The 72,089-nt window shown below is 37.2% G+C and overlaps 6 protein-coding genes and 3 long non-coding RNA genes across 9 annotated transcripts; 6 read left to right on the plus strand and 3 right to left on the minus strand.

The window, feature by feature from the left end:
• Positions 1–8,280: 8,280 nt before the first annotated feature.
• LOC112041648 (uncharacterized) lies at positions 8,281–9,700 on the plus strand. Its single transcript, XR_015334176.1, has 2 exons — positions 8,281–8,657; positions 8,838–9,700. It is a non-coding gene; the product is annotated as an uncharacterized LOC112041648 (long non-coding RNA).
• On the minus strand, positions 9,550–11,195 carry LOC106176768 (uncharacterized). The gene is made up of 3 exons (XR_015334174.1): positions 10,623–11,195; positions 10,260–10,346; positions 9,550–9,991 (listed from the first exon to the last, which is right to left on the minus strand). It is a non-coding gene; the product is annotated as an uncharacterized LOC106176768 (long non-coding RNA).
• Positions 11,196–12,654: 1,459 nt separating this feature from the next.
• On the plus strand, positions 12,655–14,990 carry LOC106180681 (neurotrypsin-like). Its single transcript, XM_087011511.1, has 7 exons — positions 12,655–12,781; positions 13,120–13,252; positions 13,371–13,555; positions 13,778–13,916; positions 14,031–14,218; positions 14,537–14,675; positions 14,798–14,990. Exons 1-7 carry the CDS (start codon positions 12,655–12,657, stop codon positions 14,988–14,990), a joined length of 1,104 nt encoding a protein of 367 aa, XP_086867637.1.
• Positions 14,991–17,294: 2,304 nt separating this feature from the next.
• Positions 17,295–17,908, minus strand: LOC147762716 (uncharacterized). The gene is made up of 2 exons (XM_087011512.1): positions 17,791–17,908; positions 17,295–17,686 (listed from the first exon to the last, which is right to left on the minus strand). The coding sequence occupies exons 1-2, from the start codon at positions 17,906–17,908 to the stop codon at positions 17,295–17,297; spliced, it is 510 nt and encodes a 169-aa protein (XP_086867638.1).
• A 169-nt stretch (positions 17,909–18,077) lies between these two features.
• LOC147762717 (CD5 antigen-like) lies at positions 18,078–19,533 on the plus strand. The gene is made up of 3 exons (XM_087011513.1): positions 18,078–18,204; positions 18,439–18,577; positions 18,698–19,533. Exons 1-3 carry the CDS (start codon positions 18,078–18,080, stop codon positions 18,888–18,890), a joined length of 459 nt encoding a protein of 152 aa, XP_086867639.1. The 3' UTR covers positions 18,891–19,533.
• Positions 19,534–20,847: 1,314 nt separating this feature from the next.
• LOC147762718 (uncharacterized) lies at positions 20,848–21,945 on the minus strand. The gene has a single exon (XM_087011514.1). The coding sequence runs from the start codon at positions 21,943–21,945 to the stop codon at positions 20,848–20,850; it is 1,098 nt and encodes a 365-aa protein (XP_086867640.1).
• Positions 21,946–31,395: 9,450 nt separating this feature from the next.
• Positions 31,396–33,017, plus strand: LOC147762719 (neurotrypsin-like). Its single transcript, XM_087011515.1, has 5 exons — positions 31,396–31,415; positions 31,722–31,909; positions 32,246–32,384; positions 32,513–32,697; positions 32,875–33,017. Exons 1-5 carry the CDS (start codon positions 31,396–31,398, stop codon positions 33,015–33,017), a joined length of 675 nt encoding a protein of 224 aa, XP_086867641.1.
• Positions 33,018–50,266: 17,249 nt separating this feature from the next.
• Positions 50,267–52,415, plus strand: LOC106153283 (uncharacterized). Its single transcript, XR_015334175.1, has 3 exons — positions 50,267–50,442; positions 50,665–50,916; positions 51,070–52,415. It is a non-coding gene; the product is annotated as an uncharacterized LOC106153283 (long non-coding RNA).
• Positions 52,416–61,295: 8,880 nt separating this feature from the next.
• On the plus strand, positions 61,296–63,192 carry LOC106160096 (neurotrypsin-like). Its single transcript, XM_087011516.1, has 7 exons — positions 61,296–61,305; positions 61,439–61,577; positions 61,695–61,879; positions 62,100–62,238; positions 62,358–62,542; positions 62,857–62,995; positions 63,180–63,192. Exons 1-7 carry the CDS (start codon positions 61,296–61,298, stop codon positions 63,190–63,192), a joined length of 810 nt encoding a protein of 269 aa, XP_086867642.1.
• Positions 63,193–72,089: the final 8,897 nt, after the last annotated feature.

The raw sequence follows: 72,089 nt of genomic DNA on the forward strand, positions 1-72,089 counted from the left end.
GGCCGCCCTGAAATGCAAGTTTCCAGGAAGTGGGCTTTGGTTCACTTAAATTATCAAATATTTTTTTTTTACAAGCTCACACATATTTGTGATAGATTCCGATGCTACAAGAAGCCTCATAGAACTTCTTCAAAATGGTCACCATTTTAAGATGGCGTCCATTTTCCTGTTAAAATTCAATTACCTGTAGGTAACTTTGCCTAAATGCAAGGTTTATACATATGAGAATAAAATATCCCATTTACATAAAAAACAAACAAAAAACTCTTAAATGTATAGTTGGAATTAAGCTTTACATTGAGATTAACTTTGAGATGTATTGATTTATTGATGTCTCAATAAGATAAATGCAAATTATTTGACATTACCTTATTCAAGCATTCCATGCTGGCGACATCAATAGTCAAATTCACACAAGTTTCATGCTAGAAAACACCACGTGACAAATTATTTTGCTCTTCTTGCACTGGCTTAAAGAATGTTGTGTTTCCAAAATTGAAAAAATAAATAAATAAAAATATAAAACAGTAAAATCTAAATATCTGCTAGATCCAATATGGCCGACAACATTAAACCATCATTATTACATTTAGTATTGCATTAATGCATTAATGGGTTATATATGTAGATAATGTAGATATGATTATTATTTTAGAGATTTTGGTACTTTCTCATTAAATAAAGGGATTTTCTATAATACGATTTAAGTGGAAATAAATATTAAGTTTCAAGTAAGAAGAAAAATGGTAACGCACAACTCGTCTATAACACGTCGTGTTTATATTTATAATTTTGCCATTTCCTGAAATCCTCTTATGTATATCATATCCCATAATAACAAGTTGTTGTCAGAAAGATGTTATGAAATGATTAGTGCTTATATAAAACTTTGTTCATTGCCATCCACAATGCCTTGCAGTTGCAGTGAGATTGGTAGGTGGTTCTCGTGCCGGTGAGGGAAGAGTTGAGGTGTTCGATAATGGTGAATGGGGCACTGTCTGTGATGACGGCTGGGATGACAACGATGCTCGTGTGGTCTGCAGAATGCTTGGTTACAAGTAAGCACATCGTTTATTTTATGTTTCTTTTGCTACTCATTTTAATCATAAAAATGTTACCCCTTTCTAAAAAAAAAAAAAAAAAAAAAAATGCTAATGTCAACTAATTTGATGTGGCTTACAAATTCCAGACCCAAGTATTCCGTATCCTTTTCCGGCGCTCATTTCGGTCGAGGTACTGGTTCCATTCCAATGGATAACGTCACCTGCTCTGGAAACGAATCATCTATCCAAGATTGCGGATTCAACGGTTGGCGGTCACACGACTGTGATCACTCTAAGGATGCTGGTGTCAGATGTGTTGCAGCACGGGCTGGTGTGTGAACAGATTGTTTTCTCACTTTATAAAATTTTAGACATGCTACAAAATGGCATTTACATTATTTTTGCCATGTATGTCCCGTTTCGTGTGAAACAATGTGATAGCAAACGGATAGTGTTTATATAAAACTTTACTGATCGTCATCCGGAATTCCTTGCAGTTGAAGTGAGATTGGTGGGTGGCTCTCGTGCCGGTGAGGGCAGAGTTGAGGTGTTCTACAATGGTGAATGGGGCACTGTCTGTGATCACGACTGGGATGACAACGATGCCCGTGTGGTCTGCAGAATGCTTGATTACAAGTAAGTAAATCGTTTGTTTTTTGTTCCTTTATTACTCAATTTAATTGTTAAAGTGTTATTTATTTTTCTCAAGTGCCATTTCACGAGAGAATCAACCAAATCAGCCAAAATGTGGCAAGGTGGGGGTCGGCAGATTCAACCAATATTTTCTGTGTTTGATAACTGTTACAACAGATATTGAATGATACTTTATAAAAATTCTGAATTTTTTTGAAAAAAAAAAAAAAAAAAAAAACAGATATTGCCATCTGAAATTTGGGGGTCCTGACTACACAAAATATCGTAACAAAAGTAGTGGAAGTTTGCTTGTGAATACCATGAAGGATTTTACATTTCAGCTATTCCTTTTTTCTAAGGGTGCATACCTAGACCTTTCACTTGATGTGTGACAAAAATGTCAATTACGTTGCTATAGTAACGAATTTGGCCCGTAAAAAAAGATAAAAAAGGGACCAAAATCAAGGTCCAAGTGTAGCACTCACCAATTGGCAAAGGATGAGTGCAGATAACCATTGGCAGATTGCCCATCGTCAAAATGTTAAAATAATGTATATTATAAACTTTATGCATATATCTGTTGTGTGAAAAAATATTATTTGGTTTGAGGCACCGTGACTTAGTATTTTTAATGTTATGTGTGTGTGTGGGGGGGGGGGAGTAGTCAGATTTACCTTTTGTATGCAGTCTAATGAATCAGAGCAACTTGTTTCAGCATATATATTACATAAATGATTTTTTCTTATGAAACTTGTCTTGTGGTGTAAAAAAGAGTTATATGTTAAATACTTATGGTGTGGCACAAGTAAATGGGAAAGTATTTTTTAATCCTAGAGAAGAGATAGAGGGGTGGTGTATTACGGTATTTTCTCACAGAAGCCATCACTGATTTCACTTTACTGTAAAAAATTCTTGTAAGTAGGAAAACTTGTTTCAGCGTATTTATTAATATCATATAACTTTTTCTCACAGACCAGCATTTCTTGGTCTAAATAATTGTATTGTTAACCAATACACATTTTGTACAAGGCTCTAAGGTATAGAAAAAAATGCTAAAAGTAAAAGGTTCTTATAGTAACAACAAAAAATCATGTGTAAAAGCACTCTAAACAGCCATTTGGACTGTTTCCATTAACCATAAAATAAACAAGGTATAAATTGTACCAAAATAATGATAAGATAAAAGTAAAAACTGAATGAAAATATAGTACACATAATAATAGTTATGGCCAATAATCTAAAAATCACCTGAAAAGTACTTCATATATGATTATGTATGTGATAAAGACCTTGTATAGAATGCAGTGCTAGAGTCATTTACACAAAATATATAAATATGAGAATAAAAAAATGTATAAGAAACAATAGATAATTAATCATATGTGCTGTTCGAAACACTTTCTGTCTCGCTAATACTGTTACTACTTGATGTTGGTAATGTGAGTCATCCAAACAGCCTTCTCCGCAACATAATTTTAGACTGTATCCCTGCCTCATGGCAAACCTAATATAACACAGGACTGAAGTGATATGTGCACAACTTCCAACTGTCTTGGGACCTGCTTTACACTGGCAGTACCAGCCACTGATGGGTCTAGTTATGGTATGGGAAGTCTATACCATAATGTGTACTGGTGGCTAGATGTGTGCCTTAATTAACTATTTTGACTCTGATTAAATCAGGTGCATCCTTGCATACACTGATTTCAAACTGGCCATCTAGCAGATGCTCGTCAGTATAACGGCTAGCTTGCTTTATCTGGTAAACATCTGGGCCCGGTTTCATCAAGGCTGGATAGGCTATCCTATGGTTAACACTATCCATGGTATACATTTCTTATCCTCTGTAAAGTTATCCTCTGTATAAATTTGTGTTTCACAAAGGCTGGATAAACAGCATGATAGTAATCCAGTGGATAAAAATTTATCCAATACCATATTTAGAAAAATACATTCCCATAATGCAGTTGGTTGCTATAAACATTATAAAAGCCATGATAGTTGCTAACAAAAAAAGTGAACTATACCATATTTGGAAAATAAATTACCCATAATAAACAATATTCTAAGTATATTTCAAGATGGTACATTCATTAGAATAATGGGACTAATATCTACAGCATATTTTAGTGTCAGTGTCAAAAACACATCACATTGCATTAGTTGTGCCTCATGCAATGTTTACAATTTGCAGTTGAAGGGCAAGGTCGTGACATACTTTCTAACAAAATGGCTGACTTGGCAAGTTTGGCAGATTATGTCAATAGCAGTGTAGAGTTTTTTCGTCGATTTAAAAGGTATGTTTTAGTAAAATAAAAGTTAATTGGTCTCTCACGGAGATTGCATGGGTCCTGTTCGTAGCAGGCGCGATGTCAACTTTGATCAAGTCTGTTATGTAATCTATTGATTCAGTATCACTCAAAGCATCAAAAGCAAACACACATCTTTTAAAATTATGTTTCGTATTATTCTCCGCCTGTGAAATCTCACAGGATTTACTGCCAAACCAAGCAGGTAAGCCCTTTCTGATGATTTAGCAGCATGATAGCAGATTTATCACACCTATTTCGAGCGGACAACTTTATCCTCTGGATAAGCTGATTTATCCCCTGGATAACGCTATCCACTGTTGATGAAACGCACTAACCTCTGGATTGCTCTATCCAGAGGATAGCGGCCATTTTTATCCATAGGATAGCGCTTTCCAGCCTTGATGAAACCGGGCCCTGGTAAATATTATAGGCTGTTGGTCTCTTGTTTGGACTATTTACCAGGTCAATATGTTTTCATTGATCTCCTTGACAAATAAACCCATTCACAGCATTTTGGTGAAAAAAAAAAAAAGAAAAAAGAAAAACCTCTACAAAACTATTATGAATAGCGCTGGGGTGAAAGATCAGGTCATACAACAAAACTAAGGTGTGTCTGTTGGGGACTTTAATTTTTCATTTTATGCAAAATAGACGTAAAAGGGGATATTTACACAACAACTTTGGTTGTACAAAATGTACTTTCATGCCCATTAGAGGGGGTTGGGTCAAGCCACCCTTATGTGTAGAGGTCTATTACAGTATGGGTCTCTATATAAAAGAGGAGCCACCACAATGTACATCTGCTATTATGATAATTAATATAACTTTGAATATCTGAAGCACATTTTACATTTAACCTTTATAATCCTAAGAAATAAGAATGGAAATAAGATATGCTTACTGTATTTGGATATATATATATAGACCTACCTTTTGGGGAGTTATATATATATATATATATATTTTTTTTTATTATTATTATTTTTTTTCATTTTTTTTTTTTTTTTTTGATAGCATGCACTACATGAAAATGACTTTTCCTTTTTTGGTTGTGATTGAAAATGTTTCACTGACTCTAACCCCTATTTTCCCTTCAAAGACCTACCTTTTGGGGATTTTGTTCATTTTGTACAAAAGATTCACTGTATCTGCCTAGCTAGCCATCCTATGTAAGCATGTATCAGCTACCTCATCGCAGGAATAAACATGGCCGGCTGCTAGCATATGGACTGAAAATGTCCCTATTTAGTTTGAGTACATATCAAGCCCAACCCTCAGACAGGCTGATTTTCACATTTATCTCACCTTGTATTCATGTCTTTTCAACCGTGAATAATTAGCTTGTCTGAGGCAGGGGCTCATATAAAAAATGAACATCTTTTATCCTCAAGTTACTGTGAGATTCTTCTTTCAATCAGCACTACATGTACGAATAAAGCAATCAAAATATTGATCACGAACTATGATTGGCCACTTATTGCCTTTCTTTCTTTACACGGTCACTATCTGTACCCAATTACAAAATGTCACAGTTGTCACCTTACTATTACTATAGATATGTAGCGTTGTACTTCAGAACCCCCCTAAAACACACATTTTAATGAATATTTGACAAGGTCATTTTAACCTTATTTTTTTATATTTCAAATTCAAAAAAAAAAAAAATAATAATAATAAGTGGATCATAAAAGTGTAAGACTGTAACTTTAATTTGTCATCAGTTTTTTTTTCCATTCATTCACAATTTATTCTTCATGTACGAAGGTAGGCACGTTTATCCTCTTATTGGCACTCATCCTTTCGCCTAACACAGCGACTAATTTGAATAAATTAAGGCAATTTTTGAACAGTTAAGGACTTGAGATTTGTAATTACGCAATTAATAAAAATATAGGGTGTGAGCGGTGAGTTACGCGGTTTCTTCATTTCTTTGGTGCTGTTAAAATACGCCTGATTTTTATTAATCGTACTTTTTTGTTTATATTAATACAATTGACAATATTTTAAATAGTTTTCCGAGTGATTAGCAACCTTGCAATTGGTTTCAAGACAAAGAAAATAGTTCAAAACTTTCGTCTATAAATCTACGCGCTTCGTCACAATCTACATGGCGGAAGGATGTGGACATTGGTGTGAGAAGTAAATATTTCCGATGCAGAAAAGATGGCATGCGGACTTACACCTGCCCAAAAATATCAGACTATAAGGACATGATGTTATTTCAGCCAGTGACATGCACACAGCTTTGTCTTCATCTGGAGTTATCAGAGACTGCCATGCAGCTGTTGTGGAAAATTGGGAAATCGAATTTTCACTAGGCCTGGTATAACGTTTTTCAATAACTTCATATTTTGAGAAGAAGACTACACTAAGAATAAAATCAGAATCCAAGTGACTCCAAACTTGGAGTCCAGCAGTGATGCCCAAAATAACTCCCAATTGGAGTCAAGTTGACTCCGATGGAGAAATGCCACCCCAGACCCCACAGTAGGGTCACAAGTGACTCCATTCACACATCCCATCATCCCTTGATTTATCTCTACACAAGAGTCAGCATGACGCCATATTTAGTAATTTTTGACTCCTCGGCACATCATGAACAAAAAACAACAACAACAATAACAGCGCCAAGAGGAGCAGCAAGTATCGTTTTTTTCAGGTAGTTGTATCCCCGGACGGGCTCGAACCCACGTCCTCCAGCTCCAGAGGCGAACACCCTAAACACTAGGCCATGCGGTCACATGTGGTGTTGTAAAAGCAATAACAAACAGTTTGTAAATCTGGTAATAAAAGCATTATATATATACCTCTCCACTGACATGGATTGGTGGGTCAAACCTACAACCTGGAAACCTTCTGACCTGTATACCAACATATCACATAAAGGGTGTGGCAACTGAAAGCCCGGGCCAGTAATAATTAAGTTTACGAGTTCTGCATGCAGAAACACACAGAAAACCACTTGTTCATGCATAAAACCAACTATGGCCAATAAAGTAATGTTTATACTGGCAAAGGATGATGAAAACTGTTCTCTCCACACCGTCTGCGCACTGCCATCACAAGTACTGAAACGAGTCCAGCGAGCGAAAAAAGTCGGTGAATGGGGTCAGCCAGACACTGGCCTCCGATAATTTGACTCTGATTTTACAGTCAGATTAACTCCATGAGAACCAGGGGGTAATTGACTCTGATAAGAGAGTCTAAAGACTCTGGTAGTGGGGTAATTTGACCCTTATATAGGAGTCCAATTTTTAAAGGGGTGTTGGACCCTGACTAGAGTGTCAAATGACTCAATTTTATGTCAGTTTTATTCTCAGTGTATGCATTCTTACAATCACCATTTTTTTCTGTATTCTACACAATGCAAGTACTGTAGGTGGGTGTTTATCTGAGAGCATCCATCCAGAGTATCCCTGGAGTTGGATCAATCTACCTACAGGTAGAACAAAAGCCTCATTGGGGATGAGCCCTATGACTATTGTATAATGCTACCTTGGTTGAATAATATCAGCACCCCCACTAAGAATTTGTACAATGCACTGTATTACATTCAATTCAAACTTTCAAATATGGGGTAGATTTGAATTGTGGTCATATCACTTATAAAGAGGGTTAGATTTCAACTTTCCAATATGTTTGGGTTACATAAAAAAGGCCCACAGTTTGTTTGGGAGGCTAGATGGAGCCCATATCATATTATGTACATTATAAACGTTTCAGGTTATATTTACTGAAACACTCATCAGATGCAATTTAAATGATATTTGATTTTATCTACTTCTATCTCTTGTTCTAAAAATGCTTTTAAATTAAATATATATATATTATGATTTAAAAAATAAAAAGGCACCATGACCAATTATGAGAAATTAAAAAGACACTAAAAGGTACTCAGATGGTGCCGGCAAATGGCGACATGCTATCTCGGGCTCTAACTATATTTATCTTTTACCTGGTTATTACAGCAGTTCTGTCAGTGACAATAATATCCTACACGACACGAAGCATCAGGATTCTTAACTCCAACACAGTTGCATAACTTGCAGTCTGCTCATTTTATATTACCCACAGCTAGACGATACGAAATACGGAAAAGGGGCAGGAGGGTGGGCAAACTAGTTAGACAACGGAGAAGAAGACTAAAGTCTTTATAACAAAATGGACTTACTGACAAGCTGAGCGAATTTTACGCTAGGTTTGACATTGCCAACAACTCGGACTTAAAGAAGGACGGAAGTACATACGTTTTTTTTATGTAGTCCGATAGTGTATTTTCTTAAATACGACTCGCCGAAAGCGCGACTTCAATACGTGCACTAGTGACCTATTTATAGCGCATTGAATGCACGGGTTTTCACCTGTGAAAACCGCTCGTTTGGAGGAAGGCTGGAAATAGCCGAAATCGAGGCCACTGCGAGATGACGTCAGGGGTATGGCCTACACTGTCTGCGACTGAGTTGGGAGGGAGATTCACAGCGTCGGACTATGGTCTGGACGACGTAAATGATGAAAGAAATGAGACGAGCACGGCAAGCGTCCGAAGCTTGACACAGTCGGTACTCCCTTTCAAATTTGAACCATTTCAGTCAGACTCTGAAGACGAGGGAGACGGCGGTGGCACTGGTGTCACTTCCAGTTTAGAAGTTCTATATTTACTTCCTTAGTGGTAAGTATAATTACATTAGAAGTATTATGCAAAATACTTCAGGAATAGGAGCAAAACTAACATTTTGAATTAAATAAGTTATGTAAATTATGTCTGCATGTCTAACATACATATATGCCATGTGTAACCTAATTTACCAGCGTTTTTTTAATTATTTATTTATTTATTTATTTTTTGTAGAAAGGTGGTGTTTGTTATATCACCATGCACTCAGGATTTGATTAGGGCTGTCTAAATCCCTATACATTGGAAATCGCATACTTTCAGCACAGGAAATAGTAATTCAAGTAAATCATACAGTAAATCAGACATATGGTACATGTAAACATATTCAATCAGTTACTCAAGCAATACTACCATCAGCACAATTCTGAAATTCTCTAAATCTTCGTCTATATTTTATTGAAATGTATACATTGCTTTTAATTCACCCAAATATATAATATTTTTTATTTATTGTCATGAAACTTACTGGGCAATTGTATTATATTCTTACAGGAAATATCTTCAAATATATTATTGCCAAGTGGTGTGGCAGTGCAGATTTCTTTGGGGGAAAATAATGCAGGGTCCCCCTACCTGCTTGTGCATTGATTAAGATTAGAAGCATGCTTACATCAAGTGGACATCACACAGAGTTAAAATTGCCCAACTTGGATTTACTTCTTTTCTATTAACGTGCACGAGGACTGAAGTGACGTAGAGTTGATCTTGTATAAAGAAATGGTTAATCATCAAAGAATAAAAATATATACTGTATATGCACATTTATCAAAAGTGTCAGATAGAAGTCTTCATAGTAAAATCTTGTCCTGCTTTTCCATTATATTAAGTCAGTTTTATTTTTCCACACTACTATTATGGGATAAGCTTAAGATAAAAGAAGTTCAAATTGAATTTATATGATTATCTCACAGTACACTTTATTATACACATTTCATTTGCAAGTTTATTGCACAATATTTAAGACTTCATGACATATGAATTAAGGCTTGAAGTTTCACATGGTACAAATGCATATTAAATATTCATCTCATGTGAAATGTTTTCATGTTTTGCTTTCATATATTGAAGGGTGTCAAAATTAATTATGAACATAATCTCTCCATTTGGTGCCTCTGTGGACCCTATAACATTTTGGTTCTAAGTCAAATATACATAGAAATTTTCATGGCTTGCAAAAGAGCTGCCCTTCACTTGTTAAATCAAGACAGTCTCACAAAATTGAGATCTCCTGTACTGTGCTGTCAAAAGGGGTGGGGCTATTCCCACCAGAGGTATATCACTTAATTTTCTTCAACGGTCTTCAACGGTCAGCAGTCAGTGGACAAAACCTAAAATGATGTACTTTTTAAGTAATTAAAATGATTTAAAGTAATTCAAATCCATTATGAATTCAATTCAATGTAAATCCTGACCAAGTGCTGCTGAAGAGATTTGTCAGAGGCATACATGATGTGACCAGAATATTCTGCATGTGACATATTTCATTTCTGTTTGTCTGGACATCTGTGGCAATAAAAATAATAATAATAATAATCAATGCAATTGTCATAAATTAAAGTACACAAAATGAACTAATATATAATGAAGCTTTCCCACCTTTACATTGAATTTTAAGCTTAGACTGAACAGCAAATGATATTGGACCTTCATTCCCTTCAGCTGGGACCCTCTTGTTACTAGTATCTGAAAATATAAGAAAACATTCTACGTATATGTGGACAGACTTAATAACACAATTCAAATCTTTTCTATTAAAATACACTCACACACACAGACGTAAACTATAGTTAGGGTAAAAAGATAATCTGAACAAGTGATTTAAAAAATCTCCACAGCTTCTGCCCTTTACTGGTATACTGAGTGTCATCAGTTAGTTTTAAATCATATAAACTTATCATAAATAAAAAAAGTAATGGAAGTACTTATGGAAGACTGCATTCTAATTACAATCTATGATACCTTGTGCCACTGTATGATGAATATCTTGGTATGCAGGCGAGTGGTCGTAACTATCTCTGTCAGCAAAATTTTACATTTCTTCTTCTTTTTCAATGTTTTCAATTGTCGTTACTCTATCAGGTAGCGCGAATCTCAAATTGTTTCTCACATATCCGCATCGTCTTCGACAGCAGATCAAAATCTTTACGGCACGCAAACAAAATTGATCTTTTTTTACCCGAAAGAAATGAAACAAAACTTCGTCAATAGAGAAACTAGTACTGTTGCTTCCATGCACCACACAATAGCGTCCTTTGCCTCTCTTCAACTTGTTTCAGTTAGAATGATGAGAAACACAACCCGCTTCAAACTTCCAAACTATTTAGCAGCATGACGGTGAAGCGAGTATACCAAACATATTACGTCATTTCCGTTTCAGCGAGTGTTAGGCAGTCGCGTTCAGGTGAGTTGTTTTGCATTATCGTCAATTACATCGCATCAGGGTATCGCTCGGAAACGGGAGTCCCGGGACTCGAATATTAAAAAATTACTCAGTCGGACTACATAAAAAAACGTATGTACTTCCGTCCTTCTTTAAGGTCGACTTCACTAAATGTTCAGAAATGGCAGGTTCAGTGTCATTTTACCCGCACGAAAATGCAGTAGTATCGAAGTAGCAAAGAAGTATTAACGCAGTAGTGGTGTGGAGCATATTTGCAGTAGAAATGCAGAATAGCCTACTGCAATTCTACTCCAAAAGTACACAGGTTTGTACAGAGAGGAGCATTAATGCAGTAGACGGTACCTGCTGTCTCCCCGCTAGGCACTGTTGCTGCTGTTCTTTTTTTTTTTTTTTTTCATAATGAGCCAAGGCGTCAAAAATTCCTTAATATGGGGTCATGGTGACTCTTTTGTAGAGATGAATCAAGGGATGAAGGGATGTGTGACCCTCCTGTGGGGTCTGGGATGGCGTTACTCCATCGTAGTCAACTAGACTCCATTTGGGAATTATTTTAGGCAACACTACTGGACTCCAAGTTTGGGGTCACTTGGACTTCAATTTTATTCTCAGTGTAGGAAACAAGAAGAGACGTGATAATCTGTCAACCTGATTGCATTCAGCAAGAGTACCCGTGAGGTTGGATTGATCAAGGTAGAATGAAAGCTTCATTGAGAATGTGCCCATAGCACTGGCTAGACCTTTTTTCATTTTTACAACATTGTGAGAGGCATCCAATTGTCCACACATTTCCTTGTGTGACGCCAGCTTAAAGATCATTAAGTCCAGGTTTAAAAGCCTTCAAATTACTTTTAAGATCTTTTATTTATTTAGAAATAAATATATGTTGAAATTTTTGATCTTTTAATTACATTTTTATATCTATTTGGATTAACACTTCTTAATACATTAACTGCATAGGCAGTGACGAATGACAAAAAGTAGGAAAAAAAAATATATTTTCTAAGACATATATCTCCTTTGTTGACAATCATGGCAAGTTTCATGATTCTACCCCCCACTGTGTTATGTTTTTTTTTTTTTTTTTTTTTTTTTGGGTCTAAAAGTGGAAGTGGTTTGGGGGTAGGGGGAGAAAAATGGGCATCAATTTACAGGGCGAGATAAAATCCTTTAAAAAAACTACTTGGTTGTGATGTTCGATGTTTGTGCTACCCAAATATATACACTAATATCACATATTTTATTCCTTTTGAAATTATTCTCATGTACAGTATATGCACCACACTGTAAGGAGAGTGAAACTGGTCATATCGGAGCAAAACCAGTGCAAAAATCCATCACCCATATTTTTTGCCAAGAATGGATATTTTTCCATTTTACTTCACAGAAGCTCATCACTATGACACATCTACACACCAGTTTCCATTAAAATCTGTTGACCCCCACATTGCCGCTATTTAGTTGAGTTTCTCGTGAAATGGCACTTAAAATCTAGTCATGTCAATTTATTTGATGTGGCTTACAAATTCCAGCTCAAGCGGCTCTGTATTCTTTTACGGCGCTCATTTCGGCCAAGGTACTGGTTCCATTCTTATGGATAACGTCGCCTGCTCTGGAAGTGAGAGCTCTATCAAAGATTGCAGTCACAACGGTTGGAAGACACACGACTGTGATCACTCTGAGGATGCTGGTGTCAGATGTCGCACAACAACAACACCTGGTTGGTGAACGGACTGTTTTCTTACTTAATGTTATTTAATGGTATTTAAATTATTTTTGCCATGCACTCGAGTCTTATGCACTTGTTAATTCCTTGAATATACTCGAAAACGTTAATATCAATATAATATAATATAATATAATATAATATAATATAATATAATATAATATAATATAATATAATTAAGTCGGCATAAAGAAGCAATTTTTTTCCACATTTTGCTAGCGTCATACTCAAAGTGAACGTCAAAATCGCCCAGTTTTGTAGGAAACAATTTGTGACCATTTAATTAGTTTTAATGAAAAACTTTGCTGATGGTCATCTGCGATTCTTTGTAGTTAAAGTGAGATTGGTGGGCCATACCGGTGAAGGAAGAGTTGAGGTGTTCTACAACGGTGAATGGGGCACTGTCTGTGATGACGACTGGGATGACAACGATGCCCGTGTGGTCTGCAGAATGCTTGGTTACAAGTAAGCACATCGTTTAATTCATGTTTTTTTTCTACTCACTTTAATCATAACGAATGTTACTCATTTCTAAAAAAAATCTACTAACATCAACTAATTTGATGTGGCTTACAAATTCTAGACAAAAGTATTCTGTATCCTTTTCCGGCGCTCATTTCGGTCGAGGTACTGGTTCCATTCTTATGGATAACGTCGCCTGCTCTGGGTACGAAGCATCTATCCAAGATTGCGGACACAATGGTTGGAAGTCACAAGATTGTGATCACTCTGAGGATGCTGGTGTCAGATGTGTCGAAGCAGGGCCTGGTGGGTGAACAACATTGTTTTCTTAATTTACAAATTTTAGTTATGCTACAAAATGGCATTAAAATTATTTTTGCCATGGACCAGAAGGGGTATCATAACGATGTTCATATGATTTTCACATTGGGCACCAATATTATGCCTCGTTTCGAGTGACACAATGCGATAGCAAATGGATAGTGCTTGTATGAAACTTTGCTGATTGTTATCCACAATTCCTTGCAGTTGAAGTGAGATTGGTGGGGGGTGCTCGTGCTGGTGAGGGCAGAGTTGAGGTGTTCCATAATGGTGAATGGGGTACTGTCTGTGATGACGGCTGGGATGACAACGATGCCCGTGTGGTCTGCAGAATGCTTGATTACAAGTAAGACCATCGTTTATTTTGTTTCTTTTGCTATTCATTTTAATCGTAAAAGTGTTATTCATTTTTTTCAAACCTGGTTATATCAACTAATTTGATGTGGCTTACAAATTCCAGCCCAAGCGGATCTGTTTCTTTTGATGGCGCTCATTTCGATGAAGGTACTGGTTCCATTCTTATGGATAACGTTGCATGCAATGGCAGTGAGACGACTATCAAAGAATGCAATCACAACGGTTGGAGGTCACACGACTGCGATCACCTTGAGGATGCTGGTGTCAGATGTCGCACAACAACAACACCTGGTGGGTGAACAGATTGTCTTCTTCAATTTGGTATTTAATTCATTCTACACAATGGTATTTAAATTATTTTTTCCATGGACCCGAGATTAATGCATTGTTAACACCTTCAATATATTCCAAAACGTTAAGAACAATATAATATAATATAATATAATATAATATAATATAATATAATATAATATAATATAATATAAATTGTTTCCACATTTTGCTAGCGCCATACCCAAAATAAACGTCAAAATCGCCCAGTTTGAAAAAATAATTACACTGTACTTTTAATGAAAAATTTTGCTGATCGTTATTTGCAATTCATTGAAGTTAAAGTGAGATTGGTGGGAGGTTCCCGTGCCGGTGAGGGAAGAGTTGAGGTGTTCGATACTGGTGATTGGGGCACTGTCTGTGATGACAGCTGGGATGACAACGATGCCCGCGTGGTCTGCAGAATGCTTGGTTACAAGTAAGCAGATTGTTTATTTCATGTTTCTTTTTCTACTCATTTTAATCATAAAGAATGCTACTCATTTCTAAAACAAAAAATCTGCTAATGTCACCTAATTTGACGTGGCTTACAAATTCCAGACCCAAGTATTCGGTATCCTTTTCCGGCGCTCATTACGGTCCAGGTACTGGTTACATATTAATGGATGACGTCGAATGCTCTGGAAACGAATCATCTATCCAAGATTGCGGACACAACGCTTCCAGGATACACAACTGTGATCACTCTAAGGATGCCGGTGTCAGATGTGCTGAAGCAGGGCCTGGTGTGTGAACAGATTGTTTTTTTTTACTGACAAAATTTTGTCTTGCTACAAAATGGAATTTATATTATTTTTGCCATGGATTCGAGGGGGTATCATAATGGTGTTTAAATTATTTTCATATTGGACATGATTTTTTTGCCCCATTTTGTGTGAAACAATGAGTTCATCATCATCATCATCATCATCAGCATTTAGAGCCTATAGTGTCGCACTGTTGGACAAAGGCCTCAGCATGCTTTTTCCATTGTTTCCTATCCTGAGCCTCAGATTTCCAGTTTGGCCAAGGTTTCTTCTTCCAAGACTTCCAGTAGTCATCTAAATCATCCCTCCATCGTTTGACCGGCCTTCCTCTTTTTCTTTGTCCATACCTTGGGGTCCATTCTGTAAGCATGATTGTCCACCTATTGTCCTTCATTCTTTTGACATGTCCTGCCCACCTCCATTTCATTTCTTTAACTGTGAGCAGTACCTCCTTAACTTTGGTCTGTTCCCGTAACCATACATGCGTTTTCCGCTCTCTTGGACTGATGTTCAACATAATTCGTTCCATCTTTCTCTGAGCTACTTGTAGCTTGTCTTCCATGGAGGCATTCAGTGCCAAGGTCTCTGAACCATAGGTGATTGCCGGCAGCACACAAGCATTGAACACTTTCTTTTTCAGGCAGGTAGGAAGGTTGCTCTTGAAGATGTCATTGTGCTTCCCATATGCTGCCCATCCTGCTTTTATCCTTCGTTGGATTTCTTTCTCCAGTGTTCGATCACTAAGGCTGAACCGTTGCCCAAGGCATATATACTCTTCTACTGCTTCTTTCTCTTTGGTGTTGACCTTCACTGTGCAAGGGGTGGTTAGTGGTCCAAACATCACCTTTGACTTGCTGGTGTTCATCTTTAGCCCACTTTTAGCACTTTCATCTGCTAACGCCTGTAGCATTTCTTCAAGGTCTTTTGCATCATCTGCTACTATTATGATGTCGTCTGCAAACCTAAGGTGATCCTGGTACCGTCTATGTTTATACGTTCCAATGCTGCTGTGAACAGTTTAGGAGAGATTGTATCTCCTTGGCGAACACCTTTCTTGATCCTGATCTTTTTGGTGGTCTTGTGTAATTTGACTGTTACAGAGCTATCGGTGTATATGTCTCTGAGGACGTCTACGTATCCATCTTCGATCCCTAGATCTTGCAGGGATGCCAGTATATACTGGGTTTCTACTGAGTCAAAGGCTTTTTCATAATCAACGAATGCTACACATAGTGGGATGTTATACTCGAGACATTTCTCTTTGAGCTGGTTGACAGTGTGCATATGATCAGTGTGTTTGTGTAAAAGTGTGAAAGACAGGCAACGGTCTTTAGTCGCTTTTGAAATTGTTCGCGATTAATATTGAAGTATAACTCCTTCGCCTGCATGTAAACGTGTTACTTTTCCTCATGTTCTCTATATTTCTTTTAGGTGGTTGAGACAACGGGATGAGATCGATAAAAGTAAAGGTAAATCTAAACAATTAGATGCGATTTTTGTGAAATGACATAAGTGATGTGCATGTACCTAGCATGTTTACATTCTTGAATTTCTTATTTGTTAAATCTTTGATACACGGCCTCATATATGTATTTATGTCTCCTCCATCTCAGTGTACCACAAACTTTTATGGTCTCATTCATAGCAAGAAAGAAGGCAACAAGGAGTATTGATTGTTCGTGATTTGGCCAAACAAGGCCGCTTTTATTACATAACCCCTCTATCCTAATCGTTTTAACAATAATAACAATGTAGCAAATTGTTGCCTGTATTAAATGTTATGGCCTTAGGGATAAAAATTATATATCAAATATTCAATAAGACTCATCATCCTAAAAATAATGATGCGACTAAAAAACAGTTGCGCGTGCCAAACTAGTGAACAAAAGGACAGTTCGCTTCGCGTGGCACGCCTTAACATGGGTTTAGCCTCTTCAAGCTATAATCCTATCGCCGCAACAAACAATAGGGACCTTCTGGCTGATGTATCCTGCTGTTAATTACACCTAGTAACAGCGGATTGTCGCGCTCGCGCTGGACCACAGAAACCGGCGACATGGGGTTCACTCGTATTAAGTATTGTGTTATTCCACCTAAGCTATTGTGTTTGTGCGTTCGAATTTTGAAAGGATTTATACGGCCCTCCATTGTTTGTCCGACCCCTTCTATTCACAAGATAGGGATTAAAACATTTCGAACGTTGTTACACCGTTGTACAACGGAAAAAAAAATTATTCCGACCACTGTATTTTGATGTAAATCTTGTACAAATTAGAAAGTAGGCAGATGGGTCAGTAATTCTTGATGTCTTTCCTATTGCCCTTTTTGAACATTATGATCATGTTGGCGTTTTTCCATGCTACAGGGATTTCCTTCAGAAGTAAGCACTTTGTGAAGAGCCTGGCTAATTCCTGAGATAGGATATCTCCTCCTGCTTTTACCATTTCTGCTTTGATGTTGTCATTTCCAGCTGCCTTCCCGTTCTTCATTTTTTGGACTGCTGACTTTACTTCCCAAGCTGTTATGTCTGGTAGATCGCATGCCTCTGTTGAGATTTCTATTCCCTTGTTGCTATCATACAACTCTCCATAGAATTCTTCTACTCGTTCTAATATCTGGTCTTGTGTGGTGAGCTCATTTTCATCTTTGTCTAGAGGAGTCAGCATTCTGTCCTGCCCTAGTCCTGAAACAATGCGTTAGCAAATGGATAATGCTTATTTAATACTCTGCTGATCGTTATCCACAATTCCTTGCAGTTGAAGTGAGATTGGTGGGTGGTGCTCGTGCCGGTGAGGGAAGAGTCGAAGTGCTCCACAACGGTGAATGGGGCACTGTCTGTGATGACGACTGGGATGACAACGATGCCCGTGTGGTCTGCAGAATGCTTGATTATAAGTAAGCACATCGTTTATTTTATGTTTCAGTTGCTACTCATTTTAATCGTAAAAGTGTTATTCGTTTTTTTTTTTAATCTGGATATGTCAACTAATTTGATGTGGCTTACAAATTCCAGCCCAAGCGGATCTGTTTCTTTTAATGGCACTCATTTCGGCGAAGGTACTGGTTCCATTCTTATGGATAACGTTGCATGCAATGGCAGTGAGACTACTATCAAAGATTGCAATCACAACGGTTGGAGGTCACACAACTGCGATCACCTTGAGGATGCAGGTGTCAGATGTCGCACAACAACAACACCTGGTGGGTGAACAGATTGTTTTCTTTAATTTGGTATGTTAGTCATGCTACATATTGTTATTTAAATGATTTTTGCCATGGGCCCTATTCTTATGCACATTAATATTAAAAAAAAAAAAAAATCACGTTTTGCTAGCGTCAATCTCAAAATGAACCAGTTTTGAAAGAAACAATGTGTGGACAAATGGTTAGTTCTAATGAAATAATTCATTGGTTCTTATGTGTAATTCTTTGTAGTTAAAGTGAGATTGGTGGGTGGCTCTCGTGCTGGTGAGGGAAGAGTTGAGGTGTTCCACAATGGTGAATGGGGCACTGTCTGTGATGACAGCTGGGATGACAAAGATGCCCGTGTGGTCTGCAGAGTGCTTGGTTACAAGTAAGCACATAGTTTAATTCATGTTTCTTTTTCTACTCACTTTAATCATAAAGAATGTTACTCATTTCTAAAAAAAAATCTATTAATGTCAGCTAATTTGATGTGGCTTACAAATTCCAGACCCAAGTATTCCATATCCTTTCCCGACGCTCATTTCGGTCGAGGTACTGGTTCCATTCTAATGGATGACGTCGCCTGCTCTGGAAACGAAGCATCTATCAAAGATTGCGGACACAACGGTTGGAGGACACACGACTGTGGACACTCTGAGGATGCTGGTGTCAGATGTTTTGTTGCAGGACCTGGTGGGTGAACAGGTTGTTTTCTTAATTGACAAATTTTAGTTATGATACAAAATGGCATTTACATTATTATTATTATTATTATTATTATTATTATTATTATTATTATTATTATTGTGGCGGGTGACACTTCAATACTAAAGAGAAGACTGTATTTGTACTCATACGGTTGATTTATTGTCTCTTTGCACAAACTTGTGTGACGATACTTATGTGTGTATGGTTCAAATCTGTAAAATAAAATAAAATAAAAAATGCTTAAATAACTGACAAAAACCCTAGAGCACATTATATATAGATATAAAGAAACAAACAGATAAATAAATATTAATAAAGTGAATACATTAAATAATAAAGAAAAATGACACTTCTTTTGAAATTATCCACGAGTCCACACCCAAATTTTACTGAGACTTGTAAATACCACAATATATTTACCTAAAACTAAATTTGAACCTAATATGAATTTGATAGTAATAATGGCAGTTGTATTAAAGTAAAGTAAATGAAACTTACAATTTTTTTGTCCTCTTTTGTATGACACATATCTAACTTCTTGGATGTCTGCATATAATTCAACTGCTTGCATCTAAGCTTTCTGTGTAATCAACTGCTCATGCTTGGTGGCAGTGTCTATTATTAATAGGGGTGAGTGGACTACATTAAACAGTAGGGGTGTCAGGTTATATGTCCTTTACACCGGCCCCTTAAATGTGAGATTATAAAACGAACATTTACCTAATAAACTTCTAAAGGACAGAACTTAACTCTCTATGTATGAAGTACATTTTATAACATAAGCATATCAGTTTTATGGTACATCTTAAGTTAACTCCTTAAATGTCAATCTTAAACTAAGTAACACAATGTCCACTGTTTAATTAATGTCACTTTATCCAATGTCCTTCATGGTAACCTCCATGAATTATTGTCCTCATTGATCACTTTCCATGTCTTAAATGTCCTCCATGAATATCCTTTCCATGAATGAAATCCATTGTTATAACAGTCTCTGTCTTTAACACAAACTGATGTATAAATGAAAATTCAATTACATATGTTATCATTATCTCTGAACAGTCCATAATAAAACAAAAGTAATGAAACAGTCTCTAAAGTCTATAAATCACACAGTTCTGCATTCTGTGACCTCTTCCAGTAAGCACAACTTGGTTATGGGCCTAATCAAAGTTGTGTTGACAGTTTGTACTTCTGTAGATCTTACATGTCCATCTCTCCCGGAAAAAGTATTGATGGCTGTTGCAATTTGCCACATGTTCCTTGGAGTGTTATCTGCAATTAAAACAACATCACCAATCTGTATATCACGTCTTACAGTCATCCACTTTTGTCTGCTTTGTAATAATGGCAAATATTCTCTCACCCAACGTTTCCAAAACAAATCAGCAAGGAACTGTATGTGACGCCATCTTTTAGGACTGTACATATCTTCCTTCTGAAATCTACCAGGTGGAAGTGTTGGGCCTGAACGCAAAAGGAGCGAATGATTGGGTGATAGCGGTTCTGGATCTCTGGGATCATCTGAGACATATGTGAGTGGTAAACTGTTCACTATGCTTCCCACTGTGCACATAAGTGTAGATAGTCCTTCGTCATCTTAGGTCTGCTCTCTCATGACTCCACTTAATACCTTACGAATTGTCCTGATCTGTCTTTTCCATGATCCACCCATGTGTGAGGCTGCTGGTGGGTTAAAGTTCCACTTATTTTCTCTCTGTCTGAAAAATTAACCTAGTTTCATTTGGTTCCATCCCTTTTCTGCTTCTTTCAGCTCCCTATCTGCACCTGTGAAGTTTGTGCCATTATCTGAATTGATCTCCTTGGGCATGCCCCGTCGGCTGATGAACCTCTGTAATGCATTTATGAATGAACTGGTGTCCAGTGAATGTGCTATCTCAATGTGAATAGCCCTGATGGTTAAACAAGTGAAAATATACCCATATCGCTTCACAAGTATTCGACTCCTGTATATGTGAATGGCGGGTTTCCAGGTGTGACTCTGCTGGCGGGCAAATCGGCCATCTTCTGTGTCCTACAGGGAGATTGTCTTTTTCTGCATATGAAGCAATTAATTACTCTGCGGATAGCTGTTCTTGCCCCTAGTATCCAAGATTGTTCCCTTGTCATTAATAAAACATATTCTCTACCTGAGTGACCTGAATCAATGTGGGACTGTCGGATCAGCAAATCAGCTATGTGATTTCTTGGTAATATCATTTGATGTCTGGCGTCATGTGGTATTGGAGCTTGATTCAATCTTCCTCCTACTACAAGTACACCGTCTTCTGACAGCTGAGGGTTGAGACGATGCAGATTTCTATGTCTCAATTTGGCATTGGTAGGGTCTGATTTCTTGAGTGCTGCTATTTCTTCACTGAACGCTTGTCTCTGAACATATTTGATGATTTCAATACTGGCTCTTTGTAACTCATCAACAGTAAGTGATCCACTGTCACAACTTGCACTGACCTGTACTTTAGCCTTTAGCCAGTTTTTGAAACGTAACCACCAAGCTACATCTCTCTTTAGTTTATACCACGAAGACTGCCTATGAATTATCTTGTCAACAGCCGTGTCTTCTGATCTCTGAGCCTGAGTCACATGTGAGGTGACTTTCACTTCCAGAGCCATGTCGTTGTCTGCATGTAATGTGTCACCTGGTAAACTTGGCCTTTGCTCTTCAATTTTCTGTAGGAAACTTGGTCCTTCTTTCCATCTCTTATTATGGAGAAGTTGGTCTGGTGTTTGTCCCCTTGAAACGTCATCCGCTGGGTTGCTTTTGGAATCCACATAGTGCCACTGGTTCGGCTGTGAACCTTCTCTGATTACTGCCAATCGATTGGCGACGAAGGTCTTGTACCGATTGTCTTCATTGGTTATGTATCTGAGTACTGTTGCACTATATGTCCAAAAAACAGAATCTGAAACTCTGAAGTCAATGTGCTTGAGTATCACGTGGTTTAATTTCACTGATAATGTCGCTGCCATTAACTCTAGTCTTGGTATTGTCACTTTCTTGATTGGTGCTAGTCTTGATTTGGCCATCAATAAACAACAATGTACTCTATCTTTGCAGACGGTGCGAAGATATGCTACTGTTCCATATGCTGTTTCTGATGCATCAGAAAAGAAATGTAAAGAATGATCAACTATGTCTGTGTCAACTGAGAATTTCACACATCAATTGATCTTCATTTCTTCGAGCCTTTTTAGGTTACTGTGCCATTCCAACCACTTCTCTCTCTCCTGGTCTGGTATTGGTTAATACCACTGTAAATTCTGTCTGGTTAACTCTTGTAGAATCTTCTTTGCCGGCAAAACCTAAGGGATCAAATATGCTGCTGACCATACTCAAAATACCTCTTCTCGTTAAAGGTTTCTCTTTAAGAGCAATCTTGTAACAAAAATCATCCTCTTCAACATTCCAATAAATACCTAGAGCTATCTCTGTAGGTAACGCTTGTTGACTGAGGTTGGCTTCAACACCCTTGGCTCTCTCTTGGACTGGAATAGATTCCAAGACTTCATGTTTGTTGCTCATCCACTTGGTTAGTTTAAACCTTCCAGATTCTAGCGACTCACATAACTGGGGAATAAACTTCACTGCAGTTTCCACGTCTGGTAGTGTCTTTAGGCAATCGTCTACGTAGAAATTCTTCTTGACTGTTTCCACAACTGATTCATCACAACCAGTCTGGTTCACTTCAGCTGTATGTCTGAGGACTAAACTGCAAATGCTGGGACACCATGTACCACCAAATAAATGTACTGTCATTCTGTGGTCTACAGCTGGTTGAGACAAGTCTCCATTTGGCCACCATAAAAGAAGTCAACACACTTCTCTCACTGGGGGGAACTTTTACTTGATGGAACATGGACTGTATGTCTGCAATTATCGCCACTGGCTCTTCTCTGAATCTAAGTAGGACTCCTAGTAGACTGTTATTTAGATCTGGTATACTTGTTCATTCAAGGAAGTACCTTTGTATTTTGCTGAGCAGTCAAATACAACTCTTGTTTTCTCTGGTTTTCTGGGATTTATCACTGAATGGTGAGGTAAATACCAAGTAGGCATGTCATTTTGTTCAGTTGAGAAAGTTGTTTTCTCTGCATATCCACATTCTAACAGATCTTTCATGTAGCAACAATAGTTTTGCTTCAAAACTGGGTCTTTTGTCAACTTTTTCTGCAGATTTCCTAGTCGCTGCTGGGCTATCTGAAGATTATTGGACAATGTTGGTGGTCTTTTTCTGAATGGAATAGAAACTTCATAATGACGATCTTCATTCTGCTGCAAGGTTTCTTCCCACATACTTAGTGTCTTCTTCTTATCAATGAATGACATGGCCTTCTCATCAGTAAGATCATCTATGTCTTCAACTTTCCAAAATTTTGCGACATGATCTTCTAATGTTAGAAAGTTTGATATCACTTTAGGCTCCTTTGTCCTGGCTTGGCAGTTGTCCATTGGCATTGGTCCACTTATCGCCCATCCCAGTATAGTTTTTACTGCATACGGCTCATTTAAACAATCATGTCGTACTTCATGTGGCAATAGAACTGTAGGATTGTCTTGACCAATTAGCATAGTAACATCCTTAACATCTACGGGCGGTATTTGCAGATCCTTGAGGTGTGACCACTGCCTTATGTCTGTGGGTGTTGCCATGTGTTCTATGTTGATTGGCAGATGTGTTCTGGTGAATACACGTGGTAGTAACACTTTATCACTTCCTCCAACTTGTTTGACTTCCAAGCTCACCACTGAAGTCTCCGCTTTACTGTTGGCCCTTTCAAGTGTGGTTAATGACATAGTGGTGCTGTTGGTGCTTCTAATCTGTAGCCTTCTACATAGTTCGACAGAGCAAAATGAATGGGTAGATCCACTATCAAGAAGAGCAGATGTTGTTACCTCAATTGGCGAGTCGACTCATCTGACTGTCAGAGGAACTATGAGTAAAACAACTCTGCTATGGCTCATCATGTTGCTTGGATGGGATTCTTGACCTATGTAACCACTGCTACCTTGTGCTGTGTTAGAGGTGCTCTGTGGTGTGTTAGTTGCGACTCCTCTTTCGAAACCTGGCACTGGCATGTGGAGAAATTTTGTGTCTCTTTTTCCGCAGTTTGGAACTGAACAGACTCTTTTTAAACCGCATTTCTGTGCAACATGACCAAGGTTAAGACAATTGTAACACAGCCTGTTTGAACGTACGAATTTGAAGCGATCCTCAACCTTCATGCCTTTGAATATATCACAACCAAAAGGAGAATGACGGCCACTGCACTGGGGACAAATCTTATCAGCCTCTGGCCTAGATGTGGACTGCTGCGGCTGGAAACTGGATGTTGTAGCACTGTAACTGGAGCTCCTGTCTTGACCTCTGTTTGACCTGATTTTCTGAACTGTTTTCTGTTGATCAAAGGAGTTACCAAAAATTGGGTCATTCGCTTCATCAGCTGCATCCTGGACAAACTGTGAGAGGTCCTCTATAGTGGGTTGTCTGTCCTGTCTGCGTATCCCTAAGACCTGCTTCCTTCATCTGGACTGAGGAAAAGCTGGTAACTTTTCTACTAATCTAACAAGTGCTGACTGGGTGTTGATTTCTTGGAGATGATCACTTGCCTTCAAAGTTTCTAGACATACTTGTAAATCATCAGAAAAGTCTCTAAATGCCATCTTATCATTGGGTTTTATGTACGGCCCTTCGGATACTTTCTTTATCCAAGCTTCAGATGTAATAAAAGAGTTTCCAAACCTCTGCTTCAGCAAGTCTCTTGCTCTCTTATACCCCAGGGCTGGCTCCATAGCTAAGCAACATTCAATATTTTTTCGCTTTTCCAGAACAATACTGAACTAACCTCAAAAGTTTTGAAGCACAGTCAATAGTTTCTTTTTCTACCACACTATCAAATGTACGTATGAAAGACCAATATTTCAGTGGGTTGCCATCAAAACTGCTCATCTCTGTTTTAGGTAAGAGTGCAATGTCCATTAATCTCTGCTGTATCTGAATGGCACTAGGTACACACTCCTCTGGCTTAACACTTTCAACCCATGTACTTACTTCTTTCTGGGAACTTGGTTGAACTGCATCATGTTCAGCAAGGTTTTCACTGGTGAGGTCATCACTAATACCCTGGTTACTGTGGCGTGCAGAGAGTAAACTGCCTGGTGCCTTTTGCTCTAATGCTTCCTCTTCTGCTGCTGTGATAGAAATGTCTGCCTCTAAACGTAAACTTGCCTTCCTCTGTCTCATCTGCAAATCTTCCAATTCCCGCTTTAACTTAATTTCCATCTCCTCGTTTTCTTCTTGCTGCTAACCTGGCCTTCTCACTGCTGACTGATACTTTGGGTTTTCTGCTACTAACATGACTACGGGCTATGGCTTTCTCCAGTTCATTTATTTGCTCTGCAGCACTGCTGTCTCTCACAGGGTGTTTGGACTCACTTTCAGGTTTTGGGGTTGATTCCTTTGTCTTCTTTGTCGACATACTGGAGTGACGTAAAGGTGTGACGTAGACTGACTTCTTTGCTGGCTTGACTTGAATATACAGTTAGGTGACGCAGTAAAAAAAAATTATTTGAACTTGAAATGTGACGGGTGACACTTCAATACAAAAGAGAAGACTGTATTTGTACTCATACGGTTGATTTATTGTCTCTTTGCACAAACTTGTGTGACGATACTTATGTGTGTATGGTTCAAATCTGTAAAAAATAATAAAATAAAAAATGCTTAAATAACTGACAAAAACCCTAGAGCACATTATATATACTTGTAAAGAAACAAACAGATAAATAAATATTAATAAAGTGAATACATTAAATAATAAAGAAAAATGACACTTCTTTTGAAATTATCCACGAGTCCACACCCAAATTTTACTGAGACTTGTAAATACCACAATATATTTACCTAAAACTAAATTTGAACCTAATATGAATTTGATAGTAACAATGGCAGTTGTATTAAAGTAAAGTAAATGAAACTTACAATTTTTTGTCCTCTTTTGTATGACAAATTTCTAACTCATTGGATGTCTGCATAAAATGCAACTGCTTGCATCTAAGCTTTCTGTGTAATCAACTGCTCATGCTTGGTGGCAGTGTCTATTATTAATAGGGGTGAGTGGACTACATTAAACAGTAGGGGTGTCAGTAGGGGTGTCCTTTACAATTATTATTATTATTATTATTATTATTATTATTATTATTATTATTATTATTATTTATTTATTTATTTATTATTATTTTTTTTTTGAAAGTAAACTTAACGTTTTTGAATTATGGATTAATAAGGTCACAACTGAAGATGCAGATCTAAGACAACACGTAAATGAACTAGAGAGAAGTGTGAAATTTGCGTGTGACAAATTGGACGAGAATGACTTGAATAATGATGATACAAAAACAGCTTTAAAAGAGATACAGAAGAATGAAGTAGAGCTGAAAAAAGAAAATGTACAACTCAGATCTGACAAAGTGAATATGACGTGATGTTACAGGTGAGGTCGATGCGGGACTATTTAATTTTCACCGGAATTAAGGAGGAAGCACGAATTACCGGATGATTTATTACAGAATTTCTTCAAAAAAGAGATGCGTTTTGACGAGGGCATAAACTTTGATCGAAGCACAGGTTAGAACAGAGAATAATTGGTGAACATCGACCAATAATGGCTAAATTATCATCTTTTCGAGATCGTGAGATGGTGAGGAAAGCCGCGCCGTGCAATTTAAGAGCTTGTCCACGAGAGAACAAGCCCAGGGTGGCAAGGTGGGGGTCAGCTGATTTTAACCATATTTGTTGTATGGAGGAAGTCATTCATGAGTAAGGAAGGAATCCCAAAAATATACTTTCTTAAAATAATTATAGCCTATTATAGGTCATGGCTTATGTAACCTCTTTGAGACTCCACTTTTACCTTGGAAAAACAATGATATATTTTGTGTAAATTAAAGAAGGATGGAGAAAAACTAAAAAATATTAGACCTTACAAGCATTGAAAACAATTCTTTAGCTTGCCACAGACATATGTAGAATTCAGATAAGACCCCGCTTGGGCGAGTTACGCCCATTTATAACACCCCTCCCCCCAAAGTCCAATTTTGACGATACCATCTTTAATTGCATATATCTCCATCTTCACATGGTTTACAGCTATAAAACTGCATGAATATTTTAGGCAGCTATGGATCACTCCTAATTAAGTTTCAAAAATTAGTGCTATATTAAAACAGGTACTGAAAAATGCCCTCAAATTTGGTCATTTTAAGGCAAAAAATCGTGGTGGATTCATTCAAGTATATGTAGACAATGGGTTTGATTAATTTATTAAAACAATGATGTTACTAAATTAATAGTGCTGATGGAAATGGATGTGTATTAATGAATATCAGGTCATTGGGTCATAGGTCAAGGTCACTGGGCTTCATTTTTGTAAATTGACATATATGGACTTTTTAATTTGTATGGACAAAAAGTTAAGAGGAAATAAATCTTAAATTCTATTACTTTGAATAGGCACTGGCATTTAACTTGAGAGTTTACATGATCATTTTAATATTCTTTTTAAATATCATCAATCTGGTGAATACAAATACATAGTTTGATAACGAATTTCTTTTTGGTGCAATATATATCATATAGCAGATCAGGATATGCCATAGTATTTATGAGAGCAAAGCCAGAACAGATCTTTTTAATTTTCAAAAATATTTTCAACATCCACACCACTTTTTGGTGACAATTTATAAGCATACGTTAACTAAAATTTATTCAAATTAGTTTATTGTTGTCTCAGATGAATAATTACCAAAAAAAAAAAAAAAAAAAAAAAGAAAAAGAAAAATCACAAAATTATAACACAGCAATACATGCAAAGCAGTGCAACATTAGTTGTGATCTTTACAAACTATATCATAATGTAGCAAGACAAGATAAGTTTTTTTTTTCAAAAAGCAAAACTAACACAACCGCAAAATATATCCTGGTGTAATGAAACATCTTTGCAGTTTTATATCAAACATCACAGCTCATAACATTTAAGTTTTTATACATTCAAAAATAACTGCCGTTTGTCCTTCCTGAATAGTCTGTAACCTCCTTACTGACATTTCGTTTTCATCTTCATGCTCACAAATGCTAGGTTCTGCTGGCCTGTTTCTTGTGCCCTTAACCCTTTCAGTAAAACTCCTTTACCTTATTTGAATATAGTTTCAAAGGTTTAGATGACTTTAAAGCTCATCCATTGTGTAACTCAGTGAGATATTCAATTTCAAGAGGGTGGTGTTCTCTCACAGCTGATGTGCTTGACGTTTTTTTTAGTCAGACCTGTCTATTACTCTTGGTAGCAAAAGATTTCAGGGAAGACTTCTCTGAACAAGAAAATAATCCGTGTTTGTGATCTTGCTCGGTATAGTCCCAGTAGGCACAGTGGCCTCAGAAAAACCCAAATTAACTTTAACATCAGTATCACTCATATTAAAACTGCTCAAGGAAAAGAGACACCTTTTCTCATGTTGTAGGAATCAAGAAAGCCAAATTGTTGTAATTGGACACTCCAGTCCACGCAGGTTTGGAAGATGTCTGTCTAGCTGGATATAGAAAAATGGCAGCAAAAGAGTACCCCTTCCACCCTGAGCTTCAGAGCTAACTTGACACTAACCTTTTCACTGTAGCCTATCTTCATCGTGTCAAGTAACCTCTGACCAGATTCGATTGCCTCCGCCGCCCGCCAATCAAATTTAAAAGCCCGCACTCAATGACTCATTAAACGATCTAGCCAATGAACGCGAACGAGTCAAAGCGCGCTTTGTTCAAATCCGGACCAATCAAAGATAAGGCTGAATATCAGGGACTTGCCGTAACCTGTGGGCAGCACGTAAATAACATCGTCTCTCAGTAGATAATGATGCAGGGCCTCAAACTGCTAGACCCTATGGTTTCAATTCCGATTTAGGCCCCTACTCATATTTTGCAAAGAATCAAGAGATAACTTAACACGTTCTTTTTCGTAGTCACTCGCCTTGCTTTCTTTGTGTACGGTAATACACTCGGAACTACTCGGATGTCTCCGCACTCGACAATAACTTTGTTGTTAGTATGGAGCTTGCGGAATCAGCCGAGGATTGCCGATTGACGGTCAACCAATCAGCGTTTTCACCAAACTTTGGTGAAAAATTTTGAAACATGGATTTGATTGGCTTATATAAACTAGGTCAAACTATTTTCGTCAGAGGTTACTTGACACGATGAAGATAGGCTACAGTGAAGAGGTTAGTGTCAAGTTAGCTCTGAAGCTCAGGGTGACCCCTTCACTCCATCTGCAGAAACTATAGCCTCATGCATCTCCTCAGCATTTGTTATATTGCTTATATGGCTTTCATTTACATACATGCCTTTCTACAACATCCGTCATTTCCACACTAGTTGTTTGGTCAGTGACATTTTCAGTTTCTGCAAGGCTTTGGACTCTTTTGCTGACCATCAGATCACTGTTTGTCAAATAATACTTCTCAAATATGCCTGAAATATAAATATAGCTTACTATAATAGACACATGAAAACACTTATCTCAAAGTTAATGATACATTGATGAAACATAATGTATTATCCCATTTATCCATGTTTTATAAGTAAACCATGGTTTCGAATATAAATTATGGTGAGCCTGACAATTTTGCCAAGACCAGCCCTAGCTTTAATCTAATTTCAATTGTTACCCTTAAATTTATTTTACCCAAATACCCTTAAACCTACACAAATACCCACACACAAATATAGCTTAAAAGATAAAATTATCACAGGTCCTTAGGCTGCAATTTCATTATTTGAAAGGGGGTATTTTTCTTTAAACAAAAAAAAAAGACCGTTTACAATGAAAAATGCACCTAGATCATCTTCCTGAGTGAACTTTTTTCTGGCTTTAGGCGTGTATTCAAATACAAACACACCCGTTGCTTAACTGAAACAAGTGGCACCAGTATATTCAAATGGCTTTTTGTCTCCACCGATATCTGCAAGTTAATCCCAGGACAAACTTCGTTACAGGTTCGTTTTTTCCTGTGTGGATGGTTACCAGCACAAACCAAGCCCATATCTCTGTGCTGGTCACATGGTGTAACCCATTCATTCTCCCAAAGATACTTGAAAATGTCCAACTGCGGTCAGCGGAGACAAAAATATCTGACAAGAATCAGTTTGCTTTCGTAACTCACGCTGTTTTGCTTCACGTAAACGCGAAAAAGATGACTGTTGATATTTCTTTTGCAATTTTTCAATACAGTACATGTTTTTTCTTATCTGTAGGCAGAGTATAAACCACATGATATACGGCTTCCTTGAGGAAGATTTGCAAAGAAACAGTCTGCGATTTCCGCCATGATGGATAATAACGTTGTGTTCTTCTGACGTTAGTAAATTAGTTTCACATAATTTTAAAATGTGTTAGATGCTTGTTTTAACCAGAAAAAAAATAGAATAGGTTAAATGAAAATAAAAAGATCGACTTACAGTGTTTTAGACCATTTGTTGACTTGAAAGAGATAGCTGAAGTTGAGTGCACCGATATATGTGTCCGGATATAATATGAAAAATTAAGAAATTAGGTCATGTTCTATCTGTTACAACGGGCAAGTTGTAGAACAGCAGTAAGTTTTGATTTCATGTATAAATAGATTAATGGTTTATCTGTTAGTCTTGAGCACGCTTTACCCCAAAGACCTGTGAAGATGAAAATATTGTCAAAAATAGCAGGGGGTGTTCAAAGCATGTGGTTCGTAGACCTGAGAAAAACGTTTGGTTTGTTACCATGGAAACAAAGAGAGTGCTTTAGGTTATAATATATCACCAAACTAAATCATTTAGTGACACCTGTTTAGACTGTAAGGCCAATCAATAAAACCCAGTTTTTCAGATGAATTTTTGGTTGATAAACCCCCCAAATTGCCATATCTCTGCAAGTAGGGATTTGTTTCAGGAAATATTGCAGCCTCAGATATTGTTCATACCCCTGTATAAAGGTTCTAACACACCAAATACATCCCCACCTTGCCGCATTTTCTTCATTTGGTTTGGTTTTCTCTTGGACACACACTTAACAAATGTAGTTTGGAGTAAACGAACACTTTTCGAAGGAGATCAATGAAAAGAGAAAGCTTTTGATGCCCCATTTGAGAGCAGCAAAAAGGGATGGAAAGAAGGATGTTTTGGTGGTGGATAAATTATTCATTGACGATCATGAGTTTAACCCCCCCCCCCCCCCCCCCCGCCCCCCGGCATGCACCACAGGACGACACGTGAAACTGGTACTACTCTGCCATATGTGATTCATGCCACGGGTCAACAATGCGCTCACAGCCTGTCAGACCGTGCCGAGAGAGGACGAGGGAGACCTCGCTAGACGATTTTGCAGTACACCCGTCATATGGAATATTAATAGAGCTAACAACTTGAAATGGTAGAAATTATCAGCGTAAACTGTCAAGGAATGGGGAGTTTTGAGAAATGGTTAGTGCTTATATAAAACTCAGCTGATCGTTATACGCAATTCCTTGCAGTTGAAGTGAGATTGGTGGGTGGTTCTCGTGCTGGTGAGGGCAGAGTTGAGGTCTTCCATAATGGTGAATGGGGCACTGTCTGTGATGACGACTGGGATGACAACGATGCCCGTGTGGTCTGCAGAATGCTTGGTTACAAGTAAGCACATCGTTTATTTTATGTTTCTTTTGCCACTCATTTTAATCGTAAAAGTGTTATTCATTATTTTTTAAATCTGGTTATGTCAACTAATTTGTTGTGGCTTACACATTCCAGCCCAAGCGGATCTGTTTCTTATTACGGCACTCATTTCGGCGAAGGTACTGGTTCCATTCTTATAGATAACGTTGCATGCAATGGCAGTGAGACTTCTATCAAAGATTGCAATCACAACGGTTGGAGGTCACACGGCTGCAATCACCTTGAGGATGCTAGTGTCAGATGTCGCACAACAACAACACCTGGTGGGTGAACAGAACAGTATTTTAGTCTTGCTACATAGTGCTATTTAAATTATTTTTGCCATGGTCCCGAGTCTTTTGTGCTTGTAAACACCTTGAATATACTCGAAAAGGTTAATATAATATAATATAATATAATATAATATAATATAATATAATATAATATAATATAATATAATATAATTAAGTCCGCATAAAAAAATATGTTTCCACATTTTGCTAGCGTCAATTTCAAAATGAAAGTCAAAATCGCCCAGTTTGTAAAAAACAATGTGTTAAACAAACAATTAGTTCTAATGAAAAAAAACTTTGCTGATCGTCATCCTTAATTCCTTGTAGTTGCAGTGAGATTAGTTGGTGGCGCTCGTGCCAGTGAGGGAACAGTTGAGGTCTTCCATAATGGCGAATGGGGCACTGTCTGTGATGATGGCTGGGATTACAACGATGCCCGTGTGGTCTGCAGAATGCTTGGTTACGAGTAAGCACATCGTTTATTTTATGTTTCTTTTGCTACTCATTTTAAACATAAACAATGTTATCCATTTCTAAAAAAAAAAAAAAAAACATCCTAATGTCAACTAATTTGACGTGACTTACAAATTCCAGAAACAAGTATTCCGTATCATTTTCCTTCGCTCATTTCGGTCAAGGTACTGGTTCCATTCTAATGGATAATGTGGCCTGCTCTGGGGAGGAATCATCTGTCCAAGATTGCGGACACAACGGTTGGAGGTCACACGACTGTGATCACTCTGATGATGCTGGTGTCAGATGTTTCGCAGCAGTACCTGGTGGGTGAACAAACAATTTTTCTTCATTTACACATTTAAGTCATGCTACAAAATGGCATTTACTTTATTTTTGCCATGGTGGTATCATAATGGTGTTTAAATGATTTTAGCATTGGGCAATCGGTTAGCCCTATTAAAAAAAAAAAATTGCTGATCATTATCCGGAATTCCTTGCAGTTGCAGTGAGATTGATGGATGGTTCTCATGCCGGTGAGGGAAGAGTTGAGGTGTTCTACAACGGTGAATGGGGCACTGTATGTGATTTCGACTGGGATGACAACGATGCTCGTGTGGTCTGCAGAATGCTTGGTTACAAGTAAGTACATCTTTTATTTTAAGGGATCATTCCGACAACCCTATCTTACCAGCTGGAACGATCTAAGTCTTTGGTATTCTCGCTATATTTCGTTCAGTTTGTCTTGCACACCCAGTCGCAACTTAAAGTACTTGGGTACGGTCGGGAATACTCTGTGACGAATGATGCTGTTCATGTTGCTTTGCCGGACAATTAAGCTGATTACATTGCCTGCACCTTAGCAAGAATCCCCACTGAGATAGGTCGGTCCTGCTTGTTCAATAAGTTTATGAGAATACAGATTAAAGTTTGTTTATCAAGCTAATATACCAAATTTGTCAATTCACAATGTGCATTATTGCAATTATACAGTCATAAGATTATGTATGTGTGCATTTATTCCATCTAACGTAAGAAGATTAGATACAATTATAACGTCAGAAAATACAATAGAGGGAGTGTGATAATGATAGGGTCGCTAAACGAATTTGACGGAATATAGTGACTAGCCTAATCCTCTTGTCGCCTGGTTAGGCACGCCCCCTTAGAGTACTTATGTAAACAAAAGGTCTTCCATAGAGAACTATCCTTTTGTTCAACAGATTCGCGCGTGCAGCGGATTATGTATATAGTGACGCTATACAGCTAACTGCAGTTAAATCTGTGAAAGCTGATATTTAATTTATTCTGCTGTGTCGGACGTTGTGGGCCAGCCCAATGGTTCATTCACTCATTCTTTTCTGAAGATTGGTGATGCATATTTTGAATGCTTAATTATTTGCCCTCCTTCTTACAAAAGAAAGGAAAAGGGGAGAGAAACAGAAACAGTGTCAAATAAAAAGGGTAAAGAGTAATATAATACATTAATTAAAGGGACTCGCGGTGGAAGAAACGATAGACTGTTTTGCATCAAGGTATGCAATTATAATCCCACATGGCCATCGCACATACGGCCGTAGTTTAAATACATTACTCATAGTTGTATTAAATTACATTATTTTGCTGAATAGACATACATTTTAAAGTTGGTCTTTCAGGAAATCGTTTTGTTTGAAATAACACAAACGACAGAGGTAAAATCACATATAAATTTGTTTTGAAATAAAATGTTTCGCTAGATCTTGTTTACACTCAGCGAAATGCACATAGTGATTATATTCAATGTGTCATCATTTAATTGCTTTCTCGGTTTAATTAATTGACGATAATAATTGCAGTAAGCAGGAAGGAGGAAATGCTGAAGACAAAACAACGCCGTGGGTATGTGTGACTTTCTCCCTTAACATTTTCTATGATGCTGTCAAAGAAAAAGGAACCGAGATAGCGATCATTTAAACCGCTGCTGTTTACAGGTGGACTTCTTCGTTTATCATTTAAATGCCCCCTCCCCCAGCAGACCCAACTTGAGGAATGCCATTGTAGCTACAGTACACTGTATATCAAACTCCGGTCCAAGTTATGAACTTTTTTAAATATCGATTACAACATGCTGTACAATGTCTGAGTCGTGAAAGGGGTATTGGACTTCTTTACGTTAAAAACAAATTCATTTCGAAATCAAAAGAGCATTTTTTTTTTTTTTTTTGGGGGGGGGGGGGGGGGCGCGTGGGGGGAGGTAAATAGTAACTCATTCCGTAATCCTTCTTGCACATTTATTTAATCGTATCAAAACGTTTAATACACAATGTTCACTAGTGTCATGATTTTGGCGATTTATTAAAACCATATTTGTACAAAGTAGGTTAGCATAAGTTAGGCAAAAACCAGTGTGAAGAACAACTCCCTTTTTAAGTGAGGCAAGACAACCTATTCAAACTGATTATAACCTTGATAAAGACACAAGGCAAAGGAGTTATGTAAACTAGCGTGTGAAAACACATTCTTTGTCAATGTTACAAGACAATGGAGGCGACCAAGTGGAGTAATTACAATATACCCTTGTACAGTCAAAGAGAAATTAGTTATTCAAGCTTACTTCGGGTCAGCCCTTAATTTGCTTGTTCGAAAGAAAGAGATAGATGTCGCAACGCGAATCCTTTTATTAACCCTTCATGGGTTTGTGTAAAAGTGTGAAAGACAGGCAACGATCTCGAGTCGCTGTTGATATTGTTCGCAATTAATATTGGAGTATAACGCCTACATGTAAACATCAGACAAGGCGTTGAGATCGATAAAAGTGGAGGTTTATCTGAAAAATTAGATGCCATTTTTGTGAAATGACTTATTAAATGATGTGCATGTACCTAACATGTTTAAATTCTTGATTCTTATTATTTGAAACATCTTCATACACGGCCTCATATTTATATTTCTCTCAGGCCATACTCATTTGCTTGTATAACATGGGACTCTAAAGCACAGGGCATTGTGAAAGTTAATTGGCTACAGAGACTTGTTATCCTTCATGTATTTATAGCGTGGATGAACTAGAAACAGGCTTTACTTAGCTTTACTTAATTTGACTTGATGTTAACCTAACACTGGTTTTAAAAGAAGAAATATAAATATGTTCGATGGATTAAATCACCGACACCGTTCTATTTTAACTTGGTCAAATACACAGTAACACAGATAATATTTATAAGTTGTCTGTCGTTCAGCACGCATTATAGGCGAGTAGCCAAACAGTGACGATGATCAATCCAAGTAAAATTTAGGCATGTATTGTTTACAAAATAGATCATGATGAATAAACCTACGCTTTAATAAACAATCACCACACGGTTCTGTTTTTGTCACTTAAAAGCTTTCGTTTAAAGACGCTCAATGATATCAAACATGATTCGACGCTGTGAAAATGGACCGGTTCAAGGGGCATTTTTTGTTTCAGCTAGGGGGATTTCAGGAAGAGGATTCTGTGTAGGTGTTTCCTCGGATGATAGCAGCATCACACCCTAGGTCTAAGCCAGTTGACTAGAAGCTTTTTGTCCAACCATCCTATTCCTACTACTAAACTTATAACTCTAAACCACAAAGGTTTATGCGGTAAAAATATTTAAACTAAATGAGGTGCATTGACAGAGGCACAAGTACAATCCAACGCCAACGTGCAACAGGGGAAAGTCTGTCAGTGTATTACATAATATATGAAAGTGCAGTCAATATTAACAGTGTAAGACATCAGTTAAAGAGGAGGGGGTCTTACTATCTTTTGTTAAGCGCGACTGTTATTATCTCTCGAACAAGCTTAAACCATGCCTTATACAATTACTGTGTCTCCGGCTGTCGTGCAGAAACGGCATGTCGAACATATTTGCTACAGTTACAAACAGGGCAAACTAGCGACTTGTTCTAGATCGCTCTAGTAAGAAAGCATAAGTGCGGCGGCCGGGCAAAACAATCAACTACCCGGTATAACATTCATATCTTAGCGTTTACATATGACGCGCAAAGAGCTAAGTACATATGACGCACAATGAGCTAAGCAATTAGCCTTAACAAAGTGGTCCGTTTTAAAACAACAACGAGAAAAAAGAACGCCTTGTCATAGTTATGAGACAAATCGCTTGCAACGTGCAACAAGGGGGATGGCTGACAGTGTGGTCACACTACATGTTTATGTACGTTGAATTAACAGTCTTAGACATCGCCCAAAGAGGAAGGACTTACTATAGCCCTCAATCTATTGTTAAACGCGATCATTATCTGTTCTCATGCAACCTTAAACAAAACCTAAACAATAAGATTGTTAAATGAGATAAGTGATGTAAAATCATATTGGAAATTTACGTTAACGACGGAGACTTTCATTCGCAAAGTTAATGAAACAATACTAGTCCAAGTTAACTGCCCATATTGAATAAATCTTAGACTGATAAACCTAAAGCCCTGCTTTACTTTGGTAAAAGTTAATTAGTAAGCTAGGTTTATTCACATCACTTATGCTGCAAACAACCCATTTTGAACGCAATCGTCATCGCTCCAGAACAACCTAAAATCATGCCTATACAATATTAGGAGATGCACGTCGAGTAAAAGATTCAACACCTGGGTGCCCAGCACTATTATGAAAAGGAGAAATGACTTGATGTTTCATGCACAATCATCATCGAAAGCCTAATATCATTATGCTTCGTGCGCAGTCGATTTTTATCAGAATAAAAAGTGTGTTTTATACAAGCAAAATCTAACTTTCCTTTATAACTGTTACTGAACAGCGAAGAGTTACATACACCCGGTTATAAATTTACAAATGTAATTATGAGGCTAATTTCTCTAATGTGGAATGAAATATTTTGTTGGCTTTCAAATGATAGGACACTCACTTTAATCTTAAAAGAAATTAGTTTATATGCTCGTTCCCCTAACGCGCGTGCAAAAAAGTCCCATCAAATAAACAGATACATATCTGTCTATACTGGCAACTAGTGAAAATCTATCTGTGGCCCTGATAATGGGTAGACTTTACAGCGATTTATTCATTTAATTATTAAATCAAAATTCATTTATGAAATTATTTAAAATAATTTATATTTTATTTAATGATTTATACCATCTAATTTCTATCTATCTTTTTTATTTGATTCTTAATGTCATCTTATTATTTACTTTATTCTTTAAATAACTCATTTATTTATCAAGCCCGTAGCCAGCAATTTCAAAGGGGGGGGGGGGGGGGGGAATCCCTTTCTTACAAAGTGGACCTTTTACCGGAAAATCCCCATGTAATTATGTCAAATTTTACCCAGAGTGGACCTTTTTTCAGCAAAAGGGGGGTCTTTCGAACCTCCCGAACTCCCCCTGGCTGCGGGCCTGTTTATTTATTTATTTATTTATTTATTTATTTATTTATTTATTTATTTATTTATTAAGACTTTCTATTATTATCCTTTTACGGATTCGCTCTATTATTTTATATAAAATGTAACTTAATGTAGTAATTGAGGCAAGACGTCAGCTTGTAATGTGAAAAAATTGTTTTAATAATGTTTCTTTCTTTGTTATTTCTAAACAGTTATCTATTTTTACACAGGTAGCGATGATGGAAATTTGTGTACGGAGCATCTTTAAACTTTTTGAGACGGGGTGATTTGTTGATCATGCTGATGTACGTTGCTGATGCATGTATATCGAATTCAATTTTTGACCACAGAACACTTCATATTGAATAAAATAACTGATACTAAATTAAACTAGCAGTTTTCTTGCAACACTTAGTTAAAACATGATCAGCTGCGCGTGCCAAGCTAGTGAACAAAAGGATAGGTGGCCACGGGAGTGGCACGCGTTAGCATGGGTTCTAGCATCTTAAAGCTATAATCCTATCGCCGCAACCAACAATAGACACCTTCTGGCTGATGTATCCTGCTGTTAATTACACCTGGTCACAGCGGATTGTCGCGCTCGCGCTGGACCACAGAAATAGGCGTCATGGGGTTCACTCGCCCAAGGTATTGTGTGTTATTACGTCTAAACTATTGTGTTTTGGCGTTCGAATTTTGAAGGGATGTAAGAGGTGTAATTTTATTCTGTCTACATAGAGTGAAATATTTCTTTATATAGAGAAGTAGTAGATTAATACCTAAGAGAGGGCTGTCGTCCAGGATTCCAAATATAAACAGGCATGGTTGTTGTTGTAATTCAACAGAGTACTGTATACGTAGGTTCTGAATGAGACAAGTCCAAATAGCTTGAACATATGTACAGTCCCAGAAAATACGCAATAAAGTTTCTTTTGGGTCATTACAGAAAGTGCATCGCTCATGTTCTAACATATTATATTTAAAAAGCATCGAATGCGTAAAATAAATTCTATGTAAAATTCTAAATTGCAATGTGAGAAGTTTATGATCATTTGTTTCTCGAAAGGGGAATGCATGAACTAGCTTCCACTTTTCACTTGAAAAATCAATGTTCAGCTTTTCCCTCCACTTATCATAGATGTTAAAAGGTATTGCTTCCTTATCTGAAATAAGACATATCGGGTGAATACGTTTTGTTAATTTGTTTTTCGATTTTAATAATACGAGATTTTTATTTGTTATTGCTGCAAGGTTCTTTTGATACCCTCTTATAACAGTTTTCCAGACAGAAGGTAAAGCGCTGATGACGCCTTGATAGTCAAGGAAATTACAATCTATATTATATTCATCACAAAAAACGTCTAGACTTTTTACTGAGCCAGTATTATCAATCAGGTCATTAACGTAAAGCACTCCTTTTCGAAACCAAGGTTTATAGAAGATTATCATTTTATTGATCTTAATATGATCATTTCCCCATAAAGGTTGTGCTAAGATATCATCCGGAGAAGTAGTAGAAAATTCTTGCACAGAAGCCCATATTCCCAAAATCTCTTTCCAGAAAGTGTTTAGTATATTAATATATTGCGTATAGACTGTGGGCTCTTCAATGGAAGTAGCAATACGTCAACTCCCCCAATTTCTGCAATCTCATCCATCAAAAGAATTTTCCACGAAGAACAATTATGTGGATTTACCAATATCTTTAGCCATATCAATTTAAGAGCTTTACAGATTTCACCTCGGGGACCTTTAATCCACCGTTTTCATAAGAATTAATCATAACATTTCTCTTAACTTTATCTATTTTACTGTTCCAGATAAAGTGATAAAAGACTCGCTCCAATTCTTTAAAGAAATGATCAGCAGGCATAGGAAGGACAGTTAATATTTGGATGATGGTAGGGAGTGCCAAGGATTTTAAAATAGTTACTTTACCTAGGAGTGAAATATGACGGAACGACCAATCATTTAACAACAATTTGATGGAATGTAATTTTCTCTAAAATTTTCTTCATAAATGTCCTCCTTTGCTAGGTTATACCAAATACCCAGTAGTTTAAATTTCCCACTATGATTCCAAAATATACTTTTAGAGGTTTGATACTCCTCACCACAGCAGCGCTTTACTCCAATCCAAACAGCCTGGCTTTTTTCAAAATTTATTTTCAATCCTGAACATTGAGAGAACAATTCTAGCATATCCAGAGCTGCATTCAATGACTCTCTATCATCTGCTAGATGGAGCGTGGAGTCATCTGAGTGTTGTGTAATGACGTATTTTGAGTTATTCAGTAAGATCCCTTTTATGTTTGGATCAAATTTGACCGCCGCGCTGAGCAATTCTATGCAGATAATAGATATGTAAGGGGACAGAGGATCACCCTGTCTAACACCCCGAGTGACATTAAAGAATTCTGTTAGATGTCCATTATTTTCCACTGCAGTGGAAACATTAGAGTAAAGGGTTTTGAACCAGTTTTGAATATCTTCACTAAAATTAAAAAAATTAAGACACTGCAAAATATATGCCCACTCTACAGAATCAAAAGCTTTTTCGAAATCTAGCATTAGTAAAATTCCTGAAATGTCATATTTTTCTGTTTTATGGATGATATCTTGAATAGTTCTGGAACATTCGCCTATATAGCGACCTTTAACAAATCCAGCCTGTGTAAAAGAGATGATATCGTCAATGTGTAATTGGATTCTGGCTGCTATGCAAGCAGAAGCAAGTTTGTAATCAACATTCAACAAAGTAATTGGACGCCAATTCTTAAGGAATACTTTCTCCTTTCCCTCCTTTGGTATACACTTGATTATACCTTGGAGTTGAGATGTAGACATTGACTGTACTTTAAAGGATTTATTCAATGACCTAAGCAGAGGCTCTTTGAGATCAGTCCAAAAGAATTTATAAAATTCTACCGTATAGCCATCTAAACCAGGAGATTTCTTTTTTTTTTTCTTCTGGAAGTTTTTTAATAAACGGGTTTTCGTCATTGAAAAAGGTATAACTATGGACGTTATCCATTAGAGTGTCTTTTGATTGGTATAAATCGCTATAGTAGCTTTTTTGTTCTTTTAAGATATCGTGGATATTTGTTATTTCTTTTCCGTCCTTCCTCCTCAATTAAGATATCGATTTCTCACAATAATTCCTTTTTTCTAAATTAAGAAAATATTTTGAACTTTTTCCTCCTTCTACTTTCCATTTTGCTTTTGCCCTTAAAATAATCCCCTCAATTTTTTTGTCACGTATACTTTTTAATTCATCTTCTTTTCCCTGAATTGCCAACCGAATAGTCTCATCATCCCTGTTGTTTAGAGAGTCATATAATTTGTTCAATTCTTCACTTATCATTTTTTCTTCTTTTTCTGCTTCTCTCTTTTTAAAGGATGCGTACTTAATCGTTTCACCTCTAATACTAAATTTTAAGGTTCCCCATAGCAAACAATCGTCAATATTAAATTCTGCCATTTCCACGTTTTCATTATCGTCTGTCCTCTACTGCTTTATCACTTCTTTTATGTTTTTTTTAATTAAGTCTACATAATTCCAATCGCCTAACAGACTGTTGTTGAATTTCCACGCCCCCCTTCCTCTCTCAATTTGAATAAAATTAATCTCCATGTTTACTGGGGAGTGGTCTGATTTATAAGCAAAATCCATGCCAGCAGCTACAGCTATGTCTTGTAAATCAGAAGAAATAAAAAAAAAAAAAAAAAAATATATATATATATATATATATATATATATATATATAGAGAGAGAGAGAGAGAGAGAGAGAGAGAGAGAGAGAGAGAGAGATGTATTTTCGAGGCAATAAGGCTGACTTGAAACTATTGTTATCCAGTGAGCAGTACTCACCGATGCACCTGTATTGAAGCGCACTTATCACGATCTATTGTCAGTTGTATAGTTATGGTATACGTTATGTTGAATGTCAAAATAAAGCTTGATGACAAAAATTAAGTCAGCTAAGCAGCTTTCATTCGCAGGAGACAGTTAGTATTCACACATTTATGTATCCATAGCTTTAATATTTCTTACCGATTGTTTGAATTTGTAAGAAAATCTAGGAGCGCTCTTACGGTCGCTGTCTCCTCCTTGGCCTCGTTCTCGATCTACAAAATCACAAAAAAAATCTTCATTCTCATACCCATGGGATTTGGACTCCAATGAAGAAAAGGTCCTAGCTTATATGGAATCAACAGACCATTATTTTTCATATGTAATTTGAATTGTGATGTATATTTTGTAAGTATTTGAACGTTTGGTGATGAATTTTTTGACGAAAGTTGATAATTCTTGAAGACCGCTGTGGCAGGAGCGCACGTCCTGGTAACGCAAGTCTGCCCGTAAGTCCTGGGAATGCCACTCCTAGGGCATGCATTACTAGGAATGGAAGTCCTAGGGCATACGTTTCTAGGATTCAATGTCCGTAGGACAAAGGCTCACAAGTAATGTAAGTTCTACGTGTAGTAATGCGTCCTAATGGGACGTGCGTTCTTGACATTTTAGTAACGCATGTCCTATATAGTTAACACCGATAAATGACATGAATAAATATAAATAGAGACAAACAAGTTTTAAAGATATAATAGACGTTTGCTTTATTTTATTTATATGACTTTTCATCTTTATATTTTACAATGTTTTTATTTTCCGACAGGCAGTTTATATGTATATTAATGAAGTAACAAAAACAATTTATTTATTTTATGTGTATTTTTTTTTTTTATCTAGTAAATGCACCATTTTACATGTGTTAAGGCATATTTTTGGCGAACGCCTCCCGATATTTTTTAACAAAATAAGGTACAATCTAAAGGCATCCCTTATTCTTCTCCTGTGAGGTATATGTATATTATTTCTTGTCCTTTTCTACTGGGGTGTACCTTTTGTGTTTTGCGTCGAAATTCTTATTTTGTCTCTCTCTCTCTTTTTCAAAACCTTATCCTAAGAGATAAATCACATTGCACAAAACGCGGGATCTCCGTTCTTAGATTTATGTTTCTGTTTACACTCGCAGAAATTGAAAAATAACCTCAAATGGAAATTTGTTCTTGGAAAGTATGGGCTGAGAATTAAGACAATTCAAGACAGTTTAGAAATTAAGATTGCAATATATGTATATAATGTTCTGTAATATCCCTTTGCTATTTTGGTGCTCTGAAACTTAAAAAAAATGTAATGATCACGGAATTCGAACACATATTAGACATTAAAAGCACCATTATAAATTTTGCTACATTTACTAAAGGGGAGATGGGGGGAGGTCTCGAACAAAGGTAGGACTCGAACTCACAGATGTAACAGAACGATTCATGAATACTTACCTTACTGACTTGCACGCTAACCACTACACAGAGGAGCTGAAATTGCAAACCTCTCATTATTTTTGTCTGATATATGACTCACCAGAAGGGTTTCATATACATCTATAGCTGTGTTATTTAACCGTATTATTGCTTAAGGATAGGACTTTCAAATGGCCGGACTTACATTTCTGTCATAGGTGTAACAGGAATAAAAGTCCGACAGTAATACAAGTCCTACCTACTCTAATTATGAGCCAGGAACCTATGTCCCTGTAGGACTACTATTCCCAAGTAATGTTAGTCCTACGGACAACCATTACCAGGAACCGAGGTCCGTCGGACCTCGGTTCCTGGGGGACTTGGATTACTGTTACACCGGGCGGGTTAGATTTATGGAGTTTTGTGGGGAGGGTGGGGGTACTAAAAAATCCATTGTGAAATTCATTAATACAAGTTATTTTGGGCGGTAAATTTCATTTTGAATTTTTTTTTTTTTTTTTTTTTTGGGGGGGGGGGTCAGATTTTCATGGTACAACGGGATGTACCTAAATATGTAGATCAAGGTAAAGAAAATCACAGATTACGGTTCATTATTTGTAAATGTGTAGTGGGAGAGGTGTAGAAGTCTCCGTTGGTAAGATTTATTGTTACATGTTGTTAGTATATTGTGGCTTCTCATCCAGATTATGCCTGAAACCTGTTAGTGACTTTATATTTGATTATAGCATAACACTCTGTTCAATCAGTAAACCTGATATTTCTAGAACTGTCTTCAATCAAATGATTTCTAGTCATTTAATTAAACCCATAGGAACACAACTTCTATTATTAAAAATAACTTATCTGAAACCTGCTATATCTATAGTATTCGATAATCATGTTTTATGTTGGAAGCTTAAATACAATATAATTGCTTTTTTAGCGACGGTGGCCCAACTGCAGTCGGTAGTGGTAGGTTTGGCCCAGGTTGGGGAGCAATTCATGTGGCCGAAGTGGCTTGTACTGGTAGTGAAGGATCCCTAAAAGACTGTCCCCACGGAGGATGGGGATCGCATTACTGTACACACTCGGAAGATGCTGGTGTCTTGTGTTTGCCATAAGAACATATTACCAAATCATAATAAGGGTCCACCTGGACAATATAGCAACACGTTCTTTTCCTCTTGCACTGCCTTGAAGTTTTCAAAGTATCTTAGTTACAAAACCATAAATGCCTGTATGTTAAACGTGATTAATCCAGAGTTAAATGTACCATGAACATTAACACTCTGGCATGTATAATCTTGCCTCTTATCACTGCTTTACCCCTACTAAATACCTGTTTATATGCATCTCTTTATTTTTAATAAATACAAAGTTAGAAAAATAACACTTCTCCCTACAGTGTATTCAATTATTTCACTTTTAGACATACTGTGGAGCTCATTACACACTTTTTTTTCTGTCATAGTTACCGTGTTGTGTGCAACTTTTGAAATTATGGATATGCATGGTTTCACAAGATGGCCGCCAAATCCAATAGAGGAATATAATTACCATTAATTTTTTCCCGTAATACATTTTTTCACTTCTGGGCCACAGTCGGGGTAAAGAAGTGGGCAAGTATGAGGCAAGGTGATACAATCCACTAACCAGAAATATCACTCTAATGCAAATAAACACGTCAGTACCCAATGCTTGCGCTTTTATTCAGCTTCTTGAAGTATTTGTTTCATTAAATTTTAACAATTGTGCAACTAATGAATATTTAAGGTTTCAGTTGCATTGTTCACTACCAACTCACCCACCCAATGGTAGCCAATACACACGATACAACATAACTGCTATTCGATGAGCCCTGTCCACCTGTGGCAGATAATTTGGAAAAAAAGCTTCGCATCAACTTTCCTCCAAACCTTTACGTGCCCATCACTTCTGCCATTTCATTGTTAAGTCGTTGACTGCCTGGTGTCCGCTCGGGAAATCTGATATACCATCATAATCGTTGAAGACGGACCACTGCGGTGATCGTTGTTCTTCTAACGTCACTCCTGCCTAAATAACTGTGGTTGTTCAGGTGTCTACCACTGGAAAAACATAGACGCTTTTTGCTGTCAAGTTGCTTAATATCATAAAACGTTCTACATGAGTAAGGGGTATGATCATTATCTCATCTCGTGGCTGTGGCCCCATATCGTCCTAGTATTAAGTTTGTGTATATTTTCTCCGTGTGCCATTTGAAGATTAGACGGTGATTACAACGACATAAAATACAATAGAGGGAGTGTGATAATGATAGGGTCGCTAAACGATTGCTGACGGAATATATATAGTGAATACCCGCACAAAAACGAAGTAGATACTCCAGCGCAGTAGACTACTGCAATCATACTGCAAACATGCTTCAAATCTGCTTCGATGTGGGAGCTAATTAGCATATTTGAAACATGCTTCTATCATGCTGCTAATCTACTGCATTAATGCTCCTCCTCTGTACAACCCTATGTAATTTTTGAAGTAGAATTGCAGTAGGCTATACTGCATTTCTACTGCAAATATGCTCCACACCACTACTGCGTTAATGCTTCTTTGCTACTTCGATACTACTGCATTTTCGTGCGGGTATCTTAATCCCCTGGTCGCCTGGGTAGGCAAGCCTCCTTAGAGTACTCATGTAAACAAACAGTCTCCCGTAGCGAACCATCCTTTTGTTCAACAGCTTCGAGCGCGTCAAATTATATCTTTAGTGACACTAGCTAAATGCAGTTAAAATTGTGCCAGCTCTTATTTGATTTAATTCTGCTGTGTCAGACCAGCCCAGAGTGGCTTAACCAGCATAGCATGGATTCAACAGGGTGGACTGGCCTCCCCAATCACCAGACGCAAACCCCATTGAAAACCTGCCTAACCGATAGCACCACCGGAGAAAAGTGCAGCATAGGTTTACTCACCACAACGCAAGTGATGAACACCATTGCTACGGTGGTCACGGAGGAGACGGGTGAATTTAAAGGCACCAGTAAACTATGTGAAGTACTTCGCTTCAGTGGTATAAACCATAGGCTCACACTGCAACAAATTTGCAAGAAATGTTAGTTACACTTTCCAGAAAGCTGGTAAGTATCTTATACGGTTATTTACAAATGTATTGTCGAGACAGGCAACAAGACGGGAATGTTGACGGGTTGGAATAAACTTTATTCTTGCTTTCTAACATCCAATCAACCATGGCGGGTTGAAAACAACCGTGAAACTAAAAGGAAACAAATAACAAAATAAATAAATGAATTTATGACAACTATTAGAAACCAGTTAAAATACCTGTAGTATATCTCAAATGTTCACAATATCTTATCAAACAACTTTATTATACTTTCTTCTCTATTGTCACACTCTAGTAATCCATTAGCTAAGGTTTTGCATGCCTGCAGATAGCACCATGATATTTTAGACATCCTTTAACTAAATACGAATGCGAGTTTTGCCTGCACGCACACATACATGAACCCACACTATCATAAAAATAGAGTACATTAAACCTTTCCCTGTGCATAATATCTACATGACTGCAATTCACAATAACTATTGCATCAGCACTAAGTTCAATTGTTCCTATAATATAGCCTTTGGCAGCTTGATAAATACCAAATACTTAAAATACACACTTGTCTTTCTTCCAGATTAATCGTATACAACGTTATAGATTAGCATATTACTTCTTGGTTTAAACATAACATTGAGATTAAACACATTTTAACTTACTTGCCACGGATACATTTTACACCCATTTACCTTCTAACAATTACTAAACTTGGGAACCCTGCACTACTAATAACTTAATAACATGAATTCAGTAAAACATTAACATCTAGTAACCCAAGTGTAGACATAAACTTACCATTGACTCCCTTAAGGTCTCCAACTAATAAGTTCTGCTTGTCTATAACTTTCAAAATCTGGACCTTCCTGTCTCTTAAGTTCAAAAATGTCTGCCTAACACTGCATGGTGAAGGGCAGAAACCACTAAATCAGCCTATCAGCGCCTGTTATAGACGAATGTAGTTCAGTGAGAGAAAATTAGTGCTTTTTTCCATTTTTTCCTGGCATTTCTTGTGTGTTGCTAGGGTTAATTTTGGTATCAACTAGCAGGCTAGGATGTATACTACTGGCTGTTTTTTTTTTCAGGACCAGGCTCAGGAGCGGTGCAGTCGTGAGATCTCTGGCGGAGGGGGCTACTGACTGTGAGTGGTGCAGTGGTTTGTTTACAAACAGAGGGGTGAACATGTTCAAGTGATGCCGGTAAGCAAGAAAGTCTGATGACAGTATATTTTTTGCCACTGGGAGTTAGTCAGTGTGTCTTATGTCCATGGGGATGGGAAATGTTTCACAGAGTAATTTTGTTCATGCAGTATTGCAGGCATTTCTTAGTATGGTCGTCAATGGGAAATTATTTGGTGGTTTCTGCCCTGAATAAAAGCTAGCAGGCCACGTGACTACATCTCACCTATATATGGATTGTGCTAGTTGTGCTGCTGGCGCATTTTTGCACCTACATGTAAGTTTGTTCCTTGTCATCACGTATTTAATGTTGAATGCAATTGCATAATTTGTCAACTTCATCTGAACAATTGGAGCATCAGCCATAATGATGTTTCAAGCAAGTTTTCTCGGTTCTCCGTGTACACGTAAGCCAAGTCCGGGCTGACATAATGTATACACATTGAGACGGTCACCTGACGAGTAGGGGATTTTGCTCTATTAAATGTTTTATGATCTATATTAACATTTTACATAAAAGAAGCCTGCTATTTCAATGTATCGAACTACTGTGTGTAACTAAAATATATCCAGTTTTTGCCTTTAACATTTTGTTAGTTTAATTAACAAATACAGTTTTGAAAATATGATGATCTAATTTTAAAAAAGGAATTTGTACATCATACAAAATAACAGACAGTTTGGCTTCATTACCTGGGACAAAGTTAGAAAGCTCGTTAACAAACACATTTTCCATTAGGCTTGCTGGCGTCCATTATCGTTCATAGCAGTAGGGCTCTATAAACACACAGGTGTTTGCAGGAAATTTGCAGAAAAAAACTTATTTACATATAAGATAAGGGGCAGTTTGCAAGAAAGATTATGTTTTCTGTCGTGGTTGCAGCAAAATTGAAAGGATATGAAAAAAAGAAAGCTTACAGTTTGCAAAAAGCTTTCAAGTAACAGACTGTTTGAACGGCCTTTTTTAACAATCAATGCTACTGTTTTTTTTAAGGAATCAAACTACTCAATATAATAACCGCCTTATCAAATCATTTCCATCATCATTTTGACACACTGTAAGTTATAAATGCATCATGTGTTTGATAAAATGATGACCCAATTTTAAAGGTACTGTGTATATATATCAAAATAACAAATTGCTTTTCTTCACTGCCTGGGTCAGAGTTAGAGAGATGGTATACAAACGCATTTCCATTAGTCTTACTGGTTGTTTTATATTTCCGTAAGCACTATACAGGTATCAATAACTGTTTCAAGCGGTAGGGCTGTATCAATATACATTTGACCTAAATTATTGTTAGAGAGGTTGTGAACAAATTCAATTTCCATTAGTCTTACTGGGTGTTTCATATTTTCCTAAGCGTTATATATACTGGTACATGTGTATCCATTACCGTTTAAAACAATAGGGCTTCCTCAATGCACAATTGAAATGGGCAAAATGATCAAACATGCTTAAAATATGCTAAAAAATACACAATAATGCTTAGGAGACGTAGTCTGTATGTTAATTTCCGATGTTAATTCAACACTCCTCATGTCAGCAGTTTATACACACATACACATATAAGGACATCTATACCAACAACTTGTCGTTCAAGAGGAACGTAAAATCTTTGTTCTCAATTATTCTCTTAAACTCATTGGAGGATAGTGGTCATACGTCTTAAATTCATTTCTATTCAAGCTAGATATTCCTCACAAAGCTTTCAGCTTTCGGTCACATCCTGGACATCCTCAGTGTATGCTGTTACAAAGTAGCAAACTTCAATGCTGAGTAGAACATGGAATATTTTGTGTTCAATATTGCTAAAGAGCAAGGTTGGATTTTCATCAGAATATCGGAGGTTCATGATCGAAAAGAGGGGACGGGGCATTAATGTCCTCGCAACGTGGTCAAATGTTCAGTGATGTTAAAACTGCAGATGTTCATGAAGCCAAATGAATTATTGATGTTTCATGATGAAAGAAAAATGATCGAAATGTTTAAATGGGCCTTTGGTAATGGGGTATTAATAAACCGATATATTCAGATGAGAACGACAGTCATTGGTTGGTTTGTCATCTGTCACGTGTGTCACCACAAACGTCGAGACACTTACTGGCAGTGTATCAAGTAAAACATATTTGCTGACAAGTTTCACTCCGATCAAACTGCAGTGTAAACGAGGTAAGATTTATCTTGATGGAAATTAATTTCATCATTACGAGACCTCACTTAATTTATGATGAAGATGATACCTGCTGCATTATATGTATTACTGTGTATATATGACATGTATTACCTACCTATCGTGATGAACCTTAACGTACATGTTACCTTACACTATGTTTAAACTTGTCACACAGGGCATACAACTATCATTGCCATTTGAACATTATTCAATAAATTGGTTCCGCATCCAAGGCATGCAACTTGTTTACTAGTGATTTCCTTAGCTAGGTATACCAATGGTTATGTGAAAATTGCCACCGTGAAATTTACAGAGGCGAATACATGAAATTTTAAAGAAATTTTCCATCATTTTGAGCCATAGCTCCATCATTTTGTACCCATAGAGATCGCTCTAACAAGATTGATCCATCTCCGAGGGGTTTCTCGGTAAATTGCTATCAGCTTAAACGGCATAGATGTCTGGCACTTTTACTGAAGCTGCTAAACGATAATTTATTACCCTCTAGCGGATTCAGTTGATTGCAATTTAGCGAGAATCCCCTCGGAGATAGATTGATCCACTGTTAGTACGGTAGGGTCTGGGAATGGTCCCTAAAGCCTCGGTCACACGAATTTTAGGATCGTACGTCCCCTACGAATTTTGGGTGCAGCAGAGGCCGTGGAGTTCGCAGAGGTAGAGAAAAGTCTGTCCTGCGAGTCGCAAGGGCCGCGTAAGATGTCCTTTCAAGCAGGGGCGCTAATGGGGAATAACAGCTTTGAGGATCTGCCGCTAGATGACGTGGGGGTGAAAGCAGTCCTTCTAAAATCTCGCAGAATCTCGCTCACGGCTTTACACCACAGTTTAACATGGAGCGTGTGCACGCGTCGCTGACAGTGAACCAACTCAAACGCAATTTACTTGAATGTGGTGCCATAACATCTGGATGAAAATGTGAATTGACTGAAAGGTATGTGTTTTCTTTTCATTTAGTGCTTGAAAAACACGAATGCTAACTATTTTCCTTGATATAATCAAAGATTAGTCGAGGTGTGTGTGTCAAATCTGACATGTTATGTACATGTAGACTACTGTAGGTACGAGTAGGCCTACGCTCATATTTTTTTTTAGTAGCACGAAAGACGAAGATTTTTAATACTTAGTAAATGTACTTATTTATTTTCTTTATAAGGTAACCCAAAGAAGGCCCATATATTGGGGGGCAAAGCCTGAAACTGTCGATTTCAGGACCCCAGGACAGCCAACTTCAAGAGCAGGATAAAATGATTACTTCAGGAATCTTACCTATCACTTCACATCAGCGGCAAAGATTGATGTAGCCACCAGTTATGCCTACCCTAAAGCTGACTTACAGGCGGCTGTGATGGACAACAACTATTGCCAAGTGCCATGAAAAGAATAAAGCATGGATAGAGGGAATGATGTAAGTGAAAACAGAGGTCTAATATTAAGAATCAGGCCCAAATATGATAAAGAATTATCAAACTAGGTGATGTGTGTAGAATTATAATATTGTATCTAAACTATTTAATGCTGTAACCATCTACCATGTTTTAATGGGATATGAATATTTCAGGTTGAGGAACAAACAGCGAAGGACACTGAGCATAGCAAGTTATAACAAGGAAAGAGCGCAATCTGACACAAGGAGAGACAATGGGGGATCACTGCTTCCAGATTTGGAGAGATAATGGCAGCTACAGAGAAGACGTATATGAACAAACTGTATGAATCGTTGTGTCCAAAACCATTGCAGACACATGACAGTTGGACCCGGACCTGATTTCCCCTTTTTGGAATGTGTATCTCGTGCACGCATCTGGGCCTAAAGAAAACCCGCAAATACTATATTCAGTTAGAAGGCCAGATGTTCATTACAAATCGCCCATTCTGCTATTTTGTTGTGTTTACATTCAAAGATCTGTTTGTGGGGTTGATTCATTCTGACACTGGATATTTTTCTACATGTATTTTGCCCAGGATAACTTTATTTAATGAAAAACACTATAGGAAGTATGTGCCAGCTAGTTTATAGAAAGTACCCCTGTATGAGATGGTTTTAGCTGCAATCACAATTTTGAAGTGCCATTAAAAAAAAAGTTTTAACTAAAATGAAATAATTTGGTGGTGCTATATTCTTTACAAAAAGTACTAATGTGTTTATGCTGTTTTTAATCATATTTAATTGTAATGAAAAAAAATCCTATGATGCTATTTTGTAAAGTATTTTTAGTGGGATGAAATAATTTGATAGTTGTATTTACAGCAAATAATTTGGTTTTTCTGCTTTTTAAAGAATTTTCAAAGTGATGACATAATGTGGTGGTTCTATTCAAGTAAAATAATTCATAAGTACTATTTTGTAAAAAGGAACAAAAAACTGTTTATTTGTAAAATGTTTGCTTTCTTTGATTTTTATTTCTTAAACTGTTACAAAAAGTTTTCCATACATACAGTAATCCATTGGCTGAGAAATTGCAGCTATGTATTCAGGAAAGTTATTGCACAAATAAATTATATAAGTATTACATGGTTTCATGGTTTTTACTATGGACTGAATAATTATTTTTTTTAAATAAAATATTTGGTTTTGCTGCTTTTTAATGAATTTTCAGAGCGATGAAATAATATGGTGTTTCTACTCAAGTAAAACAATTCAGAAGTGCTATTTTGTAAAAAAAAAAAGAACAAAAAACTGTTCATTTATAAAATGTTTTCTTTCTTTAAATTTTATTTCTTAAACTGTTACAAAAAGATTTCCAAACCTGCATTATTCCGTTGGCTGAGAAATTGCATCTATACATGTACAAATAAATTATCTAACTATACCTAGTTTCATGATTCTTACGATGGACTGAATAATTATTTTAAATAAAAATAATTATTTAATTAACATTACCAGTCATGCTCAATACATCAATAAAAAAGGTTATTACTTAATAACACAACCTTATGCGGGTAGTAGGCTTCCGGCACTTATGTATATTTACTGACAACTCTTCTGAAATTGCGGACATAACAAAACGCACTTTGATAAATCATACTTCCTAGGGACACTTTCTTGCTATGGAGCCCTCTTTCCAAAACTTCATCAGTTTTGCCAAGATCAATTAACCTTTCTACGTGTATTCTTTTTGAGGCAACTCGTCTATCTTTAGGGGCCTGATTACTGTGCCTGGGTCAAGTTGTAACTGTCCCTTTAACATGGAAGGTGTGTTGACATGGGCAACCCTTCACTTCAAACGAAGCCCTGAATCCTCAGGAAAATTATGCCCACCTTGTCGACTTTAATATTCAGGTACACAACAATACTGAGGCATGTTTATTAAGGCCAGTGCCACAGTCCAACGTATATTATTTCCAAAATGGCGACTGGGGAAGGACTGAATTCACACTAGCGACACCTGGCGCCAAGCGGGCTGGTATACCTCATTGCAAGGTGCGATGGCCGTGGAAATTGTACTCATTTCTTGAGTTTGTCTTGCTACCAGCGTACGTGGCAGGCGCTCACCACTATTGGAGAGAAAGCAACACACGGGGAAAGTAGTTCCCTTTTGCTTCACACTTGCCTCACACGATTGTGATGACGTACTAACCGCGTGCGACAGTTTTGGCTACTTAGTTCTTCCCTTCTTTCTTCTTCTTTCTCCCCTCTTTTCTGCTATCTTAAATTTTTTTTTGGCTTTTTGGGGCATATTAGATGCTGAATTAAGCAAAATTCGAATTTTTTGAAAATTGCTGTACAGGTTGCACAATCGTCGTTAATTGTCGAGACACGAGCGTGCGGCGAAGGGGTGACGCACGTGCGACGCACTTCTACGGTGCTTTCGACTTTGATCGTTAGTTGTGAGTGAGTGTGTGCGCCGTAATCCACACGAAAAGGGCGCTTGCTCCTTCATTGCTTGCGACGTGCGTCCTGACCATGCACGTCCCACCTGCGAACTCCTTGCGAGTGAAGCAAGTCTGTTTGAGGCCTTACTGTTCCCAGATTATTCGTAGAATCTTTTGGACATGACCAACACCCTCCGTACGTGCATAGGGCTGTCTGCGAACTCAAAATTTCGCAAGAGAGACTTGCGTTGCACGTGAGATTCTGCGCAAAATTTGGACGCAAACAGGTCGCAAGAGCCCGTACGGCCAGTTGTGACCGAGGCTTAAGATTAGGGAACGTGCGATCCCATCAGGGAATGTAGAAATCAGTTTGGGTGTGGCAGTAACACCTAGTTGGGAAACAGACACGGTGAAAGGGGACACAATGTGTTGATTATAAACAGACCGTTTACAAAGGTTGGCAAGATAACAGACCGAGAGTAGGATATCGGTTTTTGATTTAAGTATCAGAATAAGCATAATGGGAGATGAGATGCATTAACGTAGATAGACATACCAACACCTTGGCCAACATTAGTAAATAATACTCATGGCCGCAATCTTGCTTTTTTCTTAGCAACTCTGCTCACTGATTATGGGATTGTTGATGTTCTCCACCCTTGTTCTTGCATTGATGGCTAGTGGCGTCGTTTATTCCACGGATTCCAGTAAGTCAAGGGCTCAGCGAGAAAACATTTCTTTTATTTTGAGTACCACGAATGAAATTGGATAATTGTAGAGCATCAATTGCGCATATTAACAAGTGTCTGATGTACATGAAAACGTTGAATTAAAATCATTCAACTCCAGTAGACTTTAAATTGATTAAATTGTGATTTGTGACACTATAAGAATGCCAATAAACCAATTATTAATTTCAATCCATAATAAAATACGTGCATTTCAGATATGTGAACTATACAAACTGATAGAGAATGCCCAACATGTAATTGCCTTTGCGAATTTTCCTTTTCAGCCAGATGCAATCCTAACCCTTGCGAACATGGTGGGACATGCATACCTAACGATAACCCTGCCTCTTTGTTGAAGTACTGGTGCGTATGTCCCTCTTACGCGTCCGGATACAGGTGCAACATACGTAAGTTGCCCCATTTAAGTTTGCATACCTGGCAACTGCTTAAAAACTGTGTACATTGCAGCTATTAGTTTTATTTTGTTTCGCAGCTAAATATCAGAACACACATTTATTAATGCCAACAATTCGATTATGAAAAGGAAACATTTGCATGTTAAAAACAAAATGATTCAATATCAAAGGAAATAGTTGACAATACTTTGCAATGTATAGATACATTTTACAAAGCACAATTACTATATGGACAGGTTACTTGTACCTTGGTATTTTATTTCCAACGTTTGGCAAACCTTCGGTCTCCGAGGCGAACCTTAGAAAAAGAGCATGTAAGGCATACTTCACTCCAAAACCTTAAGGCTGGGTCACACTGCGCTTGTAACCTTTTGGCAACCTTTTTGCAACCACACAATCTGGCGGTCGCTTGCGATAACTTTGCAAGCTTATTAAGAAGCTGTGGCCAATATTGATCGGCAAGCAGTCGCAAAGCGGTTGCAACAAGGTTGCAGTATGGTATCTGCAACCTATTATACACCATCAAAAGTTATAGATTACCAGTCACACACTGTTTGCCGAGCGATACACAACCTGTCTGCAACCACTTGGTGATTGAAAACCGGTAGCAGGACTGTAGCAATCAACTTTCGCTTCTCGCTTGCAACCTTCCTGCGACATATTTTTGAATGCCTGCGATCGGTAACAAACCTGTTAGCGACCAAGAGACTAAAGAGCGTCAATCGAGCATGCAGTTACAAGTATACAACTGTAACCTTCTAGCGACCTGCTACCTACTACTTGCGACTGGTAAAAAAAAGCTTGTAAGCGACCAGTCGACTAGATACTGTCAGTCAACCGTGCAGTTGCAAATGGTATGCTACTGGTTATAGCAACCTACTGACAACCAAGAAGATACCGATAGGCAACCTTTAGTATACCGATATTTATCATCTTTAGTCGCACTGGTTGTCAGTGCACGAAAAATGGCCTTCATCTGTCAACGATCGCAGGCGACCTGTTAGCTCCTTATGCGACCACTTTAAAACCTATGGCAACCTCCTTGCGACTTTGGTTGCAAAGGGGTTGCCAGACGGTTGGAAGCGCAGCCTTTACTTACCCTACTTAAAAGGGATAATAACTGTTTGTATGATATCCATATTTCTCAATAAATACATTGTAAACAACTCATAGAAATATAATACATTTTTACCACCAAGACGCAATTATTTGTGCTAGCCATCACATCACGTAATCTTCATAGATGGCTACACTCTTACAATATCTTAAGAGAACATTACAAAAAAAAAAAAAAAAAAAAAAAAATAGGAACTAATTTTGAATGTCGGAATAGATTAATGAAATATTGCCAATATAGAAAATGTGTTTGTTACCCCGGTAAAATCCTTTTTTGGCCAAAACGAAGAGTTGTTATTCACAATTATCCACAATGACATATTGGTTATGGCCATGGCCACTTATGAGTTTGGATTTAAGGGTTTACACCATTGCAGACAAATGGCCTATAAAAAATGCCATCTTTTTTGCCAACAGCACAACGGGAAACCATGTTGACAGATGTACATGTAGTCACTGTTCATTAGCCGGCCTAAACATTTCTAAATATCCTACATGTTCCCGGAAGTGACGAAATCTGGAGAGATCAGGCAAACTTCAAATCTGGAATCTTAAAACAAAGCAATAATGTAATTTTATAAATTTAATATCTGGTTATAAGTCCCGTCAGCCGCTGTAAGCATACGGCTTATTTTTACGCATTTTATTTTCACACTAACCTGCATTATCAAAAATCTTGTTAGTCCTCCGGCTTTATATGCGGTCTGATGTCTGCATTTGATATAGTTTATTCATCTATCCTAATGGAAGCACGTCACCCTCTGTCAAGGTCGCAAACTGAATTTTCACTAGATATATTCATAGTTATGTGTCTGGTTAATTATGTGTACTTTGGTGTTATCTGATGCATGATATACAAAGATTGCTATTCTATTTGACCCAACTGATGAATTTAGTAGCGGTAAACGCCTAGCAGCATGCAGTCTACCCGCCTTAATTTAATATACCGACTGATATCAGCCCTTCCATAATTGAATATGATATCGCATTTCATGTGGCAATTCATGTAAGTGAGTGATATGGCGACACTGGTCAAACATTAAGATATCAGTAGGAGTTAAAAACGTGAAGAAATCTGTGAGATGACGCCAATTTAAAACGTTTTAATTCTTTACAGCGACTTGTGGGGCAAACGCTGTTTGCTTTTATAACCTTAACATGAGCTGACTGAATAAAAATGTAATTGTGATTCAGAATATAAACTTTATTGTGAATGCAAAGCTGGTTACGATGGGGACAGGTTTCTTTGAACCTGCAAGTATAATGAAGCCTCTGGGTTCTTAAAGAAGGACGGAATTTACATACGTTTTTTATGTAGTCCTAATGAGTAATTTTTAAATATTCGAGTCCGGGGAATTCCGTTTCCTGATGCGGTGTAATTGACAATAATGCAAAACAACTTACCTGAACGCGACTGCATAACACTCGCTGAAACGGAAATGACGTAACGTATTTGGTGTACTCGTTTCACCGACATGCAGCTGAATAACTCGGAAGCTTGAAGAGTATTGTATTTCTCATCATTCTAACTGAAACAAGTTGAAGAGAGGCAAATGACGCTATTGTGTGGCGCATGGACGCAACAATACGAGTAGCTCTATTGACGAAATAGAGAAGACAATGGTTAGTTTTATTCGCGTGCCACGTAAAGATTTTGATCTGCCGTCGAAGAGGATGCGGATATGTTGCTATGCTAAAATGTTGCTAATAGAGATAGTTACGATCACTCGCCTGCATACCAAGATATTCATCATACAGAGGCACAAGGTATCATACATTGTAATGAGAATGCAGTCTTCCATAAGTACTTCCATTACTTTTATAGTTATGATAAGTTTATAAGATTTGAAACTTACTGATGACATTTAGTATACCAGTAAAGGGCAGAAGCTGTGGAGATTTTTTAAATCACTTGTTCAGATTTTCTTTTTACCTTACCTTTATATTACTTCTGTGTGCGAGTGTATTTTATTAGTAAAGATTTTAATTGTGTTACTAAGTCTGTCCACATATACGTAGAATGTTGTTCTTATATTTTCAGATACTAGTAACAAGAGGGACCCAGCTGAGGGGAATGAAGGTGCCAAGATCAGTTGCTGTTCAGTCAAAGCTTAAACTTCAATGTAAAGGTGGGATATCTTCATTTTATATTCTTTCATTTTGTGTACTTATGACAATTGACGTATGTATTGATTATTATTATTATTGTTATCATTATAATTATTGCCACAGATGTCCAGACAGACATAAATGCAATATGTCACATGCAGAATATTCTGGTCACATCGTTTTAGGTTTTGTCCACTGACTGCTGAATTGTCTGGTCAAGACCGTTGAAGAAAATTCAGTGACATATCTCTGGTGGGAATAGCCCCAACCCCTTTGACAACACAGTACAAGAGACCACAATTTTGTGAGACTATGTCTTGATTTAACAAGAGAAGGGCAACTCTATTGCAAGCTTTGAAAAATTCTATCTATATTTGACTTAGAACCAAAATGTTATAGGGTCCACAGAGGCACCAAATGGAGAGAATCTGCTCATAATTAATTTTCAAGCACTTCAATTTATGAAAGCAAAACATGAAAACCTTTTACATGAGATGAATATTTATATGCATTTGTACTATGTGAAACCCAGAGTTCATGCCTTAATTCATATGTCATGAAGTCTAAAATCATTGTGCAATAAACTATCAAATGAAATGTGTACTGTGAGACAACCATATAAATTCAATGTGAACTTCTTTTATCTTATCCCATAAAAGTAGTGTGGGAAAATAAAACTGAGTTAATATAATGGAAAAGAAGGACAAGATTTAACTATGAAGATTTCTATCTGACACTTGTGATAAATGTGCATATATATATATATATATATATATATATATATATATATATATATATATATATATATATCGTACCAGTTTTAAGAATGTGTATATTAACCCCGTGGACCATTTGAAGATTACACTGCGATTAATGCGGTGGAAAACACAATAGCAAGAGTGTATAATGATAGGGTCGCTAAACGATTGTTGACGGCATATAGTAACTAGCCTAATCCCTGGACCACAGAAACCGGCGTCATGGGGTTCACTCGTCTTAAGTATTGTGTTATTCCACCTAAGCTATTGTGTTTGTGCGTTCGAATTTTGAAGGGATTTATACTGCCCTCCATTGTTTGTCCGCCCCCTTCTATTCACAAGATAGGGATTAAAACATTTTGAACGTTGTAAAATCGGTGTACAACGGAAACAAAATTATTACTACTATATATATATATATGTGTGTGTGTGTGTTTTATTCTTTGATGATTAAATACTTATTTATACAAGATCAACTCTACGTCACTTCAGTCCTCGTGCACAATAATGGAATAGAAGTAAGTCCAAATTAGGCAATTTTAACTCTGTGTGATATCCACTTGATGTTAGCATGCTTCTAATCTTAATCACTGAACAAGCAGATGGGGGGGGGGGGGGGGGGGGCTGCATTCTTTGCCCCCAAACAAATCTGAACCGCCACACCACTTGGCGATAAGCTATGTTAAAATATTTTCTGAAAGAATATAATACAATCGCCCAGTAAGTTTCATGACAATAAATGAAAATAAAACCATATTCCATTCGGGTGAATTAAAAGTAATGTATACATTTCAATAAAATATAAGACAAAGATTTAGAGTATTTCAGAATTGTGCTGATGGTAGTATTGCTTGAGTAACTGATTGAATATGTTTACATGTACCATATGCCTGATTTACTGTATGATTTACTTGAATTACTACTTTCTATGCTGAAAGTATGCGATTTCCAACGCATAGGTATTTAGACAGCCCTGATCAAATCCTGGGTGCATGGTGATACAACAAACACCGCTTTTCTATAAATATATATATATATATATATATATATATATATATATATATATATATATAATATAAAAACGCCGGTAAATTAGGTAGCACATGACACATACGTATGTCTGACCTGCAGACATAATTTACATTACTCACTTAATTCATTATGTTACGTTTTGCTCCTGTTCCTGAAGTATTTTGTATAATAATTCTAATGTTATATTACTTACCACTAAGGAAGTAAATATAGAACTCGTAAACTTGAAGTGACACCTGTGTCACCGCGGTCTCTCTCGTCTTCAGAGTCTGACTGAAAGGGTTCAAATTGGTACGGAAGCACCGACTGTGTCAGGCTTCGGACGCTTCCGTGCTCGCCTCTTTACTTTCATCATCTACGTTGTCCAGATTATAGTCCGTCACGTGAATCTTCCTACCAACTCAGTCACAGACAGTGTTGGACAAGTTTGTGACGTCACCTCGAAGTGGCCTCGATTTGGCTATTCCCAGCCTTCCTCCATACGAGCGGTTTTCACAGGTGAGAACCCGTGCATTCAATGCGCTGTAAATACCTGTAGGTCACTAGTGTACGTATTGAAGTATCGCTTTCGGCGAGTTGTATTTAAGAAAATACACTATCGGACTACAAAAAAAAAAAAAAAAAAAAAAAAAAAAAAAAAAAAAAAAAAAAAAAAAAAAAATTCTGTCCTTCTTTAAAAATCACAACTGTGGGAAAAAAGAGTCCTGTTCCACAAAAGTGCCATATGTTTTTTTTAACATAAATGTAAGTTTATTATGTAAAACGAGACCCACAGGTTAAAAAATTAGCTTAATTAGCTAAATTAGGGCATTGAAGCGGCAAATCTCCAAAAAGTGCTTAATTTAAGATTGTTTAATGTCCCCTTCATACACAGACCTGGTCTAAGTTGGCCATGATGTGTAAATGGCAAATGCCTATCCGATATGGACGCTTATTATTATTATTATATATATATATATATATATATATATATATATATATATATATATATATATATATATATATATATATATATAAATCATTCATAAAGAAACCTAAAGCATCGTGTATCATATGACCATTTCACTGTTTGTGGTGAGAGAGATAACGGACTAAAAAAAACTCCAGAATTTTAAGATGGCCGCCGTTTTCAAGATGGCCGCCATTGTCAATAAAAAAAAAATTGGTCAAATTTTCTTTTTTTATCCCAATCTTTACATTTAAAATCAAAATGTTATGTCCACATAATTATTATTGATTGGATTATACAATATAGACATATTTTCATTTCCGTATGGCATTTAGTTAAATTTGGGTAGTGTTTTTATAAGACTAAAACATTGTATTGACATAAAAATAAGTAAAAACTTAAATGTGCAGTCGGAATTCACCTTTACATTGATATCTATTGATTATTATTATTATTATTCATTGAGGTCTCAATATGAAAAATGCAAATTATTTGGCATTACCTTATTCATACATTCTATGCTGGCGATATCAAAAGTCAAATTCAAACAAATTTCATGCTAGACAACACCATGTAACAGAGTATATTGCTCTCCATACACTGGTTTAAAGAATGCTGTGTTTCCAAATGTTAAAAAACCTACCAGTTAACATCAAAATGACTGCTTAATCCAATATGGCCACCAACATTAAATTATCATTATTACATTTTGTGTTCCACTAATGAGGGTTATATATGTAGGCATGATGATTATTTTAGAGATTTTGATCCTTTCTCATTAAATAAAGTGATTTTCTATAATAAGATTTAAGGGAAAATAGATATAAAGTTACAAGTATAGCAGGAAAATGGTAACGCACATGACTCTTTGTAATTGTGTCATTTCCCACAATCCTCTTATGTAGGTCACATCCCATAATAACAAGTAGTTGTCAGCAAGATGTTATGAAATTGTTAGTGCTTATATAAAAATTTGCTGATTTCCATCCATAATTCCTTGAAGTTGAAGTGAGACTGGTGGGTAGTTCTCGTGTCAGTGAGGGAAGAGTTGAGGTGTTCTACAACGGAGAATGGGGCACTGTCTGTGATGACGGCTGGGATGACAACGATGCTCGTGTGGTCTGCAGAATGCTTGGTTACAAGTAAGCACACCGTTTATTTTATGTTTCTTTTGCTACTCATTTAATCATAAATAATGTTACCCATTTCTAAAAAAATATGCAAATGTCAACTAATTTGATGTGGCTTACAAATTCTAGACCCAAGTATTCCGTATCCTTTTCCCGCGCTCATTTCGGTCGAGGTGCTGGTTCTATTCTACTGGATAACGTCGCCTGCTCTGGGAACGAAGCATCTATCAAAGATTGCAGACACAACGGGTGGAGGTCACACAACTGTGATCACTCTGAGGATGCTGGTGTCAGATGTATCCCTAGAGTACCTGGTGGGTGGACAAAGTGTTTTCTTAATTTACAAATCCTAGTCATGCTACAAAATGACATTTACATTGTTTTTGCCATGAACTCGAGGGAGTATCATAATGGTGTTTAATTTATTTTCGTATTGGACACGATTTTTCATCCCATTCTGTGTAAAACAATGCGTTAGCAAATGAATAGTGCTTATTTAAAACTCTGCCCATCGTTATCCACAATTCCTTGCAGTTGAAGTAAGTTTGGTGGGTGGTCATCATGCCGGTGAGGGAAGAGTTGAGGTGTACCGTAACGGTGAATGGGGCACTGTCTGTGATAGCAACTGGGATGAAAACGATGCTCGTGTGGTCTGCAGAATGCTTGGTTACAAGTAAGAACGCTGTTTATTTTATGTTTCTTTTGCTACTCATTTAATCATAAAGAATGTTACCCATTTCTTTAAAAAAATCTGCTAATGTCCACTAATGTAATGTGGCTTAAAAATTCCAGACCCAAGTATTCCGTATCCTTTTCCGGCGCTCATTTTGGTCAAGGTACTGGTTCCATTCTAATGGATAACGTCGCCTGCTCTGGGAACGAAGCATCTATCAAAGATTGCAGACACAACGGTTGGAGGGCACACAACTGCAATCACTCTGAGGATGCTGGTGTCAGATGTTATGCAGCAGGGCTTGGTGGGTGAACAGATTGTTTTCTTCATTTACAAAATTTAGTTATGCTACAAAATGGCATTTACATTATTTTTGCCATGGAGGTATCATAATGGTGTTTAAATGATATTAGCATTGGGCAAATGGTTAGTCCTTATATCTTTTTTTAAATAGTAAATAAGTAAATATTCTTACTCATTGTGATTGTTTAATAACATATTCACAAAAATTGTATTCTTACTGTCATTTTCATCCACACAAGTGGATGCATATGTTACAGTGAAATAAACTTTAAACTTTATAAAACTTTGCTGATCGTTATCCGGAATTCCTTGCAGTTGAAGTGAGACTGGTGGGCGGTTCTCGTGCCAGTGAGGGAAGAGTTGAGGTGTTATACAACGGTGAATGGGGCACTGTCTGTGATGAAGGCTGGGATGACAACGGCGCTCGTGTGGTCTGCAGAATGCTTGGTTACAAGTTAGTGTTTTTTTTATTATTATAAGGGACCACAATTTATCTTACCAGCAGGAACGATCTAACTCCTTGATGATTCTCGCTAAATTACGTTCAGTTTGTCTGGCACACCGCTCGTAACTTATAGTACTTGGGTAAGGTCGGGAATACTCTGTGACCAATGATGCTTTTCATTTTCTTTTGCCAGACAATTAAACTAGTTACATTGACTGCACCTTAGCAAGAATCCCCACTGAGATAGGTATATCCTGCTTGTACGATAAGTTTATGAGAACGCCGTCTAATTTTTTTTTTTTATTTTATTTTTTATTTTTAGCAAGCTATCATACTGTACTAAATTTGTCAATTTACGATGTCCATAATAGTCATTATAGTGGCAACAATAAAATCAGTTTTAGTCTAGAGAGAGATTTATTTATACGAGAAAATAATAATTTAATATTATCCTATCTTCGTATATACTATTTACTGTAGGAGTACAACTTTAAAACATATATTAACTTTATCTTACTTTAATGAGAATAACAAGATAATTAAGTTCCGTGCAGGGGTAGAGCAATATGATAAATTTGGATTATGTAAAATTAACAGGAATCATGTTTTAACAGCAGTTGTAATATAAATAAAGTGAAAAGTCACAGTCATTCAGAACCACCGTCTCACCATGTCTTCAATAATAATAGAAGAAGAAACATCGACCAGAAAGCAGAAGGGTGAGGATGGGTCACGTTTTTATTGATGCTTTAGAAGTTTTACCGTTTATGTCCGATGGTGAATGATTTACCATTTTTGTCCAGTGGTGAATGATTTATAATAATAATAATAATAATAATAATAATAATAATAATAATTTATTGAGCATTAAATGTGTACAGTTACATTTAACAAGCTCTCTAAACTGCAGTTTTACATAAATTGTGCGCATACGCTTAAGTACCGTACTTGGATTAAGAATGTGTACATTTACCCCGTGGACCATTTGAAGATTACACTGCGATTAATGCGGTGGAAAATACAATAGAGAGAGTGTATAATGATAGGGTCGCTAAACGATTGTTGACGGCATATAGTAACTAGCCTAATCCCCTGGTCGCCTGGGTAGCCACGCCCCCTTAGAGTACTTATGTAAACAAACGGTCTCCCGTAGCGAACTATCCTTTTGTTCCACAGCTTCGCGCGTGCAGCTGATTATGTATGTAGTGACACTATAGCTAACTGCATATAAATTTGTGCTAGCTGTTATTTGATTCATTCTGCTGTGTCGGATGTTGTGGATCAGCCCACTGGTTCGTCGACTTATGTTTTTCTGAAGTTTGGTGGTGCAGATTTTGAGTGCTTAATTATTTACCCTCCTTCTAACAAGAGAAAGGGGAAGGGAGATAAAAAGAGAGAGTGTCAAATGAAACGGGTAATGAGTAATACATTACATTAAATAAAGGGACTCGCGGTGGAAGAAACGATAGACTGTCTTGCATCAAGGTATGCCATTATAATCCGACATGGCCCATAACATGATCCATAACATGACTCAATGTTGTATGCCTTATATTTGTGCCGACTTATATTTTACTCTCGTTCATTTCGTGAAACTATTTCCTTGAATAAAGTTTTGCCTGTATAAATTAACTTTGTGACATGAAGTAATTAAGAAAACGCGCCTGTTGAAAAGGGGGCTTTTCGTAACTAATAAAGGTTCACTATTCAGAAAAATATCGTCGCCGTTCGTCGCTGCTACCTTCAGGAAAGCGTACCCTCCGCGTGGATCACCGGCATTTTTGATTATCTGATAAATTAGGGCAATTTACGTTTTAGCTAATAATTCTGAATTTACTAATATTTTGGACTAAATTCGATGTCAGATTCATAGCAATGACGGAGAGCCCCCAGAGTAACTGTTTAATTTTCTAAACTAATCAAACTAGAACGCGTGGCGATAAAATGTGTCGCTAGATCTTGTAAGCACTCAGCGAAATGCACCTAGTGACTATATTCAATGTGCCGTCACTTAATTGCTTTCTCGATTTCATTAATTGACGATAGTAATTGCAGATAACAAGGAAGAGGAAATGCTGAAGACAAAACAACGTCGGGTCTTTGTGTGACTTTCTCCCTAAACACTTTTTATGTTGCTGTCAAAGAAAAAGAAGTCTAGATAGCGATTATTTAAACATAAACACAATATTAGATGCGATTTTTGTGAAATGACTTATTAAGTGATGTGCATGTACCAAGCATGTTTAAATTCTTGAATTTCTAATTTGTTAAATCTTTCATACACGGCCTCATATATGTATTACTCTCAGGCCTTCGATATTATTGTGTTACACGGGACTCCTGGAAACCTGAAGCACCTGTAGCTAGGTCTACGGAGTCTTGTTATCCTTCATGCAGTTTTATATATGGCTGGGATGAACACTGCGAAGTAGAAACAGGCTTTACTTAGCTTTACTTGATGCACGACAGTTTAAACAAAACCAGTCTGCAAGGCTTGCTTTGATTTGGCGTTAACCTTACACTGGGTTTAAAAGAACAAATATAAATATGTTCGATGGATTAAATGCCGGCTTCGTTATATTTTAACTAAATGCGTTCATTTGCACAGTTACACAGATAATATTTTTAAGTTGTCTGTCGTTCAGCACGCATTATAGGCGAGTAGCTAAATAGTGACGGTGATCAATCCAAGCTCAATCTTGGCAAGTATCGTTTACAAAATAGATCATGTTGAATAAACTTAATTACGCTTTAATAAATAATCAACACATGGTTCGGTAATTGTCACTTGAAAGCTTTCGATCAAAGACGTTCAATGAAATCACAAATTGACGATTAAAAAATGGACATGTTCAAGGGGCAGTTTTTGTTTCAGCTAAAGGGACTTCAGGTACAGGTAGAGGGTTCAGTTACGTGTTTCATCGGATGATAGCATCACGCCCTAGGTCTAAGCGAGTTGAATAGAAGCTTTTTATCCAAACATCCTATTCCTAACTACTGAGTTAGGACAAAGGTCTTGTTACATGCACTGTGCAATTGCTATTAAAGGATCAGATGCATACTTGATTGTTTTTCCTCTGGTGTCGCAAGTATGCATCCTTTCTTGAGTGATCTAAAACAAGTCGCTAGTGTACCATCCCGCACGAAAACGAAGTAGATACTCCAGCGCAGTAGACTAGGTTTGGCCCAGGTTGGGGAGCAATTCATGTGGCCGAAGTGGCTTGTACTGGTAGTGAAGGATCCCTAAAAGACTGTCCCCACGGAGGATGGGGATCGCATTACTGTACACACTCGGAAGATGCTGGTGTCTTGTGTTTGCCATAAGAACATATTACCAAATCATAATAAGGGTCCACCTGGACAATATAGCAACACGTTCTTTTCCTCTTGCACTGCCTTGAAGTTTTCAAAGTATCTTAGTTACAAAACCATAAATGCCTGTATGTTAAACGTGATTAATCCAGAGTTAAATGTACCATGAACATTAACACTCTGGCATGTATAATCTTGCCTCTTATCACTGCTTTACCCCTACTAAATACCTGTTTATATGCATCTCTTTATTTTTAATAAATACAAAGTTAGAAAAATAACACTTCTCCCTACAGTGTATTCAATTATTTCACTTTTAGACATACTGTGGAGCTCATTACACACTTTTTTTTCTGTCATAGTTACCGTGTTGTGTGCAACTTTTGAAATTATGGATATGCATGGTTTCACAAGATGGCCGCCAAATCCAATAGAGGAATATAATTACCATTAATTTTTTCCCGTAATACATTTTTTCACTTCTGGGCCACAGTCGGGGTAAAGAAGTGGGCAAGTATGAGGCAAGGTGATACAATCCACTAACCAGAAATATCACTCTAATGCAAATAAACACGTCAGTACCCAATGCTTGCGCTTTTATTCAGCTTCTTGAAGTATTTGTTTCATTAAATTTTAACAATTGTGCAACTAATGAATATTTAAGGTTTCAGTTGCATTGTTCACTACCAACTCACCCACCCAATGGTAGCCAATACACACGATACAACATAACTGCTATTCGATGAGCCCTGTCCACCTGTGGCAGATAATTTGGAAAAAAAGCTTCGCATCAACTTTCCTCCAAACCTTTACGTGCCCATCACTTCTGCCATTTCATTGTTAAGTCGTTGACTGCCTGGTGTCCGCTCGGGAAATCTGATATACCATCATAATCGTTGAAGACGGACCACTGCGGTGATCGTTGTTCTTCTAACGTCACTCCTGCCTAAATAACTGTGGTTGTTCAGGTGTCTACCACTGGAAAAACATAGACGCTTTTTGCTGTCAAGTTGCTTAATATCATAAAACGTTCTACATGAGTAAGGGGTATGATCATTATCTCATCTCGTGGCTGTGGCCCCATATCGTCCTAGTATTAAGTTTGTGTATATTTTCTCCGTGTGCCATTTGAAGATTAGACGGTGATTACAACGACATAAAATACAATAGAGGGAGTGTGATAATGATAGGGTCGCTAAACGATTGCTGACGGAATATATATAGTGAATACCCGCACAAAAACGAAGTAGATACTCCAGCGCAGTAGACTACTGCAATCATACTGCAAACATGCTTCAAATCTGCTTCGATGTGGGAGCTAATTAGCATATTTGAAACATGCTTCTATCATGCTGCTAATCTACTGCATTAATGCTCCTCCTCTGTACAACCCTATGTAATTTTTGAAGTAGAATTGCAGTAGGCTATACTGCATTTCTAATTCAAATATGCTCCACACTACTACTGCGTTAATGCTTCTTTGCTACTTCGATACTACTGCATTTTCTTGCGGGATGTTTCTCACTGTAGCAAAATATGTTCGACATACAGTGGTCGGAATAATTTTGTTTCCGTTGTACACCGGTGTAACCACGTTCGAAATGTTTTAATCCCTATCTTGTGAATAGAAGGGGGCGGACAAACAATGGAGGGCCGTATAAATCCCTTCAAAATTCGAACGCACAAACACAATACTTAATACGAGTGAACCCCATGACGCCGGTTTCTGTGGCCCAGCGCGAGCGTGACAATCCGCTGTAACTAGGTGTAATTAACAGCAGGATACATCAGCCAGAAGGTCCCTATTGTTTGTTGCGACGATAGGATTATAGCTTGAAGAGGCTAAACCCATGCTAAGGCGTGCCACGCGAAGCGAACTGTCCTTTTGTTCACTAGTTTGGCACGCGCAGCTGGTTTTTAGTGTTGCTAACAAACTGCTAGTTAAATAGTTTGTTATCAGTTATTTCATCCTATATGAAATTTCCGCAGTCAAAAATTGAACTAATTATTGTTTGTTTGGTTGAAATGCATGAGCGTCAGCATCAATCTGTCTCAAAAAATTCCTATTGCATTAATTTATAAATGTATAATTTATTTATGTACTTACGTTTTAATTTGAAATATCTGCATTCAAGCGTTCAAGTATTTATAAAACATGAATGATAATGAAAGAGGAATAAGGAAATAACATATTACTTATATTATGCTTATATTATAATATTGAAATTAAATGAGGTGCATTGACATAGGCGCAATGACAATCCAACTACAACGTGAAACAGGGGGAAGTCTGGCTGTATGATCATACAATATACGAAAGTACGGTCAATTAAAAGTGTAAATCACCAGTTAAATAGGAGGGGGTCTTACTATGGTCGCTATCTATTGTTAAACCCGACTGTTATTGTCTCTCGAACAAGCTTAAAGCATGCCTATACAATTACTGTGTCTCCGGCTGCCGTTCAGAAACACCATGTCGAACGTATTTTGCTACAGTGAGAAACATGGTACACTAGCGACTTGTTTTAGATCACTCAAGAAAGGATACATACGTGCGACACCAGAGGAAAAACAATCAAGTATGCGTCTGATCCATTAATAGTAATTGCACAGTGCATGTTACTAGACCTTTGTCCTAACTCAGTAGTTAGGAATAGGATGTTTGGATAAAAAGTTTCTATTCAACTCACTTAGACCTAGGGCGTGATGCTATCATCCGATGAAACACGTAACTGAACCCTCTACCTGAACCTGAAGTCCCTTTATCTGAAACAAAAACTGCCCCTTGAACATGTCCATTTTTTAATCGTCAAATGATTTGTGATTTCATTGAACGTCTTTGATCGAAAGCTTTCAAGTGACAATAACCGAACCATGTGTTGATTATTTATTAAAGCGTAATTAAGTTTATTCAACATGATCTATTTTGTAAACGATACTTGCCAAGATTGAGCTTGGATTGATCACCGTCACTATTTAGCTACTCGCCTATAATGCGTGCTGAACGACAGACAACTTAAAAATATTATCTGTGTAACTGTGCAAATGAACGCATTTAGTTAAAATATAACAAAGCCGGCATTTAATCCATCGAACATATTTATATTTGTTCTTTTTAAACCAGTGTAAGGTTAACGCCAAATCAAAGCAAGCCTTGCAGACTGGTTTTGTTTAAACTGTCGTGCATCAAGTAAAGCTAAGTAAAGCCTGTTTCTACTTCGCAGTGTTCATCCCAGCCATAAAACTGCATGAAGGATAACAAGACTCCGTAGACCTGTGCTTCAGGTTTCCAGGAGTCCCGTGTAACACAATAATGTCGAAGGCCTGAGAGTAATACATATATGAGGCCGTGTATGAAAGATTTAACAAATTAGAAATTCAAGAATTTAAACATGCTAGGTACATGCACATCACTTAATAAGTCATTTCACAAAAATCGCATCTAATTGTTTAGATTAACCTTTACTTTTATCGATCTCATCCCATTGTCTCAACCACCTAAAAGAAATATAGAGAACATGAGGAAAAGTAACACGTTTACATGCAGGCGAAGGAGTTATACTTCAATATTAATCGCGAACAATATCAACAGCGACTAAAGACCGTTGCCTGTCTTTCACACTTTTACACAAACACACGAAGGTTTAATAAAGGGAGTCGCGGCGCGATATCTATCTCTTTCATTCGAACAAGCAAAGGGCTGACCCGAAGTAAGCTTTCTATACTAATGTCCTTTTTATTGTGTATTGTAATTACTCTACTTGCTCGCCTCCATTGTCTTGTAAAAGTGACAAAGAATGTGTTGTATTCACACACGAGATGAAAGAACTCCTTTACCTTAAGTTGCATAATGTCTTTCTCAAGGTTATAATCAGTGTGAAGAGGGTGTCTTGCCTCATTTAAAAAGGGTGTTGTTCTTCATACTGGTTGTTGCTTAACTTATGCTAATCTTAAACTTTTATGTACCAATATGGTTTTAATAAATCGCCAAAATTATGAATTTAATGAACATTGTGTATCAAACGTTTTGATACGATTTAAATAAATGGACGAGGAGGATTACGGTATTAGGTTCTATTTACCTCTGGCTTTAACTTCGCCCTGCTATATAAATGAACAAATGTTGCAGATCGTAACAAAAAAATTTTTATAGTGTTTTATGACATATATGATTTACACATTTGATAGTGAAACACTCCTCGACTTTAACGAATCACCTGATGTAAACTGTCTACCCACGCTCCCCGAAAAAACTTTTTCTTTTAATTTTGAAATGAATTGCTTTTAAGGCAAAGAAGTCCATTAAACCCTTTAGTCTCAATATCATTGTACAGCATGTTGTAATGGATATTTAAAAAAGTTAATTTTTGTACTCCGCATCGGGGATACCTCAAGTTGAGGTTCACAATTACATCGCTCGCCTATGCTACTGGAATATATATTTAAGGACAAATTAAGCTTTATAAAGTCCCTATTGTCACACACCATAGATACTTAATTTTGTCTTGAATGAAAAATAGCCTCAAATTATCGTTTTGTGCTTAAACCTTTCATTACTTGAACCAAGATCTGTACTATAGCTACCAAGACGTACAAGCATCAAGTTGGGTCTGCTGGGGGAGGGGAGCATTTAAAGATAAACGAGGAAATCTACCTGCAAAAGCAGCAGCAGTGGTTTAAATAATCGCCATCTAAACTCCTTTTTCTTTGACAGCAACATAAAAAGTGTTTAGGGAGAAAGTCACACAAAGACCCGACGTTGTTTTGTCTTCAGTATTTCCTCTTCCTTGTTATCTGCAATTACTATCGTCAATTAATGAAATTGAGAAAGCAATTAAGTGACAGCACATTGAATATAGTCACTAGGTGCATTTCGCTGAGTGTTTACAAGATCTAGCGACACATTTTATCGCCACGCGTTCTAGTTTGATTAGTTTAGAAAATTAAACAGTACGTTACTCTGACGGCTCTCCGTCATTGCTATGAATCTGACATCGAATTTAGTCCAAAATATTAGTAAATTCAGTATTATTAGCGAAAACGTAAATTGCCCTAATTTGTCAGATGATCAAAAATGCCGGTGATCCACGCGGAGGGTACGCTTTCCTGAAGGTAGCGGCGACGAACGGCGATGATATTTTTCTGAATAGTGAACCTTTATTAGTTACGAAAAGCCCCCTTTTCAACAGGCGCGTTTTATTAATTACTTCATGTCACAAAGTTAATTTATACAGGCAAAACTTTATTCAAGGAAATAGTTTCTCGAAATGAACGAGAGTAAAATATAAGTCGGCACAAATGTCATAACACAATGAGTCATGTTATGGATCATGTTATGGGTCATGTGGGATTATAATGGCATACCTTGATGCAAAACAGTCTATCGTTTCTTCCACCGCGAGTCCCTTTATTAAATGTAATGTATTACTCATTACCCGTTTCATTTGACACTCTCTTTTTATTTCCCTTCCTCTTTCTCTTGTTAGGAGGGTAAATAATTAAGCACTCAAAATCTGCACCACCAATCTTCAGAAAAACATAAGTCAACGAACCAGTGGGCTGATCCACAACATCCGACACAGCAGAATGAATCAAATAACAGCTAGCACAAATTTATATGCAGTTAGCTATAGTGTAACTACATACATAATCAACTACACGCGCGAAGCTGTTGAACAAAAGGATAGTTCGCTACGGGAGACCGTTTGTTTACATAAGTACTCTAAGGGGGCATGGCTACCCAGGCGACCAGGGGATTAGGCTAGTTACTATATGCCGTCAACAATCGTTT

The sequence above is a fragment of the Lingula anatina genome, chromosome 4 (assembly GCF_051362555.1).
Source record: "Lingula anatina isolate TDL-2025a chromosome 4, LinAna3.0, whole genome shotgun sequence".
NCBI classification, from domain to species: domain Eukaryota; kingdom Metazoa; phylum Brachiopoda; class Lingulata; order Lingulida; family Lingulidae; genus Lingula; species Lingula anatina.

What these genes read in the sequence shown, in the direction of transcription:
- LOC106160096 (XM_087011516.1), top strand. An exon ending in TGCAGAATGCTTGGTTACAA is followed by an intron (nt 61,578 to 61,694) that starts GTAAGCACACCG and finishes TACAAATTCTAG; the next exon opens with ACCCAAGTATTCCGTATCCT. An exon ending in ATGTTATGCAGCAGGGCTTG is followed by an intron (nt 62,543 to 62,856) that starts GTGGGTGAACAG and finishes AATTCCTTGCAG; the next exon opens with TTGAAGTGAGACTGGTGGGC.
- LOC147762717 (XM_087011513.1), top strand. Translation starts at nt 18,078, where the DNA reads ATGGATAACGTTGCATGCAATGGCAGTGAGACTACTATCAAAGATTGC. An exon ending in TCGCACAACAACAACACCTG is followed by an intron (nt 18,205 to 18,438) that starts GTGGGTGAACAG and finishes AATTCTTTGTAG; the next exon opens with TTAAAGTGAGATTGGTGGGT. An exon ending in TGCAGAGTGCTTGGTTACAA is followed by an intron (nt 18,578 to 18,697) that starts GTAAGCACATAG and finishes TACAAATTCCAG; the next exon opens with ACCCAAGTATTCCATATCCT.
- LOC147762718 (XM_087011514.1), bottom strand. Translation starts at nt 21,945, where the DNA reads ATGGCCAAATCAAGACTAGCACCAATCAAGAAAGTGACAATACCAAGA.
- LOC147762716 (XM_087011512.1), bottom strand. Translation starts at nt 17,908, where the DNA reads ATGTGCTTACTTATAATCAAGCATTCTGCAGACCACACGGGCATCGTT. An exon ending in CTTCGACTCTTCCCTCACCG is followed by an intron (nt 17,687 to 17,790) that starts GCACGAGCACCA and finishes GCATTGTTTCAG; the next exon opens with GACTAGGGCAGGACAGAATG.
- LOC147762719 (XM_087011515.1), top strand. Translation starts at nt 31,396, where the DNA reads ATGGGGAGTTTTGAGAAATG. An exon ending in ATGGGGAGTTTTGAGAAATG is followed by an intron (nt 31,416 to 31,721) that starts GTTAGTGCTTAT and finishes TACACATTCCAG; the next exon opens with CCCAAGCGGATCTGTTTCTT. An exon ending in TGCAGAATGCTTGGTTACGA is followed by an intron (nt 32,385 to 32,512) that starts GTAAGCACATCG and finishes TACAAATTCCAG; the next exon opens with AAACAAGTATTCCGTATCAT.
- LOC106180681 (XM_087011511.1), top strand. Translation starts at nt 12,655, where the DNA reads ATGGATAACGTCGCCTGCTCTGGAAGTGAGAGCTCTATCAAAGATTGC. An exon ending in ATGTGTCGAAGCAGGGCCTG is followed by an intron (nt 13,556 to 13,777) that starts GTGGGTGAACAA and finishes AATTCCTTGCAG; the next exon opens with TTGAAGTGAGATTGGTGGGG. An exon ending in TGCAGAATGCTTGGTTACAA is followed by an intron (nt 14,676 to 14,797) that starts GTAAGCAGATTG and finishes TACAAATTCCAG; the next exon opens with ACCCAAGTATTCGGTATCCT.